Raw genomic sequence first — 52,483 nt, 5'->3', positions numbered from 1 at the left:
GTCCCAATTACAACTGTCCAGTAGATCTCCCGGGATACCGTCCCGTAGTCCATCATATATATGTCTGAAGGATCTCCCGGGATCCCGTCCCGTAGTCCAACTATCAATGCATGGGGATCTACCGGAATCCCAATCCGTAGTCCCAAATGTAAATACCCAGTACTGGGAGAATCTACCGGGTGCATTCCCGTAGTTCCATATAACTGTGCAGGGGATCTATCGGGAATCTAACCCGCAGTCCCAAAGTAAATGTGCAGGGGGATCTATCAGGAATCTAACCCGCAGTCCCAAAGTAAACAGACACAAGGAGCTACCGCAATCCCACATTCGTAGTCCCAATGTAAATACACAGCAACAGCAAGAAAATATTTAGAGAAGGGAAATTTCATATTAAGGCAACAAATAATTCTAGCCTAGCATGCTGCACAGAGTTCAGGTAAACAGATTGAACAATTAAAGCAATTAAATCACTTAGACATGCTTTCTTAAGATAATAACAGGCTTAATAGTACAAGTAATAAAAGCAGGAGAAGGAACATACTGATAAGTACTTAAAGAAAACCGAATTTCCAACAATTTGCACAAGTACGCACCTGTCACCTCACGTACAAGGCATTTCAATTACCAAATATATCAATCCTAAGGGGAAGATCCCCCACACAAGGTTAGACAAGTCACTTACCTCGAACTGGCTCAAAATCAACCCGACACCACGTCTTTGCGATGAGTACTCGACTCCAAATGGCCCAAATCTATTCAATTCATTTGCATTAAGTAAATAACACTTCAAGTAACTGATTCTACAATTAAATTCTAAGCTAATACATGAAATTGTGTAAAATGCAGAATCGGGTGAAATTTATATTTTCAGAAATCTCGTACTCTCACGAGTCTATACATAACAAGAACAATAAAATCAAATTCCAAATGACCCCTCAAATCCTCATTTAAAGGCCTCTTAAACTCAAGCCCTAATTACCCATTTTCCCCAAATTTCACACCACTATTAGGTCTTTAATCACACAAAAACGAGTTATGAAGTCAAAAATGTTACCTCCAAGTGATTCCCCTTGAATCCCTCTTCAACCCTCTTCAAAAAGCTTCAAAATCGCCTAACAATGGAGGAACCTAGGCTAAAATTCGCAAAATAAACCTTTTAAAACATTTTGCCCATGCATTTAATTCCTTCTTCGCGAACGCGGTCAAAGCCGCGCATTTGCGAAGCACAAAAATGACATTGACCAAAGGTTCTCTTACGCGAATGCGACAAGGCCCTCGCGAACGCAATGCTTTACCCGTCTAACCTTCACGAACGCATTCCTCTCATCGCGAACGCGATGAGTAAATTCTACTGGGCCAAATTTCCTCCTTCGCGAATGCGAAGCCCAATCGCGAACGCGGTTCACAAGTATCCAACCTTTCGCGAACGCGAATCTCCTATCGCGAACGCGAAGGCTTAATATTTGCCTTCCTCAAATGACTCTTCGCGAACGCAAGGTTCCACTCGCGAACGCGAAGGGTAAAATTCCTCTGCAACAACTGAACAAAATCTGCAACTTTTTAACAACTTAAAATGATCCGTTGAGCATCTGAAACACACCCGAGGCCCCCGGGACCTCAACCAAAGGCACCAACATATCCTAAAACCTTATTCAATCTTGTACGAATCTTTAAAACACCTCAAACAACATCAATTTAACCAAAACACATTGGATTCAAGCCTAAGTCTTTCAAAATCTTCCGAATCACGCTTTTGATCAAAACCCAACCAAACCACCTCCGAATGACCTGAAATTTTGCACACACATCCCAAATGACATAAGGGAACTAATGCAACTCTTGGAATTCCATTCCGGCCCTTGGATCAAAATTTCACTATCGAACCGGAAACTTCAAAAATTCGACTTTCAGCATTTCAAGCCTAAATTAGCTACGGACCTCCAAAACACAATCCGAACACGCATCTAAGCTCGAAATCACCTAACCGAGCTAACGGAACTATCAGATTTCGATTCCGAGGTTGTCTTCACACTATTCCGACTACAGTCAACTTTCCAACAATTAAGCTCTCATTTAGGGACTAAGTGTCCCAAAACTCTCCGAAACTTAAAACCGAACATCCCGGCAAATCAAAATAGCAAAAATAAACTTGGGGAAAGCATTTAATAGGAAATTGGGACGTTAATTTTTAAGACCACCGGTCGGATCGTCACAACAAGTACCTGGAACTGAAAGATGATTACTCCCATCCTTGAAAGGTGGGGTAAAGAGAACTATCAAAAGAGAGAAGATATCCCTATATGTAAGATGGAAAAGCATTTTATTCTCCCAAGGGATCCCACTAAACAGATACATGTTACTTGTTATATACTTTTCAATAGCTTCAAATGGGACAAATAGAAATCTGCAGAAAACCCTTTATAAACTCAAACACTGTAAAAAGGAGAATGAATATTTGTCACGGAAAAAAGGGGACCTATGAACAACCTGAATCTAAGTAATATTAAACCAACTTTCAATGTCGTATGACATTATTGCACTCAACAGAAAACAAAATTTTCTTTAAATGATAGGAAATATTGAGTTGGCATCTTCATAAAAATATGAGTTGATTCACTGTGAAAGAGCATGTCGATGGCATAGTCACTGTACGCCGAAAGGCGGTGAATGCCTCTATTGAGTCTATACGAACGATGTACCAGTTGCCCCCTCCTGTGGATCCTTATGATGACTATTATGAGGGATATGGCCTATCACACACGCAGTGGGCGAGGTTCTTTGAAACAATTTGTGTACCTGGAAAGGAGATAGTCTGGATGAAGTATGGTTGGAAGTTTCATTCCTCGGCGCTAACCTTTGAAGGGAAGTGCTGGTTGTATATTATCAACAACCGTCTGATCCCATCCTCCAACACTACGGAGGTAAATGGACCTCAAACGGCCCTGATTTGGTTCTTCATTAATGATCGCAACTTTGACGTGGCCAAAGTGATCCATGAGGAGATGTTCACCCATTGCCTAATCAAAAGGTATGGGTTCTTATTCCCTTCGTTGGTTACTAAACTTTGCAGGGCGGCTCGGGTGCCGAAAAATCTAGATGTTGATGGGAGAATGCCAAGAGACCACAAGTTCCGAGCTGACAAGGTGACTACTAGTAAGGAGCCGATGGCAGCTGGTGGTGATGCTAGTGATGATTCTGATGACTCTGAGGAAGCGGAAGCTGAGCAGGAGGAGGCGAAACTCGAGCCACAAGCCCATGAGCAAAATGAGGCAACTGCAACACAATCTGGGACAGCAACACCATCTGGAGCTGCTCGGGTTACACTGTTCACAGCTTTGGAGCAGGAGGTGGCTGGATTGCGTACCTTGGTCACTGACTTGGGTACCCGTGTTGACGTAGTGGCTGACAGGCAGGTGAAATCGGAGAAGAAAATATTGGGCTGGTTGAGAGCTCTGGGTCGTGCTTGCAATTTGAACCCGGACATTGTCTCCGACCAAGAGTGATCCTTCAGGGAAGTTCCTTCACCTCACTATTTGTTATTTTGTATTCCATGGGCACACGACTTCATTTTGAGTGTGGGGTGGGGGTTACTTGAATGTATATATGTATATGTAATAATTTGACTGATTAATGTTCCTTCATTTCTTCTTGATTGTTTTTGGTGTCTTGAGTAATAGTACATTAGGAAAGCTTAAGGTAGGTAAGTTGACTTTAAAAAAAGAGAGAGAGGAATATGAGGACTCTTCCTGATGACGGATCTTTTAGACAATCTTCTTGAGGAAAGTAAGTCTAAAGAAAATACTAAAAAGATTTCGTATTTTTCTTGTTTTGTTTTAGGTAGTGTAGCAACTCCACCTTAGTTTTTCTTTGGGCCACGGTTCTTTTCCAAGGGTTTATCTTAAATCGGGTGTAGTTAGTTTTTGTTTATTTTGATTTTAGTTTTTTTTAGTTAGTATTGATGGGCTACGAGCTGAAATAGAAAGAGAAATCCTTGGCGTTGATACACCTGAACACAGTAGACACTAGAGTGTAACACTTAGTCTCAATGGTTGACTCTTGCTAAAGTGCCTTAAATTGTATGTTTGTAACTGACTTCAATACTCAAAAGAGAGTGTCTGGATAATCCAATCTGAAGTGAGTCATATGCCATGTGTGTGTGAGTTGTACTGTATTCTATGTTTTACATTTGATGCCTAGAACTTGCCCAGTGTGTTTGCAAAGCGAAATAATAGTTTCATTCAGTCTTAGAAGTGATATAGGCATTTCTTTGTTAAGCCAGATATATAAAGTAGACCCACCTAAATGTAGTACATCGTAGTCAACCCCGTTGAGTCTTCAAGCATGTTTCTTTGGCAACCACATTGCAAACCTTACCCAATTTTTTGAATGGACATCTGTTTGAACCTCGTTACCTCATGTAAGCACTTGAATGGTAGTGAAATATGCAAAAGCTAAAGTGTGGGGTGGTGGTTTGGTTTTTGAGTCGAACCGATGAAATAGAGGAAATGTGCAGTTGTTTGGAAAAGTAAAAGAATAAGCACCACTAAAGAGTAATTGTAATAGTTGATAAGTGGTGATTTGATAAAATTGCACCTAATGGAATGTGATGTTATAAATAAAAATGTGGTGGAATGTCTGGTTGACATAAATATGGTTTTGAAGGTTAATGTAATTGTATTAAAAGTGCTTAGGGAGGTTAGTCACTATATCCAAATATATCATACCCGTCCCTTAGCCTACATTACAACCAAGTGAAGTCCTAACCGATCTTTGACTGAATGGGCTCGATTAGTAGAGTAGTATACTACGGGCAAGCCTATGGTGCGTCTTTGTGGCATGTGAATGTTCTTTTTGAGAGTGAGTGAACTTTCTTCATCTAAGTTCCTAATTGTTCTCAATATTAATATTTGCGGAACTACTCTCTTGTGTGATGTGAGGGCATGTGATTCACGAAGGAAAGGTAAGTCTTGACTGATGTATAGAGTAATTTGAGTAAGTACGAATATTGCACGACACGTGAGAGTCGACTTTTGAGGAAAAGATTGTTCACTACTAGGCGTAACTTTGGTGATTTGTTCTTGGTGTGATACATTAGGGGAAAAGACTTAGCGAAGGGACCTTTATAGAGTGTGATGGATTGCTCGAGGACTAGTAATGATTTAAGTGTGGGGTGTTGATAATAGGCTAGATTTATGTAATTTGGTGACTGCTTATGCCCCAACTTGACTAGGTTTGACTGTTGTAGGATAGTTAAGTGATGGTAAATTGGCTCTAATTGTGAATTTCATGATTTTCAGGAGCGAGTTACGCGTATGAGGACTTAGAACTGCAATTCGAGCTAGATTGAACAAAGGGAAGCTCAGAGCTGAGTACGTGGGAATAAGAGAGAAATAAGGGCTGAAATGAGAACCCAGACTAGCGTGCCCTCTAGCGCGACCGCGCTAGCCCAGGAATTCGAGGCAGAATGGTAGGCCACATGTGCGGCCTTTAGCGCGATCGCGCTAGTCCATCTCCGGAAAAATAAATTTCAGGGGTAACCTTCAAAGTTCGGGGGCAATCCCACTAAACCTAAAAGAGGTCCAGCTCGCCCACAGGAGGATTATCAAGATCTGGATAGCTAAGTTCAAGGGAGTGAAGAAAGAGGCAAGGAGGAGACTTCAACATAGAGTTCTTCATTTCTTCCTTTTGCATTTTTCCATTTGTGATGAATTTGGCTATTGTTATGATGAACACTAGTATGAGTAGCTAAATATTTAGTCTAAGGTTTTGATGGACCCTATTGAAGGATGAACTTCTTGTTATGTTAATATAGATTGCTTGGTTTAATCTCTATTTGTTTCAACTACGTTCTTGTTGTAGTTAATTGATAGGATCCTCAATTAGTTGTGCCTATTTAGTATGCATAACTCGGGAGAGAGTGCATATTTAGGTAAGTGTTGAACAACACCACTTCCAGAGTATATGAGAGATCAATAACCGAGGGATTAAAGGCGAGATTAGGGATAACGAAGCCTTGGGTGCAATCTAAAGTGAGCTGTAATAAACAAAGCCAGCTAGCGTAACTCGGGAGAGTGTGTCTAGTAAATTGTCGTGATTACTCGGGAGAGATTTACGGTAATAAGAGTGCTCATGACTGATAGAGGTGATTAGGCGAATCTATGTGAAACATAACCAGAAGGGATTCCATCAATAGGGAAAATCATAACATTAGATCCTTCTCTTAATTATTTATAACTTGATCATAGTTAGTCTTTATTTACTTAATTGCAGTCCGTCATAGTTAGTGAAAATATTCTCAATTGTTTTTCAAAACGTTTGGGAAGTTGATTACGTAGAATTAAGTGAGTCTAACAAGAGTAATCGATAGGTTAATTCCTTGTGGGTTCGACTCTGGGCGAAATACTCAGATTATATTTGCAACGTCCGTTTGTCCTTTTTTAATAAGGCATAGTTGGGCGTGATCAAATACCGATGAGGCTTACTTGGTAGCACTTGCTCCTAAGCGCCGGTCATGATCCTAAATTGGGTCGTGACAATAGTAGATCTGAAAATATCAATCTAATGTGAATAAGGCAAAATGCATCTTTCACTACAATGTTTTTCACTGAGTAACCAAGTAATTTGCAGATGGAAAAGAAACAAAGAGGTAAGAACCCCAAATAATGATAATATCCCATCATCAAGACTTATCCACCAGGGTAGAATCAATATTTATTAAAACGTGCACACATGAAATATAGTGCTCATAATCCATAGGTCTATGTTTTAAGAGTCGAGCAAGGGCTTAACAAGAAAATAATTGAGGCTCAACTCTGTTTCTTACAAGTCCAAGAGAGGGAAACCACGCCATGGCTGCAAAAGAACCTATTGCATGTGATAGAAAAGCTTCAAATCACATACCATCGTGGGTTTACCACGCCAAGATAAGGGTTTGATTGTCTCTGCGTCCAAATAATTTTATAGCTCAAGAAAACAATTACCATTATTGCCTCTTCAAGATTCCTCTTTGAAAGAAAGATCAAACTCACCATTAAACTTTTTAGCTAAATCGAGAATTCCCTCAAGAAGCAATTATTTTTCGAGAAAAATATTCATTAGGGTAAGTATTTTTCTCAAAAAATGCAATTCACGTTAATATTTGAGGAAAAGTCAACTCAAATTCATCTCTCAAGAGAAAACACTAATATGGTGACAGATCAAATTGAGACTTTGACCACTGCCTTTGCACTAATTTTTTTTTTTTGATAAGGTAAATTGTATTAATCAAAAGGGAGAGAACTACCGCATACAAGAAGTATACCAAAAAGTAGAGAATTTACTTCAGAACATGATTCTCTACAAAAGACGTCCAATCTTCTATACAAATAGGGGCTATATGAGTGGACCAAAAAGCGATCAAAGATAAAAGACTATTCTTAAGATGTGAAAAAGGAGACTCAATCCCCTCAAAAGCTCTCCTATTTCTCTCCCCTCAAACTATCCACATGAGAGCTAACGGGGTGAACTTCCACGCCTTTTGCTTTCTTCTTCTACGGAAACCGGCCCAGCTATATAGCATTTCCTTTACAGTGCTTGGCATCACCCATTGAACACTAAAAAGGTTCAGGATCGCCCTCCACAAAGCCGAGGACACAGGGCAATGCAACAAAAGATGATCAACTTCTTCCCCTGAGCTTTTACACATATAGCACCAACTAACAAGTGTAATTTCCCTCTTTCGCAGATTCTCAGCAGTCAAAATCAATCCCCTCGCTGCTAGCCATGCAAAAAAGCACACCTTCGTGGGCACCTTAGGAATCCAGATCGAGAATTATGGAAAAGAGGCCTCCTCTCTCACAAACATACTCTGGTAAAAGGACTTTACGGTGAACAGACCATCACCACGCAAACCCCATCTCCAAGAATGGCTGAGGCCTGCCTTGCCCATATAGCAGTGTCAATAAATCTTGGAGTTCCGCAATCTCCCAATCTTGCATGTTCTTTCTAAATGAGAGGTCACATACTACCCCTCCCTCCCCCCCTACATGCTCCTTACGAATCTGTTGGACCATCAATTCCTTCTAGTTTGAAACTCTGAAGACGCGGGGGAAGGAGACCCTCAGAGTATCCTCTCCACACCACTTATGATTCCAAAAGCTGATTCTCCTTCCATCTCCCACCCTATAAGATATGTTGTCACTAAAGGATTCTCAATTCTTCATGATGCTCCTCCGCATGCCATTAGTGACCGAAAATCATACTTTCTGTTTTAAAAGGAAGGAAAATACTAACTATTGTATCATTAGTGACCATGTTTTCTTGTATTACCAGCAGAACATATTTTATCTTTTGGATCAGTAGCCTTTGAAGAAAAAATCATCACATATTTGTCTATTCAAAAATAGAACAACTCAGGAAATTTTTTAAGCTAGATCTCTTAGACCGAGTTGTTGACTGCTTGACTCTATGGTCTGGTAGTCTATAACAAAGTAACCATCTATGAAAAAGAATTGACCAGCTTGTTTATAGCCTCTTTACTTATGAACGATCTGATTTTCCTATGCAGGCTATGAAGAACAATTTCAAAATCTCTCGCATAAATTCCTCTTAGCATAATAAAGACGATATTAAACGATGGAAACAAATGTCCTTTTAAACCTATCACCTTAAGAGCCAAACTGATCCGACAAATGGGGTAGGACACCCATTTTGCAGTAATATTTGTTCAGAGGTTAACCGTCACCAAGCCTTTTATATCTCATGGAATTGCAATTATGTTTCATATTTTGTATCCTTTCTATTTTTGAAAATTTATCGGAGTAGCATATCAAGTCATACTGAATTTAGGAAACTATAAAAGAATTTAAGAACCACAACAGGTGTCAAGGAAAATAGAACCCAAGGAAGAGAAATCTAAAAAGTGATTTTAATATAATACCTGATTTTGGCTCTTCAATCATTGCAACATTTGATTCGTCTTGATTTTCATTATCAGCATATTCACTATCAATTTGGTTACAACTTATTATCTGCTCTTCAGGGCATGCTGTGATATCCAAAGCTGCAAACGAGCGACACATGTCTGGTTATCATCAGAAAAACCCATACCAACATAAGAAAGAGTAGAATGTCCATTGAGGCAATTTGGACAGGAACAAAAAAATTGACACCAATATTAAAAAGAGAGCGTGCATTGCATAATCAATTAATGAAAAGAGCCAAAGACATAGGTAAATCCAGAATAGCCATTAGAAATTTTTGTACCTTCTAGAGTCAGCGACGACACGAGAAATATTGTGTATAGAATTTGAAGATAAAGACGGAAATCCTTAAAAAAAATACTGCTTACATGTTATGCAAAATTGCTAGAGCCAAATACTCAAATCAAAATTGAGAGAGAAAGAAGAAGATAGAGTTATGGAAGAGTGAAACAGTTTCTAGAATGTGCAATTACGAAGGAAGAAGGAAACTTATGTATTCTTGCCCCTAGTTTGACCAATTATACATCAAAATTTCTGGCTCTAATAGAAATGCCTTTAAACATAAGAACTGTAAATCACCCTAATTTCAATTTTAGTTTGTCCAATTCTACTCTTTATGTGTATTCACTGAACAAAAAATTTATTTTTTGCACGTCGATTCACATGAATAGAGCTGACTTAACTTCTTATAACCCACCAAAAAGTAAAGAAAAATCATTACATCTTAACACAAAATACAGAACAAAATATAATGGATAAACTATTCATAGAAAAAAACAAAGATAAAGAAGCCAACATTTCACCAAATAATACTCACCAGAAAAGATAACGACAACAAATGCACAAAAGGACCAACACCTGAGACGACGAAGAATGGATCCCATCTCTCCCACCCTCTGCTTCACAAAAAAAAGTGAATGATGGTAAAGTAGCAAATACATAAAGCATTGGCTATTTGGAGAGAATCAAACAAATCACTGGCAACCATGAGCTATTTTAAGAGAAAATTCACATGCATACAATTATAGGAACAACAAAAAATTCTAAATTAAAAATGGAAAAAACCAAAACATGAATTTTCAACAGATAAAATATAAGCTGATGAATGAATTAATTTTCCGACAAAAAATTAGATCTTTCGTTAATTCCGTAACCTAGCCAACACACATGCATCTATAGAACCCAGCAAGAGAGTAGCAAAAATAAAATTAACAAATATCCACCAGAAACAGGCGCAGAATTTGTTTTTTACCAAAATTCAAAAATATAGACGCCATAGACAAACTTCAACCAAGACGGAAAACTTTTGGAGATGGCATAGTCAATAAAGTGAAAAATCGATGCATGCAAAATAACTATAACCTAAATACTAGAGAAAAGCATGAAATCTGAAAGAATATCAAATTAATCAATTAGAAAATCAACTAAAAAAACCAAAATCAAAAAATAAAATCGAAACTCACCGGCAACAGGCAGAATGTAGAGGAGCAGAATAAACTAAAGACTATGAAAGAATGTGATGGAGCGAAGAAAACACTCAAACATGAATCACAAGAAAAATGGAGAAGGCAAAATTGATACTGAAAGAGCCAAGAAACATAGTAGATGAGTGAGACACAGAAGAGTAGATTACCAACAGGGCAAAAAGAAAGTGGCACCTGTATAGCACGTGTTTACAAATGAAAGCAACAAGAACTCCTCAAATTACGAAAATGCCTTTCGTCGTACCTCAAAACCTCCACTTATTATATAGTTAAAAAATAGAAAAGAAATAAGTTAGTACATTCCTTTTTTAAAATTCTTTTTGGTACTAAAAATTAAAATATACTATTGTATATTACAAAAAATATATGCTCGATTTTAATTTGGATAAGCTTTGCTTAAAATTTTACCCTTATTTTTAAAATAATAAGAAAAAGAGGTAATCAGAGACATTTTGGTTTTTTATGTGTTTTGTCCAAGGCCAGTATTAGGATTCCATGTTAAATTCAATATAAATAATATCAGAAACTTGATATAAAATAATCTCAATTTACTTATACCAGAAACACAAAATACAATATAAAATTTTCTATATGCTCTAGTAGGCTAAATTTGGTTTGATCAAAATCTCCAACGAAATACCTCAAACTCTTTTTTGGAATAGAACGTATTAAGTTTCACTTGATGCGAATTCTAAAGAGAAGTTATAAAATCTGTTTTTAATTTATTTATAGAAATTGAAATACTGATAGTATTCTATCTGTTTAGCTGGACATAATTCATTTGTTGAGACCTAAAACACAAGCAAAAAAAGACACTTGAGCATGAATTGGAAATGCATCCTCATAGATGTTTGGAAGTGATTGTGAAAGGTGGAAGTAAGATGATTTACCAAGTTATTTGTGTTATACGAGTGGAGAAGAAGTGCTTTGATTCCAATTTATAAGAAGACGCGAGAGAGAAACTCTAAACCTTGGGAAAGAGTGGCAAAACGTAGACTTAAAAGACACTATAATAATCACTAAGAATCTATTTGGATTTCAAAATGCTGGCCTGAAAATGAAAATGGATTCATATAATCAATCCCAACTTATTTGGGATTGCGTTGTTGTTCAAGACACATAAATCTTAATTCTTCTCTACTCATTATCTCATCGAAAATTGAGCTGATTCTCCTATTTATAGAGGACATACTTTACTCATGATAATGAAGTGTTACTTTCCAATGAAAAGAGTCGCAACGCATTTTCATGATAGAATATAACCACTCCAGAAGGATAAATGCTACTGTATTATCATTTTCATAAGTTTCATCAATCAACCAGTTTAGGAATATGCTAACCACAACACCAATTAGTTTGCAAATTTCAGAAATAGAAAAGTAGAGAAAATTCTGCATAAGGTATAGTTGGATTTAATCCTTCCTTTAGAGTAAGCTTTTCATGTTAGTTTCAGCTGATAGGTGGCCGGCCACTTAAACCACCACCTCGAGCTAGAGCCTGAAAAACTATATACACAAACGTATCTAACTTAAAATAAGAGATTTGAGTTGATTTAGCACGATTATGGCCATGTGGGCCATCCTGGATTCATATACAGTTGCAGAGTCCGTAAAACTCCAGTATGACGGCAAAGAATATATTTCCATAATTTAAACTTGTATTGTCAAGTACAATTGTATTCTTTTGTCTGGACGATCTCATACTGATAGATACACTTGCAATGACAAAAATTGAGTGAAAATTGGTCAGTTTATCAGTGGTTTACCTATTTCCAACTGATCGCTAGATCCAGTCTCAACAAGTCTGGAAATTTCCTGTGGCACTGGGATGTTAAGCTCCGAACATATCAAGTGTATTATTTTCGCAGTCACAGATCCAAATGACAACTTATTCAGAGTTACTGCAATTGCAAACTTATGCTTGATGTTACAAAAACCAGTAGATCCGCCCATACCGGAATGCCCGAAGCCAACAAGTTCCCCATTTGTTGAGTAACTCCTTTTAAACCCAAGCCCAAACTGCCCATTAGGATAGGTAAGGTTTTCATATTCTCCAACTCCCATGAAAGCATCATGAACTCTTTGGTTGTGGAAGAGTTTGATATTCCGGTTATCACTTGACGTATCACCGCCATTGTAGCTATTGTTGTCAGGAATCCGGAGGTAAACATTACCTTTGCCATCATGTCCACAGCCATTCTCAATAGATGAATTGCTATTTTGAGTCGGTCCAGGACCATCAGCATCTGAAGCAGCAGTTTTCTTTCTAGATTTTTGCTTTTTAACAGTCTGTTGAGAAGGGAACTTTGGAATATGTGGGTGGCTTCCTAAGGTTGGCATGGAAGCATAATGCGGTGGAGGAACTTTCCCACCCTCAGCAAGTGCAGCATAATAGCGGGCTAGGGCACGAGCTGAGCAGTGTCCATTGGCAGCAGGTATAATAGCGCGGCGAGCATAGAGTGAGTTGAATATGACAGGTAAAGTAGTTGCAAGTTGAGCCATCTGCTGCGGCTGGAAGGTGGATGGTAAGTCTGAACGGTTGCTGACATTCGACAACTTGGTGAGATCATCCATATCTACTGTAAGCGTTGCAAGTCGAGATTCTACACCTGCAATAGGGAATTTTAGGTGTCAACTATCAAATGGTTATATAGAGAGAGAGGGGGGGGGGGGTATGCTTATAGCTAGGAAGAGACTGATTAAATGACAACAAGACCCTTCAGGATCTACCAATCCCTGCCCTCAAGGAAGGGGATTGTCCATTGAGTGGTTTAATCGTTAAATGTGTAAAGCAAAGGCTGTCACTTGCCTCCAGAATTTAAACTGTTTGCTATATGAAACTTTTCTTTGAGGTTTAGACAAAACCTACAGAATCGGGACATAGGCGAAATTCATAACTTCATAGATCTACTCCAAAAGCAGAACATCACATTGTTGCATCAAGATATTTGGAAGAGAAACAGAAGGAGAAATGAGGTTTTTTCAACAAGGGGAAGCCTGAGAGTTGCTACATTGTGCCAAGTATCTACATCACCAACTTCTAAAGTATGAAGTTTTTGTTTTTGATCGGTCAAGGATGAAGCATATTTACATGGTGATACAGAAACTTCAGTCTAGAAACCCCTTTTTAGGCTAATTGCTTGAGGCTTTGGGTTCTACTGTTGACTATACAACATCCTGAGAACTCTATGGCTGTCCTCCTCCTGAAGGTCGTAGGTCAATGCACACAGCGGGTGGTTTCTCACAGCTTTGTACCATGTGAGAAATAAGATAAACAAGGTGAAGAAAAGGAATGCCAAAGACTAATGTCATACGTCTTAAATTCTTTTACAGTCACACTTTACAAAGTATCATCATCGCTATCATTATTATTATTATTGATATTGTTATTGTAACTGCTTTGTCTGACGCCAGATGGTTTGGAAATTTTGAAAACTTAGTAAACAGATTCATATAAGCTACCCCTCAAAACTTGAGGTGGTTACAGGCCAACTGCCCACCTTCAAGTACTCATAAATCCAGCATGTTAATACCAGCAATACTTCATCTACAGCATATAAACATGGGGAACTTATTTTGGACCTTAGAATTTAACCAGGTGGTAGCGAAAATGATGGATAAAAGCAGTTTACATTATCACTGTTCGGAAGTATTACCTATGAATATGGTATATCCCGCATGGTTAGATTAGTTATCAACTGATAAGGGACCTAGAAACTATGAGATTGTTTACTAAAATGTCAGTCAGCATAGTTGGCGAGATTGAACAAGCAAAGATGACTCTATTGATAGCAAGAGCAGCAGGAGAAATTAGGAAATGCTAAAAAGTAGACACTAATCATGCCTGGAGGAATTCCAACATAGAGCTCTCCGTCAATCTTTAAAGGGCGAACAAACACTTCTTCTAGGAGTTCTTGAAATCTTCTTCCTGATGCTCGCTGTATTGAGATGACAATAGATAAATACCTCAAAGCATGTCAAGATTATAAAATATACTGAGAGAGATATGTTTTTGTACAGACGCTCCACTACAAGATTATTTCATTTCAAATTCAAAAGAGGAGCCAGTAAGAGCTACTGTCAGGATCTTTCTGTAAAAAACCAACCCCCAGTCCCACCGTGACCATAAACATGGTGCACAAAGGAAACTTCCCTTCAATTTAAATTAAACTTAGTTCAATAACATTTTAACTTTGCATAATTTAGTTGATGTTTTAGGGGTCATGACACAAAATAATTAGCAAGAAATTATGGTCATGAAATTTGATCAGAAAACATGAAATGCAACATTACCTCAATAATGCCACCACATAACCAGCCAAAAGACAAATAATGGTACAGCTGCTCATGACCCGGTGCAGTTTCTGCAGCAGTCATGGCAATCCGTTTTAAACATTCATTCCAATCAGTCATCAAAAAAGGGTCTTCTTGGCTAATACCACCCATGGCATTATGTAAACCAGAGGTATGGTTAAGAACATGATGAACCTGCCGAAATTTTAAAAAAAAGAAAGATAATGAAACAAGCACTCAAACTGACATAGTAGGAAAGTAAATATCCAGGACTAAGAAATAGGTATTCTAGAATTCCAGGTGTTGCTTTCTGCCAGTATATTCGAATATTTCCTGAAAAAAGAACGACATTAACTCTTTTTTTTCTTCTTTAATCATTTACTCACTCAAGAAGTGTCAGAAACAAGATTTCCAAGTAAAAATAACAATTTCTATTATGGTGTAGCTCCAGAACTTCTTATACCTTTATTTGGTCTTTTCCATTTGATCCAAATTCGGGCCAAATATTTGCAATATTGTCATCAAGCTTCAGCTTTCTGTTAGATAAAATGTTCTCATTGGTTAATTGCAAAGGCTAAAATTATGTATCCTAAACAAAGCAAGAGCACGAAATGGCTCACAAACATCGGGTACCTCTTAAAACTTCAAAATGAGCAAGACACATTTAAAGAAAAAGTAGAACTACAAATGAGTATAGGAAAGATCAAGATCACTAGTAGGTAAATCAAAGATATTTCTACCTTGAAGCTCTTAAAGTTTGAATCAGTATTTTTAAAGTGGATGTATAAGCGAAGGTTCCATCCCAAGCAAAGCGAGGTGCATACCTTCTAAATTTTGACTTACCAGGAACCTTCTAATGTGAGGGCATATCGATAAAAAACCTAACAGTGATGAGAAAGTACGAAGAAATAATGACATGCCTTGATTGAAGGCAGGCCTTAAAAAAGTAACTTTTTCGGTAAACAAAAAAATCCACCCGTGTGAGCTTGCTCACATTGCCAGGTCCCAAACCCGGATAAAGAAGGGTAGTTGTGATAGGTTAGCAGCCAGTGTAAAATTAGGCCAGTGGCGCACGGTTCGAAACTCAGTGGATAGTGCCCCACACTCTTACCCTTCTCCACTTAAATACTATGCTTTTATCTGCGGCAGGGTTTGAATCCGTGATGTGCGCCAAACCCACCACAAGTTGCGCTCTTACCACTAGATCAAAGCCCCATGGGCAGCACTCGTTTTCTTTATTAGAATAAACGATTAAGAAACTTCTGTATTTTAGACAAGAGAATAGAAAATTAGGACATCCAAGAGTAGAAACTGAAATTATTGCTAGGATCACATACCCATTATCAACCAGCCAGTGTACTAGTCCCGCACTGATTCCCTTTGTTACTGAAAAAACAGAAAATAAGCTATCGGGTTGGACTGGACGAGGATCATATTTTCCAAGTACCCCAGCAGCAGTATCAATGATCACTTCTCCATCTTTGTAGGCACATACCTTGAAATACACAACAAAAAATGAGCATGCCTGAATTAGTGAAACCCGGGAATGAATCGACAAATCTATAAACCAACCTAAATGGAGAGACATTTTCTAAATTAGAACGTTAGGCAGCAGTATGACTAATCCCTTCAGCTAGGATCGTTAGATCACTTCATTAGAAGAGATATGGAAAACAACAGCCTCTTCTAAGTTGTTAAGTCCCAATCTAATATCAGAAACCCAGAAAGGAGCATCGAATAAAACCCTACACGGAGAATAATTGAGTACATATCCGATTTGTAGCACTATAGAGTTTGACTAAAAATTACCCATTCATATTCACTTAAAGAACTCTCAACTCAATTCAACAACTTCGAAGACTAAATTATGTCCTTCACTATCTGAAACATCCACATGGCTAACACAGAATTTTCCAGTGCTATTCTCACTCATCTCCCAGAATTATAATCTGGTTGATATTCTCCATAACTGACTGCTCCATCTTCTGTATTTATCCTGTGCTTTCTCTTTGTTTCAAGGTACAGCCTACCTCTACGCCAAACCCCCAACTGAAAAGGTAGTCCGCACTCTATATTTAATTTATTTTCTTCGATTGAGTGTTCAATATGAGATAGAGGTTCACTAAACCTTCCTTTTCCACGGACATATCTTGACTAAAGACCTTGTGTTACTTTTTTCTGCAGCAAGAAATTGTACTCCCACAGCATTAGTAGTGTTGGCTACCCCTGAAGTTGCAAGAGTGGGGAACAAAGCCTTTGGGAAGGGAAGCAGGTTGGTAGGATAATCAGACTGCAAAAATATGGTAGTTACGAGTATGTACCTGAATTCCGAGTATTTTCTCAGCATTCCCAAGCTCGACCAAAAGCTGCCTTAGCTTGGCTTCAACATCGGAATGAACTGGGGTGTCATAAATCCATCGTGGATTCAAAGCTGGCCCTCTATTTAAGTTGCTGGTACAAGTTGATGATCAGATACTTAGGGAGTAATGCATCCGCTGAACATATGGTAAAATAAGCACAAAACAGAGCTCACCATTGGAGAACAGATTCAGCAAAAGGTCTCATGATATCGATATAGACTATGCGGACATTCATTGTTGCAGAAAGCCCTGAGAATCACCGACAACCACTGAGTCAGTTCTTCGTACTTAGATGATACAAAGAGGAGATAATAGTGCACATTCATCACAAACCTCTAAGAAGATTAAGAACCCTCCCAAATATAACGATATCACTAGGAAAGGCATCCACCTGGAGAAAAAATTATCAGCTGCTTCAGAATCATCAAAGTCAGTGGTTGATAATTCACAAAGTCAACAGTGGTCAAAAAGCTATTAGCTTACAGGATTAAAGCGTTTCACTTCCTTCTCATTCAGTTTCATTTTTTCTTGTATAACCTTTAGGTTCTTTGACCTTTGCTCAGATAACATTTTCATACTTTCCTTCATCAAATTGAGAAATAAGTCAGACGAGGGAAATTGGATAGATATAATCAACTAATAACAAGAGCATCTTACAAGAGCTTCATTGGCAGGCGTGGAAGAACGGAAGAACACAGAAGTAACCTCCATAGCTTGTTCCGGTACGTCAAGGCGAAACTTGAGTCCCATTTCTGCAAATGCAGACAAAAGTGCAACATGGTCCCCCTGCAAGAAGTGGTATCTCAATTTTTACAATGGCAAGTTGGTAGAGAAACAGCATAACCATATTTTGTTGATTATCTGAAAACAGAAGCACAAAGTGATTGTTGTCATTGGAATAAGAGGGACCAACAGCGCTTCACAAAATAATTACATTTAAGTGTACGAGAATAACAAGATGAGCAAACATCTTGCACCTTAATTAGATTTTTTATTGAATTTGGTTATAAAACGTGCTTTATTCTTATAACTTTATCCTGAAAGAGGGAAACTCATTAAACAAATATACTATTAAATAATGGGGCTCATTGACCTATTACCTGGGTTTAAGCCCTCTGTACAATTAAATCAAACTATCACACAGATATAACAACAACAACACAGTGGGATCCCACAAGTGAGGTCTGGGAAGGGTAACATGTAGGCAGACCTTATCCCTACTCTGGAGGGCAGAGAGGCTGTTTCCGAAAGACCCTCGGCATCACACAGATATAAAGGTTTTAAATAATTATCCTTTTCTGATACCATAATATCAGCAAGGGTAGATGAAATAGGAGGTCTGGCTGGAGAATAGAATGTTAATTATTATTAAAAATTTGATTGTTGACACTTTGTAAAAAGTTAACTGTTGACAGACAGGTCTGATACACTAGTACACTGCTTGTGATGCTAAGAAATGGCCAGACTAAGGAGTTCATGTTACTAGGTGGAATACTTGTCATGGCATATCGGAATAATACTACTGAACCAGTTAAGTACTGTAAGGGCTCGTTTGCTTCCCGTATATGAAAAATAACCGTGGCATAAGAATCTGCATTAGGAATAACAAGCTTGGTTCATGACATAAAATTCTGCATATTAACACAACATTTGCTTACCATTTTTGTTTTCCATATGAACAAAACATTCATAACTTATACAGGAATATTGTGTAGTATTCAATGCAAGATAGGAATTGGAATAAGAATATGTTTACTAACAATACATAGATAAGAAAACCTAAAATGATATAAAAAATGCACTTAAGTAATGCGCCATGTTTTAGTACCCAAAATAAAAAGGAGATACAATCTTAGTTTCTTTAAACTAAAACTTGTACTTGTGTACTAACTGGTATAGATCATTCTTGACATTTGTATTGCAACCCCTGCATAATAATTTTAAAGTAGTACTTATCGCATAATTGTTCTTAAATTATTACTCACCACATAACCATCATATATTACAGTCCTTGCATAATTAGACCATCAACCAAACGACTCTAAGTGAAACCTTCTATACCAATGTTTCCATCACCAAATGTCTTCATTTTGGAGTATCTTTCATCTGTAAAATGAATCATTTAAGTTGAATAATTGGGCCATGGATCCAGATCTAAATACAGGGTTCAGCAGGTAGTTGCAATCTCGTTTATTCCTGGAAGTACCAATAGATTGCAAGCTCATCCTCCACTTGGAAGGCAAAGGTTCCTTGTGCATCCACACATTTACGTGGTCCTTGTCCCTTCAGGTTTAACACTACTGACCTGATACAGTAGAATAGACCTTACAATCTTGAAGTCCTAACTGTCTTAGTATCTGACAGGAGAGATAAGAGATCACTTTCGCTTGTTTTCACATTGTTCCTTCACAACAGAACTGTAACAGTATTTTTAGTAGCTGCGGAAGACACTGTTGTTTCATCTTCAATGCATGAGTTTAGACATTAAACACTGGGATTGATCTAAAAAAGAAGGTTAAGTTATTTGCAGAGATGCTCCACGGGCTGCCATTATTTACTAGTGTAGAGTGTGAAGCAGGATCAATTGATTGTTTCATTCACCGCTCCACTTCTGGTGATCGGTCACTGAAACGAACACAAGGCTTTAGCAAGCCACCCAATGTAGGACAAATTACCTCCCATCCGTTCTAGCTACTCCACACTGGCCTTAAAAGCGCCTACTTTTCTTTCTTTTTTGAGCTCTCACCTTGAGCCGATCTTATTCAATGGATTGTGACTTTCTCACTTGAGCTTTCTATCGAATTTCCATTGGTTTGCGAGTCCTATAAGTGGAGTAAAGCAATATTTCTCCGACCAAATTATAGGACACAGTTTGGTGCCTCTCTATTTTAGGTCCCCGTACATTTCAGAACTTTTAAAGATTTGTATCAGGGTCCATACCACCCTAGAGTCTGTTTCTCTGCTCTCATCTGAAAAACCAATCTGTCTTCTGCCTCTGTGCAAAACTTGTATTTTTGTGGTGCAAGTGTACAAGCCCAACATTTTATGGTGATATATCTCTTCCCTGTTTCTATGTTGTAACATATGTGTGTATGTCGTGTTTAAGGCATCTTTGCTACAATGATAGATTTAGTATGCATAAAATAATTTACATCCATATGTGTGGATATCTGTCTTTTTCTTCTCTGTGACATCCACACTCCTCCTCATCCACCCTTCTATCACCCTCTCCCAAATTTTCATCGTATGGTTCAACAACTTGATACCCCTATAGTTGTTACAGTTTTGGATATCCCCTTGTTCTTGTACAACGGAACCATCGTACTCCAACTCCACTCTTCAGGCAAAAGATATGGGTAAGGACGGCAGGAGGGGGCTCTGAATACTTCCTGGTTGAGATGGGGTTGCATCAGGGATCTGCACTTAGCCCATTTTTGTTTTCCTTGGCAATGGACGCATTGACGCGACACATTCAAGGGAGGTGCCTTGGTGCATGTTAGTTGCAGCTGACATAGTTCTGATTGATGAGACGCGTGGTGGTGTTAATGAGAGGCTGGAGGTCTGGAGACATACTCTTGAGTCTAAAGGTTTCAAGCTAAGAAGGACCAAGACCAAATACTTGGAGTGCAAGTTCGGCGGTGTTGCCCAGGAAGCGGACGGGGATATGAGGCTTGATATGCTAGTCATTCCCGGGAGAGAGAGTTTTAAGTACCTTGGGTCTATGATTTAGAGTGATGGGGAGATAGATGGATGTGTGGGCACACGAGATTAGACGGAATTCGGAATGAAGTTATTAGGGACAAGGTGGGAGTTGCCCCTATGGAGCAAAAGATGCGAAAGGTGAGGCTGAGATGGTTCGGGCATGTTAAGAGGAGAAACACAGATGCCCGCCTCGGTCAGGAGGTGTGAGAGGTTGGCCTTGAGGTGTAAGAGGAAGGGTAGAGGTAGGCCGAAGAAGTCTTGGGGAGAGGTGATCAGGCGGGACATGGCTCAGCTTGAGCTAACTGAGGACATGACCCTTAAAAGGAGGGTGTGGAAGTTGAGAATTAGGGTAGAAGGTTAGTACGTAGTTGAGTGTTTCCCTTTGTCTTCCTTGGTTCAACAGTATTCGTGTTAGTATGGTATCGATTTTACCCTTAGTTTGCTATTTTCACATATCTTGTATTGTTAGTACTTGCCATCAGTATCCCTTTAGTTTGATATCATTGTATATCTTACTTGTGATAAGTACTTCTTTCATCTTCCCCTTTGTAATCTTGGATTTAGTTTTCTAAATATCATGTATTGTCATTACTTGCTATCAGTGCTTCTTACATGTTCTCTTTAGCCGAGGGTCTTCCGAAAACAGCCTCTCTGCCCTTCCAGCCTCTCTTTAGCCGAGGGTCTTCCGAAAACATCCTACCCTCCCCAGCCCCCACTTGTGGGAATACACTGGGATACTGTTGTTGTTGTTGTTGACATGGTATCTTTGACAAAACATTATTAGGTACTGATACTCTTGAATTTGTTTTAAATAATTTGTGAATTTTGTCAACTAGAAAAAATAGCAGAAATGATCAACTAATATGACTTGGTCAGACTCATAATGCATGACAGAGTTAGCCGGATAGGGCTTCGGCAATATGCCTGCATCAACAACTTCATAAATCCATTGTATCCATCATTACAAGCATATTACACAGTCCTCATTGGATGTTAAAGAACTTGACAAACCTCAGCAGCTGCCAGAAACATTTTTGCGAGAGCTTGTTTCAAGGAGCTTGACAGCAACTTTGTGAGCCCAAAATCAAGCAAAATTGGGCGATGAGGGGGTTCCTTGCTCACCAGAAAATTTCCTATTTTTGACAACCCAAAAGAATATTAAACAGAGTGAAACACTACTAAGAGTTGGAAACATGTATTCAGCATAATTAGCAGGACGAAATTGTAGTTTTTTGTAGAATCTTAGTGAGGTAAAAAGCATAGGCAAGTTAGTATGGAGTCTTAACAGCATATCAACAAAATCACGTCAGACGTAAATCAATGTAAGCACAGTGACTCATCCCTAGTGAAAGAGAAAGGAATGGAAAGCTACCTGGATGAGGGTCTCCATTAAAGAATCCATCAACATAAATTTGGTGTGCATATGCACGTGTAATTTCTTCCACAAGTTTTTGCTTGTCTATTCCCAAAGCTCGAAGTGATTCAGCGTCATTCAAATGAACACCGTCCATATACTCCAGTATGAGCACCTTTTCAGTGGACTGTCATTTCATGTAATCCAATATAAGAACATTGTTGAAAAAAGGAACAAAGATATCTCACAATACATGGATAGAAGTAACTAATGAGAGATTGGAGTGATTGAAGCCTACACCTTTCTGAAGTAATCGGTCAACTAATATAAATATCATAGACAATTTCAGCATCTTTAGGACATGTGAACTTATATAGGTGAGCCCCTCACACATCCCCTCGTTGACAAACATAAAGATCTCTCTTTCATATGTAACCAAAGGGTAACGAGTGGACCCTTGTGCGGAGAAAACGAAAAAGGAAAGACCCTACTCAGTGTATTTCCTCCCTGCAAGACCTAAAACTTGTTAAGACACAGGCAGACCGTCAAGTGATACATAAGATTGAGCTGGTTAGAGACCTTTACTGTCAAACTACCTTAAACTCCACTCAAAATGAAGCATAGGAAAAAGAGGTCAGGTGTACTAATTTGCATGTGTCAACTGTCTTTATCTTCATGCAAAAGATAACATGAAAAGAGATGCAATGATGACTAGATTTCACCAAGTACCTTCGGAGGATCCTTACAACAACAACTACTACTATTCAATCCCAAACAAGTTGGTGAAGTCCCTCTTAAATCATCCATATGAACCTTCGTGAAGTTCCTCTGACCATTACGGGGGACATGTTTGCTTCTGGATAGATTTGATGTAACAACTCTCTACATGTAGATACATATTAACTACTTACGGCAGTGGAGCTCCTCTCCCTAGTAGTTCTATCAATAACATCAAATTTATAAAGCATTAAAGTAGGAACTTCTACTAGAGACTAGAGCTCCAAAAAAGTCACAAATAGTAGCTTAGACAGCTTTTAAGTACTAAGGGGACGTACTTGAATGACTTCAGGAATTAGTACGTCCACATGATTAGCAGGCTTGCTATCATCACATCTTTTGTTACAACGGAGATTCCTAGAGACCTTTCGAGTGTTTTCTGCCAAAACCGAAAGAAATAAAAAAAACTTAACAAACATGATCCAGAAAAAAACACTACTGAAACATTAAGAAAATCAATTTGACTACTTGAAGCATACCAGCCTCATGATTGAAGTCTAGTTCTTTAGGTGCTTCTTTGCACCATTCATCTATCATGGGGTGGAAATTATATTGCGGTTCCGCCCATGCTATCCAATCAACTATTGACTTGGCATTTTTCAGGTCCTGTAAAAGAACTGGAGTAAATGACACTACTCTTTTTCAGTACTCTATATTCACACAGCAAAAGAATCATTGCCTCTAGCATAAACAACCTCCAGAATAACTGCTTTTATTCCATCATGCTGAACTTTGACGACAACATCCTGTCCATCACTCAAAGTTGCACGATGAACTTGCGCTATCTGCGAAAAGGTAATGTTGACAGCGATAAGGATAACTTATAAGCCTCTTGTATTGAACAAAGAAAAATGTAAAAAGCCAATGTTGGGACCACCATCGGTCCTACAGCTCGCACCAACTTCCTCTATTATACTCCACATCTGCGTACTTCTAATAAAATTGATAAAAATAACTATAGATTTTACTGCCAAGGTAGGAAAGCAGTGGCTGAACTACTACTGCCTAGTTGGAAATCCTTGTTTTCACTCTGCACCTAGCTTTTTAGTTCAGACACTTACTGAGGCAGTTGCCAGAGGTACTTTGACAAAATCCAAGAATAGATCATCCATGGTCTTCCCAAACTCTTTCTCTATGGTTTGGCATACCTGGGGGCAAACAATTCATTCAATTAGTAACATTTATCTGATGAATGTTTAGATATTCTTTTTATCAATCTGATGAATGTTTGGATATTTGTTTTATCAGTCTGATGAATTTTAGATATTCACACTGCATAAACATAAATTGAACTTGCAGATTTCTTGTATGATTTTATGAGCCAAAAATATATAGATATTACAATGCTCTAAGAGCAAAGAAATGAAACCATAAGGAGCTATGTAGCTAATTTCCTGCTAAAGCGAATTTAGCATCCCAAGATCATGTCATAGAAAAGACTATCTGAATATATAGAAGATAAGTAGAATTTTTTTTATAGGATTTAAAAGGTGCCACTGAAATGTATAGCTCTAATGCTTAAAAAAAACTAAGAGTTTCCATAGGAGCAAACTAGAGCTATTTCGACTGAGCTACTCTTTGACATGGTTTTGTCTAGCAAGGACAGTACAAGAGCAATAATAGGCCCTAATAAATGAATGATAAACTGGTGCTTTTTGCTCACTATGGCATATAGGTTTTTCCATAATTTGCAGCTTCACACTGCAAAGGCATGCCATCTTCTTGTGACTTGTAATTGAGGAATTGCCATCTCCCACAACCATTTTCCTTTCCTCTTAAACTTCCATTTCCAATAAAAATGCGGAGGGTGGATAACATGCATGTAACCAATTAAAATTTTCAGAAATAAAACCGCATGGAGCAGAAGGGTATTTTCCTTGGTGGGTTTCTAAAGGAGAGGCTCTATAGGTAAATAAAATGAGATTTTCGTATAGAGAGGAATTTTGTGAAAATATGCTAATCAAAGAAAAGAAGAAGAAGAAGAAGAAGAAGAAGAAGAAGAAGAAGAAGAAGAAAAACGGAGGAGGAGGAATCATGTAAAAATATTAAAAGAATATAAGTGTTTGAAGAAATACTTAATATCAATTCAAAAGTCCAAGCAACATAGAATAGATAACATAGTGGGATAATGACGCACGTATTTTCCCTGTTGTCTTTTGGTTCTCCTGCTTACTTCTGAGATGCACCATAGTATGACTTGTAAGTAAATGAAGTCAGAGAAGTTTTTAGCATATCTTTTCAGCTCGATGTAACCTGAGGTGCTTCGACTATTAATAGTTAACTAGGTCATGTTAAAAAAGCCAATTAAAAGTTCGACTTTAAAATGTGGTTAAACACAGCCTCCACTCTTTTACAATTTCTCTCTCCTTCTCTCCTACCAATTTTACCCTCTCAGCCACACAAAAAACAGAACACATGGGTCAGGATGTGCAAACCACTCTTTTTTTGTGCAAGAGATTTTTGAGAGAACCTTCACGATGTTTCTCAAGTCTCAATCATAAAAAAAATATTCAGGTTATCATTCATACAATCCTCATCAGAGAAAACTAAATCAGATCTCAACATACAAATTATAAAACTAGAGAACCCCCCCCCCCCAAAACACCAATAAAAGAGAACTCTTAAAATAGAGTGCAAGGAGAAGACAAACAAACGAAGGAGGAATGCCTGAAAATAAAGAACGAAAAGAGAGAACACTGACTCACCAAATTCAAAGCACCAGTTAAAGCTCTTTGAATTATTTATGCAAATTGACAAGAGAACTATACAACTAATAGCATAGAAGATTCACCTCCATGTCACAAGCATAAAGATACAAATGATCAATTTTTCTAAATGGTTCTTTTTTTTTTTTGGGCAAGTAAAGATTCTAAATGGTTCCTGAAAATGTAGTTTCTCTAGATGATAAAAGTTCTAGCAATAGGGTTGTTATTGGAAATGACTAACATATAGAACCGATTGACTATCAATAGAGTTGTTATTGCAAACAATCCGATGTTGAAACTCCTTTTATAAAGTTTACCGAAGTTACCTCTTTTAAAGAGCGGGGGGGAAGAGAGTCCTGTAATTGCTTCAAAAGGCATGTGTAAGCCTCTGGCAGTACATCAGCACGTGTAGATAGGTACTGTCCAAGTTTCACCCACAAACCTTCAAGCTCCACTATTAAATTAAGCACACGCTTAGCATTGCGTTCATGAGCTTTCTCCCATAGAGAAGCTTTCTTTGACTTGTTCGCCCATTTTTCTCTCTGCTGTAAAGCCTTGATGAAAACATAACATAATAGTGTTCATAAGCTCTTCAATGTTCTTAGCAAATAGAAAAGGAAATAAGATGATAAAACCCAGTTTCTTGTTCTTGCATCTTTTAACTTTCAAACATAACACTAGCAAGCTAGCAGCTAAAGGACATAACTCGTACCTTGTAATCAAAGTAAATGATAAGAGCTACAGTAAAAACTTTCACACGCCTCTTATAGATGTTTCCCCATCCCATTGATTGTAGCCTGGTTGAGAACTGTACGTCCACCTAAGAAAAAATAGATCTGCAAGAAAGGAGACTAAAGAAAGATTTAGTTTGGAAAAAAAAATGAGTCCGATCATCCTGCTAAACCAGCATGAATAGCAGTTAAAGGATCCAAAAACAGTTCTGAAAACTTCAGTTCAGAAATAACGGCTCAATGGTAAACTAACAGACTATGAGAACACTTATGAAGACTTTAGTTCAGAAATACTTGCTCAACGGTAAAGTAACAGACAAGAAGTCACTCTATGTCTATCAATGTCATGTCAATAGTGGGAGGTATATCAAACTATAGGAACCCCTTACCCAAACCCAAACGGAGAAAATAAAAAGCAAGAAGAAATAAGTAGTGGATTGTCATGTGAACAAGCAAATGAATGATCTCCTAAATATCAAAACTTAGTTACCACACGGACTTAAACCAGATTACTCATACCTGTGGTGTCATTTGGCAAAGACCAACCCATAGTAAAGGAGTAATTGCAAAGTAAAATTAGAGTCAACGAAATATCTGCACAAAATTAAATGTGTTCTTACAGATCTGAGAACAATCATCATTCAGGCACTGACTGCATTCTATTTTCCATAAAACACTCTTTCCTTTCTGGTCTTTTCTAAAAGACCGCTTTTCTACATTTAGAGCTCCTAAATCTTACCATTCTCATTTTGCCCTTAATTACATACTCTTGTAGGAATTAACATGGCATGTAGAGGTCACTAGATATTAAAGGGTACTTTTGGTATGTTATATATAATTAGCTCATATGTTAAAAGTGTTAGATAGTTATGTGTAAATATTCCTAGTCACATATGTAGTAGGAATAGAATATGTCAGTCTCATATGTAGTAGGAGTAAAATATGTATCATATATAGGGCTCATTGTATCATTGTTAAAAATAATAATATTTTCTTCCGTGCTTTCTCACATGGTATCAGAGCTTCAGTGAGAAAATTAGAGTTGTGTGTCATTCCAGCGATATCTGGGAAGAAAGATCTCATTGTCGTGCAATTTTCCGGCAACTTCGACTTGTTCCCAGGGTTCATCACTGCTATAGTGGTATTGTGCATATACCAGTACCACCATCATATCTGAAACCCTTGTGCGACCAAACCCAACAACCAGTCCTATCAGAACAGAAAAGTCAGACATCGTGCATCTTTCCGGTTGATGACTGATTTGCGTTATCTCCTCATCGGTAAGTGTTGTGTGAAAACCAACACTACCATCTTGATCGGAAAAGTCAGGCGACAAAACCCCAGTCAATCGCTCCGGCAGAAAGTCACTCGCGCGCCTCCACGCGCCGCCAGAACTAGGGTTCCAACGAGCTTCAGTAACTTTTTCGACGTGTGTAAGCCATTTCGGCCACTTTTTGACAAACCTTCTTCAGGACAACTTACTCGTCCAGTGATTCCGAGTAAAAATATCTCGGTTCTATGACGTGATATCGCGGATGACAAATTAGAAAAAATAGAAATGGGATATGTCTACTTACTTAGGACAAGTACAAGCAGACATGGAGGAATTTGAGAAGTTGATGCCAGTTTCAGCTACTATTGAAAAGCAACAAGAGCAACGACAAAAGATGTTTCTAGTTCTTACACTCGCTAGACTTCCTATTGACCTTGATTCAGTGCCTGACCAGATTTTGGCTAGTCCGACTGCGTCTACAATTGATGAACTATTCTCTCAATTACTTCGCCTTGTTGCAGCAGCCAGTCACATAGTGATCTCTTCACAGACAGTTGACTCCTCTGTTCTCGCATCCCAGACAGTGGAAAATCGGGTATCTCAGACTATGGAGAATAGACGAGGAGGAGGTCGTTTTGGAAAGACTCGACCCAAGTGTTCTTATTGTAATAGGCTTGGACACACCCGTGAGGTGTGTTACTCTCTGAATGGTCGACCACCTAATAATGTTTATGTCGCTCAAACAGAGACTACAGGTAACCAGAGGTTTTCTTTATCTGAAGGGGAATATAATGAGTTCCTTTAGTATCGAGCAAAGTAAGCATACACCTCCACAAGTAGCCTCTGTTGTTCAGACTGATACTTATGTTGTCGGTAATTCCTTTGTTTGTGTTTCCCAATCTACTACTCTTGGACTGTGGGTCATGGACTCAGGCGCCTCTGATCATATTTCTGGTAATAGGTCACTTCTGTCAAATATTATTTATTCACAGTCTTTTCCCAATGGAGTCCAAACAAAAGCAAAAGGAGTTGGACAAGCTAATCCTTTATCCTCTGTCACTTTAGATTATGTTCTTTATGTCCCTGGTTGTCCTTTTAATCTTGTATCTGTTAGTCGGTTGACTCGTGCCCTCCATTGTGGTATATATTTTATTGATGACTCTTTTGTTATGCAGGACCGCAGTACGGGACAGACGATTGGCGAATCACAAGGCCTTTACTACCTTGACTCACTCAATCCTTCCGCATCATGTCCAGTTACAGATCATCCAGACCTAATTCACAGACGTTTAGGATATCCAAGTTTATCCAAGCTTCAAAAGATGGTGCCTAGTTTATCTAGTTTGTCTACATTAGATTGTGAGTCGTGTCAACTTGAAAACATACCCGAGCCACCTTTTCGCGTAATGTTGAGAGTCATGCAAAGTTTATTTTTTCTTTAGTTTATTCTAATATATGGGGTCCTAAAAGAGTCAATTCAACCTTAGGATTCGTTATTTCATGATGATTACTCAAGATATGGTGGCATGTCTTGAACTCATAATAGCTTATGAATAAGCAATCGTCGAGATTGAGGAAGCTATTTTAGTTTAGTAATGATTCAAATGGATCTATAACAATAAAAAGTTGTTCAAATAGGAAATTGATAGCAGTAGGTGATGCATCATCTCCTATGAAAGCCAAACCTCCAGCTGACATTCCTGCTGCAACAGTTTTTGAACGAATGAATGCAGCAACAGCTGGTGCTTTGAAGGCTGCTAGTTATTCAGCTGTTACTTTATCTGGATAGAATCGTCAAGGGGCAGGAGATGTTGAAAAAGATGTAAAAGTTCCTAATACTATAGGGTCAAATATGGAGATTGATGTTGCACTGAATACAACAGTGGATAGAGCTGCATTTACCTTTGTTAATATAGATACTGTAGCACCTGTGGAACGTGTAGAAAAATCTCCAAATCCTAAGAAGGTGGATCAGGATGCTGATACACTAAATGCAGCTGGAAAATCTGAAGAGCAGGGATTCACTACTGATGCTCGAAATATGGATGATGCAAGGGTTAATGCAATAGAAAGAACTGGGCAGATTCTGCAGATTACTGATGATAATGCATTAGCTTCAGCTTTTCTGAACAATGCAACAGTAGCAGGTGCACAATTTAGTTCATCTGCTAATGTTGAATCAGCTGCACAAGCAGCTTGTTTAGATGCTGCTTCTGTTGTGGGATCAGGTGTTAAAGTAGAGTATCGACATGGGCAACAATCACAGAATATGGGTTGGTCAGTTGTGCATCGATCACCTAGCAAGAAGGAGGCTTCAGATATTAAAATACTGGAAAGGGCAGCAGAAACTTTCAAGTGTTCTAACTCTTTTGATGCTTTGCTCAATGTCCATGAGCAAGGTGAGAAGGAAGCTAGGAATATATTGCAACTGGTGCAGGGTGACACAGGTTTAAATGATCGACTTGGGATTGCAACAGATAAAAATCACATTGTTGAGGCAAGTCAAGTACATGATGATCCTACAACAACAATGCACATTTCCAATACAGAGCTAGCTAAAATGGTAGAGAATGCCCAAGCAGCTATGATGATGAACACAACTCCAAAAAATGGGCAACCACAACCTTTACGCAGTAACACGCAGCAGCAAAATTCCAAGAACATAGGTGATCATCTCACTATTTCGAAGGACATTTTTCGTGTTGATAAGCAAAAGGCAGAGGCACACAGTTCAAATGCACCTACAATACATTTTTTCAACCCTCAAGTAGAACAAATCATCAAAGATGCTCAGAATGAAATGATGAAAAATTCTACTGTTGTGAAACAACCTGTGGTCACTTTGAACACCTCCGTATATGATATCCCTTCTCAATCTGCGGAGTCGTTTGGGGAATTAGAAGGTGAATCTAGGCAGTTTATGTTGTCAACGGGGAATAACAACGAGGTTATACAAACAAACGTGAGGCTTAAGGCTATTACATCCAAACTGTGGCAAGATCAACGAGACGAAGATGAAGAGGAGGACTGGGGCGATGGTTTTGCAGGATACTCAGCTGAAGAAGGTGACGAGGAGGTGGATCAGGAGAGTGCAGGTGAGGAGCTTGACTCTCTAGTTAAGTCAAAGTCTCATGGGAAAATTGCAGCAGTCCCCACGAGCAAATTAAACCTCCATGCTCCTGCATTTGTTCCCAGAATGTCTCCTAGTGCTGTAATTCAAAATGCCCCAACTGGAATTTTGCCTCAACATGTAGCAACTTCTTCCAAGCAGCTTACTATAGGTGCTAAGAGTTGTTCCCCAAATACAAGTCCAAGTCAAGCTGCAACAGCAGGTACAAGGCAGACTGTTAAAGCTACACATCCTACAGCTGATCGGGCAAAAACTGGGCAGTAGCAACTGGTCACCACTAAACCAGTTATTTCAGAGGAGGAGAGAAAGCTTTTGGAAGCTATGGTAAGCTCCATACCTGTAAATCCTATTACATCTAGCACAGGTCCTGTAGGTAGGAATAACAACAAATTACAACACATTGGACAACAACAAAGTAAGGCAATGATGGCAACCGGAGAATCTGCCTTGGTGTCACTAGATACGATTCAAAATGAAACACAACCTGTGAATTTAGGGAGAGAGTTTTTTGAACAAGGAGAAGAAGATGCAATGTTACAACAGTGTAGAGAAGAGGCGGCAAGAAAAGGGGATTTATCACCAATGCATAGTGGAAAAATTTGCAAATCTCATACAAGGAAGAATAGTTGGGATGACAAGGTTAGTGATTTTTTAAATGTTAGGCGACCTCCAATGAGAGTTGCCAAACAAAAGAAGGCCGCCCCAACTACATCAACAAAGTCCAATCGTTCAAAAAAGAAATCATGAATTTTGAATACATCTTGAAGAATTGGGATTGTGATGAAAAAGAGTTACAAATTGAAGAAATTACAAGTTCGGACAAGAAGGGACAACATTTTAATTCCTTCATCATTTTATTCTACCATTATGTTAGTATACTCATTTGTAATATCATCACAGAGTATGTTATAAACTCTGTGATGATCATTAAATATTTGGTTCTTTCCAGTTCTTTCTTTTTACATGCTTGTTAGTAAGCGAGGCTTTTTATTTGCCTCAATAGGATTAGTAAGGTAAGGTTTAGCCCGGTTTGTGTTGCCCTGGTCCTATGCCTTTGGAAAATATCCACACGGTTATGAGATTATATGCCCTCGTGAGACGTTGCCGACAGCTACACCATGAATCCTCTACATGAGGCTGTCATCATAAGGCAGTGTGAGGCGCAGAGGAGTGATTATATAGCCAAGGCATATGGGTAACAATACCGGTGCTATTGTCCCCTTATTTGTACTTTTCCTATTTGTTGTATTTTTCTGTTCTTTTATTAATAAAAAACTTAGCCCTAGACGCTTGCCTAGCGGATTGCCAAAAAAAAAAAAAAAAACCAGCACAGAAATAGAAAGAGTCGTGCTTCAAAGTAGAATTCTTCTAAGATCCCGCTAAAGGCACTACTGGCTGGCTTTCTCAATCTTCAATCTAACTTCAAAAATTGAATAAGCCCCCTTGACGAGATTAGATCTAATTCTCTTTCTAACATTTTGATTAAAAAAGCTAAAGTACTATTGATGGACTTGATGCAGCTGGCTTTCACTCGAATCTTTTTCGGTTATAAGGTTTTCTACTCATTTATCCTTTGGGACCTTTTATCATGAATTCTACTCGTTGCATACCTTGATCCACTATTGTACGGATAGCTTACTTGGATTTTCTTAATGAAAGATTGTTCTGAATTGTTTTCTATATTCCAAAGTTTTTGGCTGAAATAAAAAATTAGTTTGGCGTTTTTGTTCGCATCTTTAGAAGTGATAATGCCTTAGAATACTTATTCTTAATTTCACCAGTTTATGACTTCTCAAAGAATTATTCATCAGACATCTTGTCCATATACCCCTCAGCAGAATGGGGTAGCAGAGAGAAAGAATAGACACCTCATTGAGACTACCTGCACACTTCTAATTGAGTTTCATGTTCCGCTGCGTTTTTGGGACGATGCAGTTCTCACGGCTTGTTATCTAATTAATCGGATGCCTTCATCTTCCATCCATAGTCAGATTTTGTATTCGATATTGTTTCCTCAGTCACCCTTATACTCTTTTCCCCCTCGTGTGTTTGGGAGCACATGTTTCACCAAGAAAAAGATAAGTTAGCTCCCTGTGCTCTCAAGTGTGTCTTCCTTGGTTATTCTCGAGTTCGAAAGGGATATCGTTGCTACTCACCTGAAATTCGTAGGTACCTTATGTCAGCCGATGTCACATTTTTTAAGTCTCGACCTTACTTTACCTCTTTTGATCACCTTGATATATCAGATGTCTTACCTATACCGACTCTTGAGGAGTTTACTATAACTCCTTCTACATCTTCCGCCACAGAAGTCTTACCCGTACCGACCATTGAGGAATCTAGTGTTGCACCTCCTAGATCCCCAGCCACAGGAATACCACTTTTGACTTATCATCGGCGTCTACGTCCAGCATCAGGCCCAGCTGATTCACGTCCTGCACCTGACCCTGCTCCTACTGCGGACTTGTCTCCTCCTAGTCAACCAATTATACTTCGAAAAGGTATACAGACCACATTTAATCTTAATCTCCATTATGTCGGTTTAAGTTATCATCGTCTATCATCACCCCATTATGCGTTTGTATCTTCTTTGTCTTCTATTTCCATCCTAAGTCTACAAGTGAAGCACTGTCTCATCCAAGATGGCGACAAGCATGATTGAAGAGATGCCTGCTTTACATACGAGTGGTACTTGGGAGCTTGTTCCTTTTCCTTCGGGTAAATTGACTGTTTGTTGTCGTTGGGTTTATGCAGTCAAAGTTGGTCCGGAAGGCCATGTTGATAGACTTAAGGCCCGTCTTGTTGCCAAAGGATACACTCAGATAGTTGGGCTTGATTACAGTGATACTTTCTCTCCCATGGCTAAAATAGCATCAGTCCGCCTTTTTCTATCCACGGATGTTGTTCGCCATTGGCCTCTCTATCAGTTGGACATTAAGAACGTTTTTTCTTCACGGTGATCTTGAGGATGAAGTTTATATGGAGCAACCACCTAGTTTTGTCGCTAACTAGGAGTTTAGTGGCCTTGTATGTCGCTTGCGCCAGTCACTTTATGGTCTAAAGTAGTCTCTTCAAGCCTGGTTTGGTAAGTTCAGCGCAGTAATCCAGGAGTTTGGCATGACCCATAGTGAAGCTGATCACTATGTATTCTAGCAGCATTCTGCTTCAAAACTCTGTACTTATATGGTGGTTTATGTTGACGATATTGTGATTACCGAAAATGAGCAGGATAGTATTACTAAGTTGAAGCAACATCTCTTTCAACACTTTCACACTAAGGATCTGGGCAGAAAGTATTTTCTGGGTATTGAGGTCGCTCAGTCTAGCTCAAGTATTATGATCTCACAACGAAAGTATGCCTTAGACATTCTTGAGGAGACAGGAATAACAGGCTATAGACTGGTTGACACTCCGATGGATCTAAATTCTAAACTTCTGCCAAGACAGGGGGAGCCGCTTAGCGATCCTGCAAGATATAGGCGGTTAGTTGGTAATTAAATTACCTCGCAATGACTAGACCTGACATTTCCTTTCCTGTGAGCGTTGTAAGTCAGTTTATGGTTTCTCCCTGTGATAGTCATTGGGATGCAGTCGTCCGCATTCTTCGATATGTGAAGTCCACTCCAGGCAAAGGGTTATTGTTTGAGGATCGAGGCCATGAACAGATCGTTGGGTACTCCGATGCTAATTGAATAAGATCACCTTATGATAAACGTTCTACGTCTGGATATTGTGTTTTAGTAGGAGTTAATTTGGTGTCTTGGAAGAGCAAGAAACAGAATATGGTTGCTCAGTCTAGTGGACAAGTAGAATTTCGAGCAATTGCTATGGCAACATGTGAACTAGTTTGGATCAAACAGTTCCTCAAGGAGTTGAAATTTGGTGAAATCAGCCAGATGAAACTTAAGTGTGATAATCAAATTGCCCTTCATGTTGCGTCAAATCTGGTGTTCCATGAGAGAACTAAACACATTGAGATTTTTTTTTTTTGGCAATCCGCTAGGCAAATGCCTAGGGCTAGTTTTTTATTAATAAAAAGAAAAGAAAATACAACAATTCGGAAAAGTACAAATAAGGGGGACAATAGCACCGGTTTTGTTACCCATATGCCTTGGCGATATAATCACTCCTCTGCGCTTCACATTGCCTTATGATGGCAGCCTCATGTAGAGGATTCATGGGGTAGCTACCGGCAAAGTCTCACGAGGGCATATAATCTCATAGCCGTGTGGATATTTTCCAAAGGCATAGGACCAAGGTAACACAAACCGGGCTAAACTATTCCTATTGAGGCTTTAAATAGCCTCACCTACTAGCATGCATGTAAAAAATAAGAACTGGAAAGTACCAAATATTCAATGATCATCACAGAGTTTATAACATACTCTGTGATGATATTACAAATGAGAATACTAATATAATGGTAGAATAAAATGATGAAGGAATTAAAATGTTGTCCCTTCTTGTCCGAACTTGTAATTTCTTCAATTTGTAACTCTTTTTCATCACAATCCCAATTCTTTAAGATGTATTCAAAATTCATGATTTCTTTTTTGAACGATTGGACTTTGTAGATGTAGTTGGGGCGGCCTTCTTTTGTTTGGTAACTCTCATTGGAAGTCGCCTAACATTTAAAAAATCACTAACCTTGTCGTCCCAACTATTTTTCCTTGTATGAGATTTCCTATTTTTTCCGCTATACATAGGTGACAAATCACCTTTTCTTGCTGCCTCTGCCCTGCATTGATTTAGAATATCATCTTCCTCACCTATTTCATATGTATCTATGCCCACAAGCACCTGATTTTGCATGTCTTGAACATGTTCTTGAATTACCACACTGTTTCCATCCATTGCATCTAATAGCTTTCTTTCCGCTGGTGTAATAACTGTCACTTCGTCAGAGAAAAGATACTCTCAGGAGACATTACTACAAAGTTTGTGAAGTCGAATGATCAACTTGCAGATATTTCACCAAGTCCCTCACTGGTCCTCATATTAGTTACATATGCAACAAGCTCGGCACATATGACTTGTATGCACCGGCTTGAGGGGGAATGTTAAATAGTTATATATAAATAATCCTAGTCTCATATGTAATAGGAGTGCAACATGTATTATATACGGGTCACTATTATCATTGTTAATATATCAATAGAATAATTTTTCCGTGTATTATTTCTCACAGGCTATATGTTAAAAAGAGCAGCACCAAACACTATTACAGTTAAATGTGTGAATAGGATGCACGTTACGAGTTGGAATCCTACCACCGGTAAGGAACATGGTATTAAGAAAGAGCCAGTGCAGGATACAGGGATGGGGCCATACGCCCCCTAATTCACAAGGAATATCTCGATTATCATAAAAAGATAAATATAACTGGCGAAAAGGCATATCAATTGCTGAATAAGCATTGTGAATGAATATTTTAATGAGTAGGAACAAAATTTAGGCGATTAAACAAGAAATTGCGTCTTTGCAGATTTATATGTATCAAAATCAATTGACTACTTTACTTCATTTATTTCATTCCATTGTAGTTTTTTCCAATTTTTTCGTCCACGTAGTTTTTCTTTTGCATTACCTACATTGCTTTTAGTATTTTCCTTATTTGTGCCTTTATTCACCAAAGTGAGTCCTTTAGTTGTGCTTTCCGCTTAAAACCCCATCAGACACTTTGCATTTGACAACACCTTTTTGATAATGTAAATCTTTTCATTAATACATTGAGGAAAGCATCCTACATATATGGTGTAAACAAGAAAACAAATAAGCCTACAAGTGGACGTGTTTAATACAAAAACCAGACAATCAATACTTATTGGAATTCCTTCACATGCTCTTCTATTTATCTCTTTCCACATTGTTCACATGAGCGCTATTGGAAACACCTCACACGCTTTATTTCTTCTTTTCCCTTTTCTTGTTGATAAAGGGCTTTATTTCTATGCCTTTTCCTGCTGTAGCAGTAGCCTACCTAAATACTAAATTACTGCTGGAATGATCTGATTCATTTCCCTCAAATTCTCTAATGTGATTCTGGTAATCAATTATGTAAAGATCAGATAAATTCTATAACGAAGTCCTTCTGCAATTTGAGTAAAGAGAAACTACATGCTCTTAGTCTCATTCAAGAGAAATGCTTCTGGCAAATGGAGAAATATATGCGAATGATATCTTTGATTATGCTAAGCATGACATTGACACTGAAATTTCTTGCCTTTTGTATTTTATACTACTAGTGCTGTTTCAAATTCATCTTTCCAAAAAAAATTACAGTCAAAAAAAATACTTGTTTTTTTCTGGAGCAATATGGCAGATGCACATGATACACAGGATGTAGAGGCCATGCTCAGTTTTATTAGCTCTCTTCACAATCAATTTTTTTTGGTTGTAACTGTTTCTAATCACCAGCAAGGAAGCACTTGATGCTGGTTTTCGTTTATAAAATTACCTTATCAACAAAAAAGTAGCTCTATCATTCTTGACTACAAAACTCAAAATGAATAATTGCAGCATGCAAGTTCTCATAAGTCAGAAAAGTTTAGGCACATTGATGTAGAATGTGCAATTATAGTATGAGAAATTTGTAAAGGAAGACTTAAGCAGTTACAAGTGCTAGGATGACATGCACTAGACCATAGCAAGAGCATGACACAAATCATATAAAATCTTGAATGCTCTGATTAAAACTTTTCTTAACAATTTACTTGATGAAACAACCAAACCTCAAGAACCCAAGGGTGTCTTAAGAATTATGAGGTCTCAGGTTCAACTCCAACAGAGGCAAAACACTAGGTAATTTCTTCCCAGCTGTCCAAATTTTCGTGGATAGAGTTAACCATTATCGGGTACCTGGGCAGCAGCAACAACCCGACTAGTCGTTTTGCACATTTGTGATTTAAATTGAGTTTGGAGACTTTCTATAAGTTCATATGATCATTTTGGACTTATTGGGATGATTTGGGATAGTACCCGAGGCGCTCGGGCGGGTTCCATCATCCCATGGGGCAGGAATGCAAAACCGGGAAAGTGCACTTTGTGCTCTAGTGCTTGCACAAGGCCAAAATTTTTTAGCCTTGCGCATTGGGGACGCGCCGCACCGGAAAAGCACAAGGGAAGGGCGTGCATTTAAGGTGCGCCGCATGGGGAATATTTTCAGACTTTTATATATAGACCAAACTAGTGACGTATTTCAAACTCAACTTTTGCCATTTTGGGTAAGGAGGAGGTTGTGGGTGGAAATTCAAGTGTGAGATATCAACCTAAGCTATTGAGGTAATGATTCGACAACATCTTGTGATTATTATACTAGAATTTGATGGAATTTCAATTTTCTACCACAAATTCATGACATTGGATAAGGGAAATTGTGAAATTTGACCTAACTTCCTGAAAGAGAAATTTGATGATTTGACTAAGTGAATGCACTCTAATTGAGATCCTAAGCATAGATTTGAACACATGAGCTTATGGATCACCGAAATCTGAAATTTATTTCGGAGCTTGACGAGGTCGACTGGGGGCTAACTTTTCGTTAAATTATGGAAATGGTTTTCCTAGCCTAATTTGAATGTGTTATTCAATATTTTGCATAGATTGATATCATTGGAGGTCGTCTCGGAGGACTTGGCCGTTACAAGTGAAGTAAATGTTCACCGTTTCAAGGCAAGTGACATTTTTAGCCTCTTAAATGCTTGGTTTTCTAATGTCATGATTTAGAACTAGCACAAATGCTTTCAAATACCTAGTATGCTGAGGGGCGAGTGCGTACTAGGACATTTATACAGTTTTCTTAGCTTATATGCTATATACCAAAGTACTTCTCTCTCACAATCGAGTTTACAAAGCATGCTCTATATTTTTCATGATAAATTGAGCATGACATACTAGTTGCATTGATTAGGGAGCATATTATGATATGTGTCATTTCTATACGTGTTGAGATTCATGGCATGAGTTCATTTGTATCTATTGATATTGTTAGATTGCACAGTTTGTCTTATATGCATTTGATTGAGATGATGCTAGCATTATGCCGGTTGTGGAAGGTACATAGTTAACTCACAGTCTGGTTGCCACCACCATGGTCTGCCACTAAAACGCACAAATGGTCGAGCACAGTATGAGTTATTGTTGTCTATGAACGGTCTACTGAAATACATAGTTCAACACAGGTAGGAGTGTGCCCTATGGACAGTCTGATGCTACGCATATGCGATCCATGAGACACAACTTATGAGATGTTGCTTAAGAGATGTTGCATGTATATTTATTGCTATTTCATTTATACATTAATTGAAATTATGATATATGCTATACTTTGTTCGTAGAATGCATGTACTTTCAGTCCAGAGGTAGAGCCGGGATTTCAAGCTTATGAGTTTTGGATTTTAGAACGACTTTAAGTACTAATGACCGGGTTCTAAATTTAATATTTGACATATTCAATAAATTTCTTAACACAAAATACACGGTTTGAGAATAAAGCTACTGGGTTCATCGAACCCGTAGCTCAGCTGCTGCCTCCGCCCCTGTTTCCAGACACTTGCTCCTCGTGGTATTGCAGGGGAGCGGGTCAGTGATCTTGTTGAGCTTTAGCTTAGCAAAGTTGATATGTCCTGCCTTGTGCAGATCCTTCTAGTACAACTGTTGGACATCCTTGATCTTTGTTCGACGCAACTTTGGTATCCAGTTGAGATGAGCCAACCACATTGCAACCGCGGTGGCATCTCTCCTTTATCTTTCAGTTATTCAGTTATATTCGGGCTGTTGAACTCCTGTACTCAGTTTCATCATAGAAGCTCCTTGACAGGGTATTAGGTATTTGGGATGATTTCATACTTGTAATGTTTTTTTATTGACTTATGTTGTTTATAAAAGTTAATTATCATTATTAGTTGCATTTCACTTTTTCTTTTGATATGAGAATGAGTTGAGATGATAAAGGACAGGATTTGTCTATAGGGTAGTCGCTCTATAGGTGCGAGTTGTGATGCCTAATTATGGGTTGTGACAACCTGTGATGGTGCAAGGTAGCAAGTACCTATGGAATTGGTCGAGGTGTGTGCAAGCCCAAGCACCACGGTTATAAGAAAAACAACCAAACTTCACTCGCTACGACAATAAACATCAATATCAACCAAGGAGAACATGAAAAAAGAAACAAAATCCAAGCTTTCCTGAGAAATTCCAGATTATAAGTGAACCTGCTATGCATTTATATAAAAAAGTAATTACGGGGATTAGCCTGCCAAACATTTCCTTTACTGTTTCTCTTACACTCTTGCATAGAATCACTAGAAAAGAGATTTTTTAATTTGATCAAGCACCAATTAACCATATTTCAACAAAAGGATAAAATGAATTGGAAAAAAGCCAAGAACTTTGATAAACACAAAAGCCCACCTGGGAAATGAACAATTCAAATCAATACAAAATCATCAAGATCCCTCTTAATCAAAAACAAAAACTCAATTTTCATATGGTAAGAGCATTAACAAAAAGAACCTTGACGTACTAAAATGAAAAATAAATTGCTGCATTAAAGATAACGTTGCAAAGGGAAAACCTGGCTTAAGATCCAAAGAGAGTCTGAATTACAACACAAAATTGGGAAGAACCAAGAATAGGAAGTGATGACAGAAGAAGGCGTGTGAATAAGAAAAGACCGACCTCTTTCTTTGGAAAAACAACGGGGTCCACGACGTCGTTTTACAATAAGTCTAGTGCTTAAGTAGGATTCTCTTTCGGTTAACGCTATTTCGCTCCTCACCTGCTTCTGAGAGCGATTCTGTATTGAAAAATCAATATATTTTTTTAAAGCATACGTAACTGCTTTTCAAAATGGACCCCACCTACTTTTTGCCCTTTTTTTTTTTGGCCAAAACATATTTTGCTTTTTCCATCTCAAACTGGTCTTCTTCTTTTTTTTTTTTTTTTCGATTGCCGACTTTTCTTATTTGGTCCATAATAGCATTTGTTTCTACACGATGCCTTCGGTTAAATTTTCAATATGTTGGAGATAGAGCGTTCACATTTCTAAAATGGCATGTTATTTATTGGATTAGTTACCTCCTATGGTAAAGGTTGATATTGTATTTATTTTAAATAAATACTTTTTTAAAATTTTATATTTCATAGCTATCTTTTGATTTTTTTTATAGCCAAATATCTATTTATGGTCACCTCCAACCCTTAAGCCATAAAATAAGTTTTGTATTATTTTTCTCTCTCCACTCAAATTTCTCATATCCCCTCAAATTTCTGGTATTCCCTACCCCGTATCTATTCTCCCTCTCTCTCTCTCTCATATCTTTCACCTTCATCTTACTACCAGAACTCTCCGGCAAAGCATCAGAATTAGAGTTTTCCGGCGAAGACTCTGCTTCAACCTCACCACCGCCGAAGACTATGCCATCCTTGGAGGCTGCAATTAGGCCAATTAGGGCTCAGAAAGATGTCATTGGTGTTGTGGGTGGCCATATTAACCGTGTCGTGGTTCCTGCCACCGCAGTTCTCAAAGTGTTTGATGCCATATTCATGAACTCGAGAAGTCCTTATCCGATCCTCAATCAGACCTCCGGGGATACCTTGGTGTGCTCAAGAGACTTGAAGAAGCATCAAGATTTTTAGGGGAGAATTGCGAGATGGTAATTCAGTGGCTGGCTGATATTGTGGAGTATTTAGAAGACTATGTTGTTGCTGATGGAAGGTTTACTTCATGTATGAAGGAAGCATTGACTTTTCTTAGGTTTACTTCACAACACCAAGCATTCATTGTATTTCAATGTATCTCGCTGTATTTCATCTATTTCATTGTATTCACTGTCTCGTTGTATTCCATGAATATATTCATATTTTTTTAATTGATATAATTTATGTATTCATATGTATATATGTATTCAAATTGCTCTGTTTTTGTTGTATTTATCGGCTGGGAAAAATATTCAGCATATTTTCTCTGAAGATTGCTATGTTTTTGGGGTGTTTTTCGGTTGAGAATCTTTTTTATAACTGAAAATATAAGTTTTGTGTGTTATAATTGAGTTTGTTGAGTTATATTAGGAGTCTATTATGTTAATTGATTCACTTCCATTTAAAAACAGCTGAATAGACCATGAATTGCATTATTTACATTACTGTATTCACAAATACATATCGTGGATACAGTCGAATACAATAATATGTCTAGCTGTAATCCCCTGTTTTACGCCGTGAATACAGTCGAATACAAATATCTATCTAGCTGAAATCCCATGTTTCACGCCTAGAAATGCTATTGTATTCTTAAATACATCGAATACACTCTAAAAAATCTAAAAACATAGCTATAGGAAGTAATATAGTAAATGGTAGCTACAACTAGCTAATAACCACTAAAACATAGTGGTTTCTGAAAGTTTCTCTTATTTATTTAGTTGTTTGGAGTGTTCGACTATAGGTGGGCTCGCATATGAGGTTTTTTGAGGTGTTGCTCCCTTTTGTACAGAAGACGCTCAACGAAGACCGTTTGAGAACACTTTTTGTTAGACAACTACCACCGCACTGCCCGACTAGCACCCTTGGCGGGTTTTTTTGTCATCCTCCAGGAACGGCTTCCCCAACTAATAGTTTACACCTGGAACCCCTTTTTTGTTATGACCCATCCAAAGGTCGCCCCCTAAAATGTTGTGTATGATGCCTCCTACCCCTTGTATACCTTAATATTATATAAAATAGCATCTTTTGCACCCAAAAAAAAGGTGTTGCTCCCTTTGAAATATCTATATCTTATTTGATGTGCTCTCTTTCAATCAATTTTTTTTAAAATATAGAATTGTGTATATATATATATATATATATATATATATATATATATATATATATATATATATATATATATATATATATATATATATATATATATATATGTATATATATATATATATGTATATATATATATATATATATATATATATATATATAAGAGAAATTTGCAAATTGGGATAAGCATTAAAATAAACAGGGCCATAGGCCAAACTGGTTTGCACAGTCTCTATAAGAGACTTTTTCCAGTTCTGGTTTCTGCCATCTCTGAGAGCTGCTATGAAACTTTCAGGTAAGCCTCTTAACGTAAGTGGCTTAAATGCGACTTGTATTAAGCCTATATGTATAACTCTATGTGAATCCCTATAAGGGGTTAAATCACTTTCAGATAATAATCTGAACGTAACATGATCACTATTTACGGTGATAGTCTCTTCAGTAGTTTTAACTATTTGTTTTAAACCTATTCTTTTGAAGGTACCTAACTGGTATATTACCTTAGGCTTGACTAATGGTATAGTCCACTTATTAAGCAGATCTAATTGTTGAGGCAATTCATATTCTTCTTTTCTACTGTTTTTAACAGTAGTCTTCTTCCTAATGATATTCATTAAGAAAATAGTGTTAAACTTAGCTTCTAAGGTTTTTTACTAACATGGCTCTGATACCAAGGGGATACAGGATCGCTTCCAAATAGGGCTCAGGAATGAATTACAAGAACACCAGTCCTGGCCAGCTATTAACCTCTACAGTAAACCTTAAACCACGAGGCTCCTCACAACCGTTCAACGGCCACCTGCCTAAATGGGTTTACGAGCCCCATCGGTTAGGTTGGCCTAACCAAGATCTACTGTCGAGATTGGTAACTGCCTGGTCTATATAGTTCTTAACCCATAACCCCATCGGGTTGACAAAGTAAACTCCTAATTACCAAGCATGCATAGTAAATAACCTTCGAGAACCAAGTTTAACACTTATCTGTTTAGCCTATCATTTAGGCTAACAGTACCGCAAGAATAGAAGAGAAAAAGGAGAAGAACAGTACGAGACCAGAGACACTTAGTTGTGGCCAAGCGACCTTTTTGATTTTATTTCAAAATGGAAAATATTACAGAAGGGATTCTTTACAAGTGGAGTAAGAGACTAGAGAAGGTAGAGCTTATACTTTGGCTAACGCCTGCCTCTAAAGAATGGAAAATGATCCTTATATAATGGATCAGTCTACAACCAAACAAAACTAAAAAGTAAAACTGGCCAACAAAATAATTACAGGTGTGGCCGACAAGATAAAAAGATAAAGTTCTATAATTACAAACGGACAAATTGCTTTATAAAAGCAGATTCCCTTCAATAATAGAGGGACCCTTTACTTTATTAAAGTTGTCTTTATCACTCAATAATTTATCTGATGGGGCCTTCAATAATTTAGACTTTACTTTTTCCTTTGTCGTTTTTCTCCGAAGATTCTTCAGCATTTTCCTTTAGCTTTGTAAGGAAATCTTCAATTTCTTCAATATTGATTTTTGTGTCCGAGGGGCTCTGAGCTTCACCTGCTACACATATTTCGTCATTTGAAGTGCTTCCAATGGAGGCCATAGAGATATCATCTATAATTGTTGTTTCAAAATTTCTTGCTAGATCCTTTTTTATTTCTTCAAAATACGAGGCAAGGATCTCTTTCTTTGATATAGCCTCTTTCTTCATTTGGAGCTTCTTTGTGATTATTTCAAAAGGGCTTAATTTTTCCTCTGCAACCTGTGTTCTGTCTAATTTGACATAGGCATCTATTTTAGCCTATATTTGTTGGATTAACTCTTCACCATATAACTTCCCTTGCTGATTGGACTAGAGTAATTTTGTCCAAAACTTGTGATAAAAGATTCTATTTAAACAGGGAATTCCTTCACTGGTATAACCAACTTGTACATCCTATTTTATTATCCACGGGATAGAAAATTCTATGAAAAAGTACATGGCAGCAATGCCCTCATAAAAGATATTATCTTTTTGTAATGAAATAATTTTGGGAGATATATCTACCCATTGAGAATATAAGTTTTTAAATAGGCTTGGAAGTATTTCTAGTGATGGACCGTATAACTTCCACCATTTGAAGAACCAATTTGGGATTTGTCGTCCAAACATATTAGGACAGAGCTTAATAAACCAAGAATGTTTCCTATTAGGATTTTCATAAAGGAAAGTTTTATTAAAACTCTCTACATAGTCCCAATAATTAAATTTGACCGAAATTTTTTTGTCAGGATGTGTATATTCACAATCCTTGAGGGTACTGATACCTCATTCATCAGAAGGTATAACCTTTTTAAGAATGATTTTCGAAAAACTATAAGTTTTTCTGGTATTAGCAGGATAAAAGTGCTGAATTTCAGCGGATCCTGTTATTGAGAGTATAATCTCATAGTGCATCTTGTATTTATAAGCAGGAGTAGCGTATGATGCTGTATAAAAATACTTGGCCATTATTTGCCAAGGGTTATCCTTCCATTTAAGGTCGGATTGTTCCAAAAGAATTATTAAGTCTTTTGTTTCTTTTTTAGTATAAATCTCAAAATTTTTATTACTATCCTCTGGTATAACTGAGAAATAGGTTGGTATATTAGATGATGTACCTTCATCTTTCTTGGATTGTATAAAATCCATGAATTCCTTGCATAACGGATGTTCGGTATTACCTTGTGTCAGATTAGCGGCTATTAGCCTTTGATTTCCAATTTGGGCAAGAGTATTACTCTCTCTATTATTAGTAGATGCCCTTCCTTTTCCTCATTGCCGAGGAGGTTTGTATTCAGGCCTCATAATTTGTAGAGACTAATAGAGAACTATTAGTTCAAATATTCCGAATAGGGCTCAGGAATGAATTACAAGAACACCAGTCCTGGCCAGTTACTAACCTCTACAGTAAACCTTAAACCACGAGGCTCCTCACAACCCTTCAACGGCCACCTACCTAAACGGGTTTACGAGCCCCACTGGTTAGGTTGGCCTAACCAAGATCTACTATCGAGATTAGTAACTGCCTGGTCTATATAGTTCTTAACCCATAACCCCATCGGGTTGACAAAGTAAACATATAGGCTTAATACAAGTCGCATTTAAGCCACTTACGTTAAGAGGCTTACCTGAAAGTTTCATAGTAGCTCTCAGAGATGGCAGAAACCAGAACTGGAAAAAGTCTCTTATAGGGACTGTGCAAACTAGTTTGGTCTATGGCCCTTATGGGTTAAGAACTATATAGACCAGGCAGTTACCAATCTCGACGGTAGACCTTGGTTAGTCCAACCTAACCGGTGGGGCTCGTAAACCCGTTTAGGCAGGTGGCCGTTGAACGGTTGTGAGGAGCCTCGTGGTTTAAGGTTTACTGTAGAGGTTAGTAGCTGGCCAGGACTGGTGTTCTTGTAACTCATTCCTGAGCTCTATTCGGAAGCGATCCTGTATCCCCTTGGTATCAGAGCCATGTTAGTAAAAAACCTTAGAAGCTAAGTTTAACACTATTTTCTTAATGAATATCATTAGGAAGAAGACTACTGTTAAAAACAGTAGAAAAGAATAATATGAATTGTCTCAACAATTAGATCTTCTTAATAAGTGGACTATATCATTAGTCAAGCCTAAGGTAATATACCAGTTAGGTACCTTCGAAAGAATAGGTTTAAAACAAATAGTTAAAACTACTGAAGAGACTATCACTGTAGATAGTGATCATGCTACGTTCAGATTATTATCTGAAAGTGATTTAGCCCCTTATAGGGATTCACATAGATTTATACATATAGGCTTAATACAAGTCGCATTTAAGCCACTTACGTTAAGAGGCTTACCTGAAAGTTTCATAGCAGCTCTCAGAGATGGCAGAAACCAGAATTGGAAAAAGTCTCTTATAGGAACTGTGCAAACCAGTTTGGCCTATGGCCCTGTTTATTTTAATGCTTATCCCAATTTGCAAATTTCTCTTAATGATGAGAATTCTTTAAATGTTTTAATACTTAGCATTAAATTACATGGTTATGGTTATTTACCTGGTACAGAAGTCATATGTATCTGTTATAGGATTTATTACAAACCTCTATATACTTTGAATCCTATGTGCAAAATCATGGATTTAAAAAATGAAACTATTCTTATAGAAACCAACTTTTGCAAATCCAAAGTAACCACCAGAAGACCTATTAATTGGGATGAAATTGATTTCCCTAAAGAATGGGTCATAGAGGAAGCTGTTGCACCTCGAAACACTGGTAACACTGAGATTACAGAAATAGAACAAATCTGAGATGGCACTGTTAAAATCAGGTTCAATGAACCCATACAAACTGATAATATCAGTTTATCATCTAGGTTGACTAGATCAAATTCTTCATACATTTCTCCAATTGATTATGTGGTAGATTTTCCATCTAGAGCATCCACATCTCAAATTAGAGAAAGCAATAGAATAAATGATATTAGCATCAGCAGTGATAATATCGTCAAGATTAATACAGATCTTGAACCAACTGCATCCGAAATGGATTTTTCAAATGGGTTTAAAAATGATTGAAAACCAAATAGATTTTAGTCCGGGTTCACCGGCAAGAAAAATAATTTTAGAAAAATTTCTAAAACCCAGATGGGCTTTTTTCAGAAAATGGTTTCATGAAAACATGACTCCTGAATTGGTACAATTTTTTAGACATGACTTTTATGTAGACATTAGCAAGAAAAATAAAATTATTGCTTTTGTTCCATGGTTTATGTCTAAGCATGTTTATAACTATATTTCTGTGTTAGAGAGAGATTATACGCTCACAAATGGAAATATTTTTAATTCTATTTTTCTACCCCAACAATTTTTTCATATAGGGGAAAAAGATAAAATTATTTACTGCACTACTTTTTAAAAAATATTTGAAAATGATGTTGCTATTATAACTGCTAAGAATTTGAATACCATGCTTACTCAGAATAATTATACTAATATATATGTGAGTATTCTGGGTGAACAAGTAATTAAGATTCATGAGAAATTGGACAAGCTTATAGCTGAGGTCCAAAAAATCCAACAGAAGGATACTAAAGGTAAAGAGAAAATTGTCACTACAAGTATCCAACCACCTCCTGAGGTAAAAGACTTTAAATTGAAAAGTCTAGATGACGTAAGTCTAGAAAATATTGAAGAACTTCTTGTTAAGAAGTTAGGTGAATTTAGAGTTAGTCCTTTAAGTTTAGAGCATGCATCTACTAGCAATCTGAAAGTAGATGACGAGATTAATAAAATCTCTGAAAAGTATGCTCGGAAACCTTACCAAAGAATATTTTACTATCCTAGACCAACCCCTCAAGATGTGAATAGAAGAACAGGACAATGACCACTACCACCAAGGTTTTAGTAGGTCAGATATCTATGAATGGAACATAGATGGTCTTGCTGAAAGGCAAATATATACAACAATACATAGAATGCTTATGTACAGTACTATCTGTAAAGTTAATAAAAATACAGATAGAGCAATAGCAGAAATGATTATTGCTGGATTTACTGGTCAGCTGAAAGGCTGGTGGGATAATTATCTCACTAATGAGCAACGCTTTCAAATAATGAATGCAACCAAGACTGAAGATGAAAAGACTGTTCAAAGCTCAGTCTATTCTTTAGTCATGAATATTATCGAACACTTTTCTAGAAGATGGTCTGATAATAGTGAGACCATTAGAACAATGCTCTAGAATTTGAGGTGTAAAACCCTCACATCTTTTAGATGGTATAAAAATATTTTCTTGTCCAGAGTGATGGAACTGCCAGAGAGTAATAGTACTCATTGGAAGTCCAAATTCATAGATGGGCTCCCTCCCTTATTTGCTGAAAGGATTAGAAAAGTCCTTAGAGGCACATGGATGAGTATCGATTATAATAATTACTCATATGGTAAACTATTTAGTGTATGCACTCAGGAAGGTTTAGCTCTGTGTAATGAGATCAAGCTAAACCAACAAATTAAGAAACATCGTCTCACTGAGAGACAACAATTAGGTGAATTATGTTAACAATTCTCCATTGATATACCATCCAAAAGAAAGAAATCCCATAAAAAGGATTTCAAGAAGAAGAAGGGTTCGCCGGAAAAAAGGCACGAAAAGTCCCAAAGAAGGAAGGTTTTTCATAAAGCCAGAAAGGGTTTTATTAAATCTAAAAACCCTCAGGCTTGTTATAAATGTGGAAGAGTAGGACATTATGCAAAAGATTGCAAGATCAAAGATAAAATCAAAGAACTTGATTTAGATGATCATATCAAAGATTCTTTATGTAAGATTCTTTTAAATTCTCCTCCAGAAATATCTGACACTGATGAAGGATCTTCATCAACAAGTGAAGACCTAAGTGTCCTTCATGAAGAAAGTTATACTTCATCTTCTGAAGGAGAGCAAGAGTCTTGTAATAAGGGTCAATGCTCAAATCATTGTTGTAATAGTGACGATGAACTTTTTAATATTTACTCCCAATTTAGGGACTTAAAGATCAATGTCCTGTCTAATGACAATCTGATTGATCTACTAAGGGTTATTAAAGACCATGAATTAAGGTCCCAACTAATAGATAAAATTCCTACGAGTCCAGAAGTAGGAATAGAGGTGGAAGAAACTCCATCTCAAAAAGGACCTTACACCATGTCTGAAATCAGAAAAATGGTGAAAAATAAGTCTCAGCCTGAAAGGCTTGCTACTGTCCAAGATTTAAGTACTGAGATAAGTTATCTCAAGAAAGAAATCTCGGAATTAAAAGCTTCAAATGTAGCTTTAGATGAAAGAATTTTCAAATTAGAAAATTCTGGGGTGATTAATACAGATCCCAGTATTAAGATTACTGAGATAGATAATATTGCTAGCTCTTCAGAAGAAAAAACTGCTAATACTTTACTGGCAAAAATGGATTTTCCTGAAGATGAATTTCTAGAAAATTACAATATTTTATCACCCAAAAGTTTTTAATAAAAATAACTCTTTTAATTGACTACAATTTCAAAAAGGAGTTTGTTGCTTTATTTGATAGTGGAGCAGATTTAAATTGTGTAAAAGAAAGAGTAACACCCTCTAGATATTTTCATAAAACTACTCACCGTTTAAAAAATGCTAGTGGTGGTGCAATGAGTATTTCATATAAATTACCGAGGGCTTATATTTGCCAACAAGATACATGCATTCCTGAAAATTTTGTATTAGTGAGAGATATTGAAAGGGATGTAATACTTGGTGTCCCATTTTTATTAAACTAATGCCTTTTTTATATTGGGATACAAAAAGTTTTACTGGTACTTACAATGGTAAAAGTATCACTTTTCAGTTTATAACTGAGTCAGTCCAAAGATTTTTGAATGAGATTATTTCTAATAATATTTCTTCAAAAGTCAATCAAATTGAATTTTTGAAAAATGAAATTTGTCCATTACGATTGAACATGATTTAAAAAATCCTAAGTTAGTAGAAAAAATTAATTTTCTACTTCTATTTGTGGTGACCATCCGAATCAATTTTGGAGTAGAAAGAAGCATATTATAAGCCTTCCTTATGAAGAAGACTTCTTTGAGGATAATATTCCGACCAAGGCTCGACCTTGTCAAATGAACTCCGATTATTTGGAGTTATGTAAAAAGGAAATTGCAGCAAAAAGGTTTAATTAGACCCTCAAAGTCCAAATGGTCTTATACTGCTTTCTATGTTAATAAGCATGCTGAACAGGAACGAGGAGTTCCTAGATTAGTGATTAATTACAAACCCCTTAATAAGGTGTTAAAATGGATTAGATATCCCATCCCTAATAAAAAGGATTTATTAGATAGATTACATTATACCATCATATTTTCCAAATTTGATTTAAAATCATGGTATTGGAAAATTCAGATATCTGAATCTGATAGATATAAAACTGCTTTCAATGTGCCAATGGGTCAATATGAATGGAATATTATGCCCTTTGGTTTGAAAAATGCTCCCTTTGAATTTCAAAAAATTATGAATGATATTTTCCTTCCTTATACAGACTTCATAATTGTTTATATTGATGATATTCTAGTATTTTCAAAAAATATAGAATCTCATTTCAAACATTTAGATTTGTTCAAAAAAATTATTATCCAGAATGGTTTGGTAATATCAAAACCAAAAATGATGATTTTCCAAACTTCTGTTAGATTTTTGGGTCATAACATTGAGAAGGGTAGGATTATTACTATAAGTAGAAGTATTGAATTTGTTTCTAAGTTCCCTGATATAATTACTGATAAAACCCAGTTTCAGAGATTTCTAGGAAGCTTAAATTATATTTCTCCTTTTATAAAGGACTTTGCTAAAGATAGTGCGCTTCTTTATGAAAGACTAAAGAAGAACCCTAAAGATTGGACTGACAGTCATACTGAAGCAGTCAAGAGAATTAAAAAAACGGTTAATAACCTTCCCTGTTTAACTCTCGCCAATCCCACCTGAACAAAGGTTGTGGAAACTGATGCCTTTGATATTGGTTATGGCGGGATATTAAAGCAATGTTCTCCAGTAGATAAACAAGAATATCTAGTTCAGCTTTATTCTGGTAAATGGAATGACTCCCAGAAAAATTATGCGACTGTAGCTAAAGAAATTCTTGCTATTGTTAAATGTGTTATGAAATTTTAGACTGATTTATATAATCAAAAGTTTCTAATTAAGACTGATTACCAAGCAACAAAGTTTATCTTTAATAAAGATTTTAAACATGATGTTTCTAACCAAATGTTTGCAAGGTGGCAGGCTTTATTAGCCCCTTTTGATTTTGAAATTATATACAAAAAAGGGTCGAATAATACCCTTCCTGATTTTCTTACAAGAGAATATTTGAACTAATAGTTCTCTATTTATCTCTACAGATTATGAGACCTGAATACAGACCTCCTCGGCAACGAGGAAAATAAAGGGCATCTACTAATAATAGAGAGAGTAATACTCTCGCCAAAATTGGAAATCAAAGGCTAATAGCCGCTAATCTGACACAAGGTAATACCGAACATCCGTTATACAAGGAATTCATGAATTTTATACAATCCAAGAAAGATAAAGGTACATCATCTAATGTACCAACCTATTCCTCAGTTATATCAGAGGATAATAATGAAAATTTTGAGTTTTATACTCAAAAAGAAACAAAAGAATATTAATTCTTTTGGAACAATCAAACCTTAAATGGAAGGATAACCCTTGGCAAATAATGGCCATGTATTTTGATAAAGCGTCATACGCTACTCCTGCTTATAAATACAGGATGCACTATGAGATTATACTCTCAACAACAAGATCCGCTAAAATTCAGCACTTTTATCCATCTAATACCAAAAAAACTTATAGTTTTTCGAAAATCATTCTTAAAAAGGTTATACCTTCTGATGAATGGGGTATCAGTACCCTCAAGGATTGTGAATATATACATCCTGACCAAATAATTTCGGTCAAATTTAATTATTGGGACTATGTAGAGAGTTTTAATAAAACTTTCCTTTATGAAAATCCTAATAGGAAACATTCTTGGTTTATTAAACTCTGTCCTAATATGTTTAGACATCAAATCCCAAATTGGTTCTTCAAATGATGGAAGTTATACGGTCCATCATTAGAAATACTTCCAAGCCTATTTAAAAGCTTATATTCTCAATGGGCAGATATATCTCCCAAAATTATTTCATTACAAAAAGATAATATCTTTTATGAAGGCATTGCTGCCATGTACTTTTTCATAGAATTTTCTATCCCGTGGATAATGAAATAGGATGTATAAGTTGGTTATACCAGTGAAGGAATTCTCTGTTTAAATAGAATCTTTTATCACAAGTTTTGGACAAAATTACTCCAGTCCAATCAGCAAGGGAAGTTATATGGTGAAGAG

At 37.3% G+C, this 52,483-nt stretch overlaps 1 protein-coding gene across 3 annotated transcripts; it reads right to left on the bottom strand.

The window, feature by feature from the left end:
- Positions 1-12,066: 12,066 nt before the first annotated feature.
- LOC104244540 (uncharacterized) lies at positions 12,067-40,558 on the bottom strand. 3 transcript variants are annotated; one of them, XM_009799987.2, is made up of 19 exons: positions 40,447-40,558; positions 26,347-26,470; positions 25,961-26,188; positions 23,991-24,077; positions 23,625-23,714; positions 23,409-23,535; positions 23,208-23,308; positions 22,171-22,339; positions 21,810-21,931; positions 17,754-17,882; positions 17,580-17,678; positions 17,430-17,487; positions 17,270-17,345; positions 17,058-17,187; positions 16,074-16,231; positions 15,200-15,272; positions 14,737-14,931; positions 14,288-14,381; positions 12,067-13,052 (listed from the first exon to the last, which is right to left on the bottom strand). In XM_009799987.2, exons 2-19 carry the CDS (start codon positions 26,419-26,421, stop codon positions 12,190-12,192), a joined length of 2,874 nt encoding a protein of 957 aa, XP_009798289.1. In that variant the 5' UTR covers positions 26,422-26,470; positions 40,447-40,558; the 3' UTR covers positions 12,067-12,189. The 3 variants fall into 3 exon arrangements, with proteins under 3 accessions (XP_009798289.1, XP_009798288.1, XP_009798287.1); XM_009799986.1 differs by lacking the exon at positions 40,447-40,558 and adding an exon at positions 40,343-40,440 and having other exon boundaries at positions 26,347-26,485; XM_009799985.1 differs by lacking the exon at positions 40,447-40,558 and adding an exon at positions 40,343-40,440.
- Between the last annotated feature and the right edge of the window lie 11,925 nt (positions 40,559-52,483).

The sequence above is a fragment of the Nicotiana sylvestris genome, chromosome 8, assembly GCF_000393655.2.
Source record: "Nicotiana sylvestris chromosome 8, ASM39365v2, whole genome shotgun sequence".
NCBI lineage: Eukaryota > Viridiplantae > Streptophyta > Magnoliopsida > Solanales > Solanaceae > Nicotiana > Nicotiana sylvestris.
The sequence above is the reverse complement of the archived record's forward strand: the minus strand, read 5'-3'. Positions and strand labels throughout refer to the sequence as shown.

Bases quoted from the DNA above. Each gene is read 5' to 3' on its own strand.
- LOC104244540 (XM_009799987.2), bottom strand. From the start codon at position 26,421: ATGGGATGGGGAAACATCTATAAGAGGCGTGTGAAAGTTTTTACTGTA. The intron at 21,932-22,170 runs GTAGCTTTCCAT...TGTCAAAAATAG, and splicing joins TAATGGAGACCCTCATCCAG to GAAATTTTCTGGTGAGCAAG. The intron at 14,932-15,199 runs GTATAAGAAGTT...AAATTTCGGCAG, and splicing joins ATGGAAAAGACCAAATAAAG to GTTCATCATGTTCTTAACCA.